The sequence below is a fragment of the Beta vulgaris genome, chromosome 3 (genome assembly GCF_026745355.1).
Source record: "Beta vulgaris subsp. vulgaris cultivar EL10 chromosome 3, EL10.2, whole genome shotgun sequence".
NCBI lineage: Eukaryota > Viridiplantae > Streptophyta > Magnoliopsida > Caryophyllales > Amaranthaceae > Beta > Beta vulgaris.
Genome location: NC_079204.1, coordinates 23,048,006 through 23,110,502, shown reverse-complemented (window position 1 = coordinate 23,110,502; position 62,497 = coordinate 23,048,006). Strand labels below are relative to the sequence as shown.

Here is a 62,497-nt window from a genome sequence, read left to right as displayed (position 1 = left end):
TATAATAAAGAAGATCTAATGATATGGAAGAACAAAGAATAAATATGAAAAGAGAGAATAAAAACTGAAAACTTTGAAACTAATTGAATTAAATGTACCTTCAATGTGTAGAATTCACGAGCTTTAATTTAGAATCTCAAATCTTAAACAAAAACTAAGTGTTTTTCTCTCTAATGTCAACCCTAATGAATAGTCTCTCAAAAAAAAAAAAAGCATAATCCTCAACTAATAAAAAAATCCAATGTTTTAAGGCAAGCCTCGTATTTTTTTCTTCGTGGATTTGGATGGTGCGGAAGCGCCAAAATCATGTGCGGGAGCACCATTCTTTCAGATCTGGTCGATTAATTCATTTTCAAAAGAGCACAACTTCTTCGTTTTATATCTAAATCAATCTTATGACAAGTCTTTGGAAAGATATCAAAATGAACTTTCACCTACAACTTGAATTACCTTCATCCGATTTGTGTTTTGAAAGTTATGTCCATTTGAAGTTCCTCATACAAGATTTTATGGCACTATGTACTCCTTTGTGCGAGCGGACATGGGGCATGGTGCAAGCACACCATTTCTCAACACGTGCTCTATTTTCATTGCTTCATTTTGCCAACTCTACAGCTCATATCCATCTTAGGTAGTTCCACCTATATTAAGAATATCGCAAAACAGGGTGAAAGCAAATGTACTAGAAATTCAGCCAAAAATGACTGAAAATCTAGCAAAATATCACTATGATCAAGAATGATCAAGTGAATGAAATAGAAGGGAAATGGAGAAGAAAGAGGGAAGAAAAGGGAAAAAGATTATCAAAAGGAGCTAAAAGGAGTCCATAAAGCGTGTTAAAAACGCGTTATCAGATACATTTATACAAAACTTCTACCTTGAGCACACACAATGGAGTCGTAAGCAATGAAGTCCAATGCGATCCACGAATTAATTTGATCTACGGACAACATCGGATGTTCTTTTTTATATATGTCTAATTAGCAATTTTGATGTGCGATGTTCTTTCTGATGTTGTACATGTAAAGAACATGACAATAGTATATGATGTTTATATTTTTAACAGTTTTGGAGAATAATATAAAGTATATGTGTTACTAGTTTATATAAAACATGAGTAGCAAAGGATAATGAAACGGTGTTGGGATCACTTTCAAATTTTGCCCTACACGAATTTCAACTTATTTGTAAAAACAAAGCTTATATAGAACAGGATAACGATGTAAGAAGAATATTTAACTATCTTGTTGAGGATCATATATTATATATACGTATATTGTATACGTTTATGTCTATTATATAAGGGAAGGGGGAAGCAACAATGTCCTATTTTGAAATGCCTATTTTGCCCCCATCCTGATAGGCGTGTCGCGCACCTAACAAAAGTAAATTCCTAACTAACCTCCTAACTATGTAGCAGGGCAAGTCAGGGTCGAATCCACAGGGACAAACGTATCAAACACTAGTATCTTGACTCAATTAACTAAACAGTGACAAACTGATGAAAAGGGTTGAACTAAGACTAAGCTAAACTATGACAATTACTAGAAACACACAAGTATACAATTAATTAAAACATCTAGAATTAAGCATCACCACTAGCATGACCAATACATGAATAATTTCCATCCCAATAAACATAACTCAAGAATTCAAGAGGAGTAATGCACCCTATAACTACCAAATGACTCTCCCGAGTACCAATGGCTACTCTAAACAAGCAATCAAACCTATCCCATGAATCATGCAAGAAAGAGACATTAAGCATAGCATACAATTAAATTCCTAGCAATCCTATCTACTTATTCCCATAGAGATATTCATACCATTGATTAATCAACAAAACCATCTAGATTCAATTCCCATTGAAAACAAGATATAGGAGTCAAATCAAAATATCTATCCCTAGTATGATAATGAGCATAAGAACAATCCAATCAAACAAGAACAATTGACACATAAACTTGGGATTAATGGAGAATTCATGTATTAAACATTGCTAGGGTTTAACTTAACCCTAGATTAATAGACTACTCACACATAATTGAAATAACAAAACAAATAATAACAAATTAAAGACATAATAATAATGAAGGAAAGAAGAGATTAAGAAAACTTAGTCTTTACTTGAAGAATCAAAGCGTAGTAATCAATGTTCAACAATGGAGTCTCTAAAGCTCTCTAAAAAGTATAAAATGTATTCTCTAATAAAAAGGCGTAGTTTTTAACTCTAAGAAAATAAGTAATTTATATGTCTCGTAAAATGGCGCAACACGCGCTTAAAACGGCCAAAGATCGTCTGCCCGACCGGCGGGCGATTCGCCCGACGGGCGGTCGTCAGGTGTTAGTTTCTTCGTCGCGCCTGACCGGGCGCCTTTCAGCAGTATTCTCTATTTCGCCTCGCCCGACCGCCCGGGCGGATTTCGCCCGGTCGGCCCGCAGTGAAGATGGCCTGGAGTCTATATTTTCTGAAAATGCGCTAATAACTTCCCCGACCGGCCCGGGCAGATTTCGCCCGGTCGGGCGCGGGAGCAATTTCTCTTGGAGCCTTCAGCGTTCGATTTCTGACTAAGTAAGACTCGCCCGACCAGCCGGGGCATATGTCGCCCGGTCGGGCGGTCACCAGGTTTTTAGCCCAATGTAAGATTTTCGCACGTCCCGACTTCTTGTCTCATGTAGCGATATCTAGGATTAGGAAATGCACCAAAATATGTTATTCCTACAAAAGTCAATCTGAAAACACAACCACACTACAAGACACACATTAGTACTAAAAAGGGCTCCGAAGAGCGTAATTAATACCAATAATTCATGGGGAACGGGGTAGAATTCTATATAAAATAGACACATCAAACTCCCCCAAGCTAGACTTTTGCTTGCCCTAAGCAAAACTGTCTGAAAATCAAAGTTCAAGCATCAATAGTGTTTCACCCCATCATAAAATTCTTGAAATGACAATAGATCGAATCCAAACACACCACAATCATAATCGGTAAGGCACAAAAAAAATACCAATCAGGGATAAGAATCAAGAGAGGCCACTAAATATCGCTGCAAATCAATGAGAAGGATCTCACAAGGGACTCACCACTCATTTGTAAAGCACTCTCCAAGCAGTTAAAATGACTGCTTCTTTCCATCCCCAGTACCCGTCCCTACTCTCAACTCGTGTGTTTGAAGGGTGATATATGGCCTCAATTGCTCCACTTCACCAAGTTAGTCCATAGGCTTGTATCATCTCTCCACATCAGGTAGTTATACATGCAAACAAATCATATGACTCAATTAAGGTTGTAATGGGCTTAAGGTGGTAGGTGTGGCAAATATTTGGGAATGTGGTGCTTAAGGTAGTGAAGTATTACTACAATTTTGAACGAAACTCCCAACATAATAAATTGCAACACAACTATACCCATTTTTCTTTCATCTCACTCCTTTATCTTTTCACATAACCCAAGTAATGACTTCCAATATGACATAATTCAAGAGATCTCTTCTCTTAGAATTTTTTTTTTTCAATTTGATTTTCATAATTGCTCTTGGAAACTTACTTGTCTGTTTTTAGGAGTTCTCTACTTTAGCTACTAGCTAATGAGGATAGAGAAGAATTTCTTTTGCACATGTAATCAATCATATTTGTTCTCTTTCTTGCAATCTTTTCATTCATACCAACAACCAATTTCATAATCCACAAGTTAATCAACCAAAAATTCCTAAATACTTCACTACCAATGGTAAAGAGACGTATTTTTGGAAAATGAGGAGCTCATAATGTAGTTGTCAAAAGAAACAGGCTCAGCTCAGAGTGGTTAACTAGGGGAAATGAATGCAGGGAAGGTTATTTGGTCTTTTGGTGCAAATTCCTACGTGAGTCATAGACATTGTATAACTAATGCATCAATGGAGAGAAAACACAAGTTCTAGCATCCCTCATGAAGTGGGCATACACACAAGAAAAACATGAGTTAAGGCACAGAAGCTCACAGTTAAGCCTAAACATGCTTGCAGGACATATAGAGTGCCACAATCTTGATTCTTATCATAGATCTAAGTACAGTTATGCCATGCCTTGGTGATCAATCATTGTTTCGTGTCCATCAACAATCCAAAGTCAAAACAGCATTATGATAGTATGGGGCACAGGGAAACAACTATTCAACCTTGACTTTGAATTTTTTTTTTTTTAATAATAGGCTTCGCACATCACACAAACATTGAAAACAAAGCAAACCAAAAGAAAAATCAAAAAAGAAAAAGAAAAAAGAAAAACAACACACAAACACACAAAGAAAACTATGCTAAACTGAACTACAAAAGCTGTAAACTACCTAAGAAGTGATAGAAGATACCATATGTCAGTGAAATCCTCCCCAAGCTGAACTTGGCAATGTCCGCATTGCAACAAGGAGAAGGAAGGAACACGGCCCTCAGTCGGCCATAGAATCAGAGACATCAGCGTCTCAGCAGCATCCTGAGTACCGGTGCCTGCGCCACTCCCTCCAGCTCCCCATAGGCGGGGTTCCAGTGTACCAACTGGGTGGGGACCCGCCTGTGCGATCGTACCAAGCCTGCAATATCATCATACATAGGAACATAGCAAGGCGCTGGTCATCGTAGATGGTGTCTACGCGGCGCTCTAGGCGCTCTAGAGCTTGAGTGTTGGCAGTCATATTCAGTTCCATACGCTGCAAAACACTCATCATCCCCTCAAAGTCAGCAGTAGGGGGAGGGGGTTGGGTAGAGGAGGAGGGATGGAAGAAGAGGAGGGATGAAGGGGCGGCTCTCGCCTACGGTATACTGTGGAGGCTCAGGACGGGACCAGTCTCAGGTGGGTGGCCGCATCTCCAACAGGAGGAGATAGGTAGGTAGAGGCGGCATTCCCTGTGCATCCTCTATAAGCGGCGGGCTAAGGGGGGTTGGAAGAAGTATAGATTGCGAGCGGAATCATCCACCTATAATGCCACCGCTAGGACAATGTACTGGCGCAAGAAGTGGTCAAGGTCAAGGTAAGAAGGCCCGGAACAGCATTGGCCCGAATCTCAACATGGCCGAAATGACAGCATGTGGGTGACTAGTCCCCAATGACAATAGGTACGGAGGAACGGACACTGCCGTCCTCCTCAAAAGTGGGGTAAGTCGTAGAAATCTTATGCAGATGATGCATAAATGCATACGCAAGATCAAACTGCATAGGCATGGTGCGGCCAAGATAAGTGCCAAGAGCACTTAGTTCCTCAGTCCTAGAGGTGTTGGGTTCCCACCTCCCAAAATAGTACTCCCCAAGAATTTCATAAAGAACGAATGCTAGGATGATGCCACATTGATTGTAAGTTGACAGTTGGTGGTCTAACACCAGTGAGGGCTTCCCAAAGTTGGCCTAGCAAAAAGTTTCGGTTTCTTCCTTTCCCCCTAACGTCATACCAAATAGTTGTGCAAATTGGCGAAGGGTCAGTCTCCTATCCACATTGGAAAGGCAAAATACAGACATGGTCGATTTGAGGTGTTTTCGAATTCTAAGGAACTTAGAAATTCAGGGTGAGGCCGCATAGTGCCATGGTACAGGTGAGGAATTGTTCTATTCCCATTCCAACAAAAATGTGCGGGTAATTTCAGCAATACCCAAAACATGCAAGAGGTCACATGAACAAATCGGGTGGGGAATCATACGATGCTTAAGTTTTTGAAAACGTACCTTTTGAGCCTCATCCTTGAAAATTACATGAGGAAAGTCAGGATCTACCTCAATTGCAGTAGGTTGAGGCCACGTGTACCTCGTCGACCCGCCATTAGAGATAGAAAACACTGCAAAAAAGAGCAATGGTGGAGAAATGAGAATTTCACAAAAATTGAAGAAATCATCTCATAATGCACCATAAGTGTAAAAACGCAATTTTCAAGGTTAATCTAGCAAAATCACCATAAAAATCAAACCTTTACTCAAGAAAAACCCAAAAGAGGAGTGAGAAGAAGAAGGAAGAGAGAGAGAGTGAGGGGAAAATTTGTAAGTAAGATGGGGAATTTGGTGAGGATGAGTGAAAGATTAGAAATTGTGAAGAAATTTGAGAGTGTAGATGGTGAGGGAAGAGAGAATTGGGGTTAGGGTTTTGAGAGAGAGAGAGAGAGAGTGAGGGGAAGAAGATGAAGTTGATGGAGGTTTGAAAAGAGTGAAAAAAAAAAAAAACCGTGGGTTTTAGTCGAGTAAACTGCGTCTCGGCCGACCGGGAGGATTTCGCCCGACCGCCCGGGCGGAAAATTTTCCTTAGAATTTTTCGCGTTCTGATTTTGTCCTTTTGATGGTGTGCTTGCGCGCCCACGGGCGGATTTCGCCCGACCGCCGGGCGGAATTTCTTCCTTAGTCAATTTTCGCGTTTTGAATGCCCAGCTATGAGCTTGCGCGCCCGCCCGGGCAGATTCGCCCGACCACCCGGGCGGTGCCCAGTGCACATATTTTTCTGCTTTAGTCCGTTTTTTTCATGTTCCTGCAGTAGTGTTCCACACATGAAATTTTTCACTCAAAAACACTCCAAAAAAAATAAAAATAAAAGAAAATCAAAATAAAATGATAAAGTAGGAAATTGGGTTGCCTCCCAATAAGCGCTAGTTTTTAAGGTCATTAGCTCGACCTCCTCAAGTATCACTCAGGTGAAGGGATGGAGAGGATGATGTCAACTTGCTCAGCAATGGGATCTCCAGCTCGGTAATGCTTCAATCGTGGCCATTGACTTTGAAAGTGTCCACTTGCCGGTTCCAAAGCTCCACTGAACCATAAGGAAAAACCTTGCAAACCTTGAATGGACCGGACCACCGCGAACGAAGTTTACCAGGAAATAGCTTCAGACGAGAATTAAAAAGAAGAACCAAATCCCCTTCCTTGAACTCTCGGCGCACAATTCCTTTGTCATGCCATCTCTTAGTCTTTCTCCTTGTACAATCTAGAACTCTCATAAGCATCCAGACGAAGCTCATCAAGCTCAGCAAGTTGAAGGAGTCTCTTCTCACCCACCGTTTGAGAGTCGAAATTGAGGCTCTTAATAGCCCAAAATGCACGATGCTCTAACTCAACAGGGAGATGACATGCTTTCCCATAAACAAGACGATAGGGTGGTACCTATGGGGTCTTGAATGCTGTCCTGTAAGCCCATAATGCATCATCAAGTTTAGCAGCCCAATCTTTTCGGTTCGTGCAACCGTCTTCTCTAGGATAGTTTTGATCTCACGGTTGGAAACCTCCACTTGCCACTAGTTTGGGGTGATAGAAAGTCCCACTCTTGATGCACCCCATACTTCTTAAGCATAGCTTCAAATTTATTCTCCAGAAAAGCTTACCTCCATCACTAATCAAAACCCGTGGAATGCCAAACGAGGAAAAATAGTTTTCTTGAAAAATCTACTAACCACACGAGCATCATTAGTTGGAGAAGCAAGAGCCTCCACCCATTTGGAGACATAGTCCACAGCAACCAGAATTACTTGTTCCCATAAGAAGAAGGGAACGGACCCATGAAATCTACACCCCACACATCAAATATCTCCACTTCAAGAATAGGTGTAAGAGGCATCTCATTCCGACGGGAAAGATTTCCCGTTCTTTGACAGCGATCACAAGAATGCACATAATGATGAACATCCTTGAACAAAGTAGGCCAATAAAAACCACATTGAAGAATTTTCGCTGCAGTTTTATTAGTACTAGCATGGCCTCCACAAGGTAAATCATGACAATGAGATATAATAGAGGATACCTCATTTCCAGGAATACACCTTCTAATCACCCCATCCGCAAGACTTGTAAAGGAAGGGTCATCCCAAAAATACCTCCTCACATCCTTAAAGAATTTCTTCTTTTGTTGAGATGAATATCCATGAGGAATAGTGTCACTAGCCAAATAGTTGGCTATATCAGCATACCATGGGATCTCTGCAGTGGCTAAAGCTAGAAGCTGCTCATCAGGAAAAGTATCATCAATTGGTAGAGCCTCATCACCCTAGCATCCATAACAATTCGAGAAAGGTGATCTGCAACAACATTCTCAGACCCTTCTTGTCTCGAATCTCCAAGTCAAACTCTTGTAACAACAAAATCCACCGAATCAAACGGGGCTTAGCATCCTTCTTGCTCATCAAATATTTAAGAGCCGCATGATCAGTGTGAATTATCACCTTCGACCCCACCAGATAGGACCGAAATTTCTCCATCGCATATACCACTGCTAACAGTTCCTTCTCAGTTGTGGCATAGTTCATCTGGGCCGGAGTAAGAGTCTTGCTTGTATAGTAGATGGCATGAGTTTACCATCCTCCCTCTGACCCAATACTGCTCCCACTGCGTAGTCACTAGCATCGCACATAATCTCGAAAGGGAGATTCCAGTCAGGCGATTGAATTATAGGAGCAGAAATAAGAGCCGCTTTTAACCTGTGAAAAGCCTCAGTACAAGCATCAGTAAACACAAAGGGACATCTTTCCTAAAAGCTCAGTTAGAGGTCGAGCAATTTTGGAAAAATCTTTTATGAAGCGGCGGTAGAATCCCGCATGACCAAGAAAATCCTTACTCCTTTGACAGAGTTAGGAGGGGTAAACGCTCAATGACCTCTATTTTGCTTTGTCGACTTCAATGCCCCTAGAAACAATATGACCCAGAACGACTCCTTGTTGCACCATAAAATGACATTTTTCCCAGTTAGAATCAAATTAACTTCTTGCATCTATGGAGCACCTTTTGTAAATTAGCAATGCAAATATCAAAAGATGTTCCATAGACGGAGAAGTCATCCATAAACACTTCCATAGAGTTCTCAATAAGACTGGAGAAAATTGCCATCATGCAATGCTGAAAAGTGGCAGGAGCATTACATATCCAAATGGCATCGTTCGATAAAGGTGCCATAAGCACATGTAAAAGTAGTCTTTTCTTGGTCACTTTGATGAATAGGAATTTTAAAAACAACATGAATATCCATCCAACCAACAGAAAAAAGAATGTTTTGCCAACTTTCAACATCTGATCAATGAAGGGGAGGGAAAATGATCTTTCGGGTGGCCTTATTCAATCTCTATAATCAATACACATGCGCCACCCTGTCACAGTTCTAGTGGAACTTGCTCACCCTTATCATTCTTGACAACGGTCATACCTCCTTTCTTAGGGACTACTTGAACAGGGCTAACCCACTTACTATCTGAGATAGGGTAGATTATACCTGCATCAAGCAATTTAAGAACCTCTTTCTTGACTACTTCCATCATATTTGGATTAAGTCTTCGTTGAGATTCTATAGAAGAAGCATGTTCGTCCTCAAGAATGATTTTGTGCATGCAAAATGAGGGATTAATACCCTTAATATCATCAATGGTGTACCCAATGACATTCTTATATTTCCTTAAAATAACCAGCAATTTGTCAATTTGAATGTCATCAAGCTCAGCATTAACAATAATAGGCCTCTGAATGAATACGTATTTCAAAGTAGATGGAAGAGGTTTTAGTTCTACCTTAGGAGGCGTAGTACTCTCCTTAGTTCCTCAGAATGCACAACTCCTGAGAGGCCTTTCAGATTCATAGCTCGTGTCTCCTCTAGAAGTCTCTTGTATTCCTTAGTCTCCCAATCTTCCTCATCAGCACTACCCATCAAGACCGTTTGTAGCGAATCATCAGTTGCAGATTGAAACCTCGCTTCTATCACCTCATCAAGAGCATCCACTCTATAAACAGTTTCTCCCTAGAAGGAGAAGTCATGGAGTTTGTGAGTGTGTACTCCATCTTTCATCACCTACTTCAAAGTGATTTACCCTTCTTCATGTCAATAATGGCTCCAGCAGTGGCCAAAAAGGGTCTCCAAGAATAGGGAACTTGTGCATCCTTTCATCTCCATGACGACAAAATCACAGGGAATAAAGAATTTACCCACTCGAAGAGGAACATCTTCAAGGATACCAAGTGGAAACTTCACTGTCCTGTCAGCTAGTTGTAGAGAGATGCGTGTGGGTTTTAGTTCGCCCATGTTGAGTTTCTTGCAGATAGATAACGGCATGAGACTAACACTAGCCCCAAGATCACATAAAGCATTCTTGATAGCAATATCTCCAAGCTTGACAGGAATGGAATAGCTGCCCGGATCTCCTAGCTTTTCTGGAAGCTTATTCTGCAAAATAGCACTACACTCAGCAGTTAGTGAAACAGTGACATTTTCTTCAATTTTTCGTTTGTTAGAGAGCATGTCTTTCAAAAACTTAGCGTAGGAAGGCATCTCAGATATGGCATCCAAGAAAGGTATGTTGATGTGTAGCTTCTTCAGATGTCAAGGAACTTCCCATATTTCTTTTCAAGTTTTGCCTGTGCCAATCTTTGAGGGAACGGAAAGGTGGCTTGTATGGTTCAATAGGAATGACAGTGGGTTCCTCCTTCTCAGTCTTTTAGCTTCATCTTCCAAACCCGTCTTTCCTTGAACTTCTTCACTCAACTCTATAACCTCTTTGCAGTGTTGTGTTGGTCAGTTACCCTCCTTGTAGGCTCTTGCAGTTCTTTACCGCTCCTCAATGAAATGGCATTGATATGCCCCTTAGGATTTGGTTCAGTTTGCCCAGGAAGTTGGCCTGAAGGTTTAGAGAGGTGGCTTATTTGTTGGGCTAGTTGGGTCATCTGACTCTCCATCAATTTATTATGAGCAGTGATTTGTTGGAGAGAGTTGTTGAAGAATTCATTCTGCTTGGCTTGGTATTCAACTTGCTTATCCTGAGAGGAAGCTAAATTCTCCATGATAGTCTCAAGGTTGGGTCGAGAGGATGATGATGAAGGGTTAAATGGTGGTCTTTGTTGGAAACCAGGTGGCTGGGAGTAGTTGGTGTGTGGAGGTTGAGGTTGGTTATTTTTGTAGGAGAAATTTGGGTGATGCTTCCAACCTGGGTTAAATGTGTTTGAGTATGGGTTATTTTGTGGCCTTGTGTTTGTGTTTAGGAGGGCATTGACTTGCTCAGTTCCCGCTCCCATAGTATTATATTGACACTCATTCAAGGAGTGACCTTGCACTTCACAAATCTCACAAACAGGTGCTACTGGTCCGCTACTCAACTGATCAACTTTAGCTGCCAAAACTTGCACAGTGTTAGTTAAAGTAGCAATAGCATCAACCTCATACTTACCTCCCTTTTTAGGGGCTCCACGAGAACTCCAGTCATTCAGGTAATTGTTGGCAGCCATATCATCCAACAATGTCTTCGCAGTTCTGGAGTTTTTGCCATGAAAGTACCGCCAGATGCGGCATCAATAGAACTTCGAACTTCATGCTTCAGACCATTGTAGAATGTCTGAATACATAACCACTCAGGAATGCCTGGTGTGGACACTGCCTTTGCAAAGCCTTGTATCTCTGCCATGCTTCATAAGAGACTCCAATTCATGTTGTTGAAAGCCAGATATCTCTTTCTGAACTTGGAAGTTCTCATAGGAGGGAAGAACTTGTAAAGAAAAGCCTTCTTCAGTTCTGGCCATGTGGCAATCTTCCTCACTTCTTCTTCCTTAAACCATTCCTTTGCTTCGTCCCTGAGAGAAAAAGGAAAAGCACAATACCGAATTAAATCATCAGAAACATTTGTTAATTTCAAAGTATTGCACTTTTCTAAAAAGTTAGCCAAATGATCAGTAGGGCTCTCTTTGGGTGTTCCCGCATATGAGTCCTGTGAGATAAACTGGATGAATTGTGGCTTGAGCTCGAAATGTGTGGCAGTGGTTGTTGGTCGAGTAATGGTGGTGGTGGTCTCATCGGGCATAGCATATTCCCTTAGAGACTTTGGTGGTGTTCGTCTCCCATTGTGTTCTTGTTGTTGTTGTCTTCTTCGACTTCCTAATCGCCTTGCTGTAGCCTCGATCTCGCGATCAAGAGTAATCAGATCTTGTGAACCCTTGCTACGAGTGCGCATGCAACAAAAAGACTGAAAGAAAAGAGATCAAACAGCAAATAGAGTGACAATGATCGAACAAAACAGTTTAGCTAAATAAAATCAAAGATAAACTAATCTAATACCGTTAGTCCCCGGCAACGGCGCCAAAATTGATAGGCGTGTCGCGCACCTAACAAAAATAAATAACCTAACTAATCCTCCTAACTATGTAGCAGGCAAGTCAGGGTCGAATCCACAGGGACAAACAGTATCAAACACTAGTATCTTGACTCAATCTAACTAAACAGTGACAAACGATGATGAAAAGGTGTTGAACTAAGACTAATGCTAAACTATGACAATTACTAGAAACACACAAGGTATATCAATTAATTAAAACATCTAGAATTAAGCATCACCACTAGCATGACCAATACATGAATAATTTCCATCCCAATAAACATACTCAACGATTCAAGAGGAGTAATGCACCCTATAACTACCAAAGACCTCTCCGAGTACCAATGGCTACTCTAAACAAGCAATCAAACCTACTCCCGTGGAATCATGCAAGAAAGAGACATTAAGCATAACATACAATTAAATTCCTAGCAATCCTATCTACTTATTCCCATAGAGATATTCATACCATTGATTGAATCAACAAAACCATCTAGATTCAATTCCCATTGAAAACAAGATATATGGAGTCAAATCAAAATCATCTATCCCTAGTATGATAATGAGCATAAGAACAATTCAATCAAACAAGAACAATTGGCACATAAACTTGGGACTAAAGGAGAAATTCATGTATTAATCATTGCTAGGGTTTAACTTAACCCTAGATTAATAGACTACTCACACATAATTGAATTAACAAAACAAATAATAAACAAATTGAAAGACATAATAATAATGAAGGAAAGGAAAAGATTAAGAAAACTTATTCTTTACTTGAAGAAATCAAAGCGTAGTAATCAATGTTCAACAATGGAGTCTTCTCAAAAGCTCTCTAAAAAGTAATAAAATGTATTCTCTAATAAAAAGGCGTAGTTTTTAACTCTAAGAAAATAAGTATTTATATGTCTCGTAAAAGTGGCGCAACACGCGCTTAAAACGGCCCAAAGATCGTCTTGTCCGACCGGCCCGGGCGAATTCCGCCCGACCGGGCGGTCGTCAGGTGTTATGTTTTCTTCGTCGCGCCTGACCGGGCGCCATTCAGCAGAATCTCGTGATATTTTCCGCCTCGCCCGACCGACCCGGGCGGATTTCGCTCGGTCGGGCTCGCAAGTGAAGATGGCCTGGAGTCTTATATTTTCTGAAAATGCGCTAAGTAACTTTCGCCCGACCGATCCGGGCAGATTTCGCCCGGTCGGGCGCGGGAGCAATTTCTCTTGGAGCCTTCAGCGTTCGATTTTTGACTAAGTAAGACTCGCCCGACCAGCCGGGGCAGATGTCGCCCGGTCGGGCGGTCACATGGTTTTTAGCCCAATGTGAGATTTTCGCATGTCCCGACTTCTTGTCTCATGTAGCGATATCAAGGATTAGGAAATGCACCAAAATATGGTTATTGCTACAAAAGTCAATCTGAAAACACAACCACACTACAAGACACACATTAGTACTAAAAAGGGCTCCGAAGAGCACAATTAATACCAATAATTCATGGGTAACGGGGGTAAAATTCTATATAAAATAGATACATCACATCCCTTTCTAAATTACAGTTTCTGTTTCGAAAAAAATTCAAGCATGCATCGTGTGCAAAAAATTCTAGTTTATAAATGAAAGAAGAACAATTTATCGATATAAAAACAACATATATCTTTTATTTTTAGAACGTGTTCTTTAGAAAAAGACCTTAAACATAAACAATATGTTCTTTTTACCATAAATAATTTATTTTTAACCTAAAATATGTGTTCTTTTATTTTTAATTGCATGTTCATTACTATGTGTTCTTTTTCAAAAAAAACTCATTATTATTATTATTATTATTATTATTATTATTATTAATATTATTATTATATATTATTATTATTATTGTTGTTGTTATTATTATTATTGAAAGTTGTGCATGGTAATAAAATGATAGTATTAGTAATAAAGTAATGAAATACTCCCTCCGTTTTTTTTATCGTTCTCACTTAGAATCTTGACACTATTCATACTTAAAGAGAATCTTCTCAAATTTTTTTCAATTTATAAGAAAAAATATTGCCACGTGGGGTCTTGTTTGATTTGTCTCAATTAGTACGTTATTAATATTCAATCGTTATAATTTTTACTAATATATAATAAAAGATTTTAAGTTCAAAGATATGCATTAAGAGATGTGCACAGAAGTGAGAAAGATAAAAAATAGAGGGAGTACAAAGCAATATTAATATTAGTAAAAATTATTTTATAAAATATAAGTTCAGATTCGATCAGATAATTTCATATTAGAAACCAATAAGTTCAAATCAGATCAAATTAGTAGAAATAAGGTGAACTAAACATAACCTACATGTAACAGTCTTGAAAATCAAAAGAATTTACTCAACGATAATTGTAATTATTTATTATATATTCTTATTTTATTTGAACTGGAAAATGAATATTATATTTATTATGATATATTAAAGTTACTTACGAAATTAAATTTCGTAAGTTAAGGTGTGATTTTATTTCATATTTTCATAAAATAGGTCTAATTGGGTTAAGTATTGTAGTTAAAAAAAAAAGAAAAGAAACCCAACCCCTTTTACTATTTTCTTCCTCCTCATTTCGTGTCTCATTGAGAGACGACTAGAGGACTTCTTCCTCTTGCTTCGTGTCTTCAGTTCAAGGTGCCACAGAGGTTTCTCACAAAATCATCAACCAAAACTGACCTTCTAATTCTTCAATCAATCGAAGAAGCCAAAACCCCAAACCCCATATCTATCTCCTCCTCGTGAAAAACTCGAAGCCCTTCACCTTCCCTGTGAAAACCCGAAACCCCAATTAAACCCCCAAACCCCTTAATCTCTCTCTCTCGTCCCCTGCTATCTGCCTCGCCGGAGTTGCGCCTCTCCTTGCCGGCGTTCTTGAAGCTCGTCGGAGCCGCGCTGTTGTGCAGCGAATTACTTCTCTCGTTTCTTCTTCGTTGTTCGTGCTCTATTCGTGGTTTTCCAGCGAACGATTTGTTGCGGCGCGCTATTTCATCGACGAACAACCGCCGGAATCCTGCCGTTGGCGTTGCACTGCTGTTATTAAGCCTCGCTGGAGCGGCGCTGATGTGCATCGGAACTTCGAAACTCCCCCTTCATCCCTCTGTTCTTCGCTGCTCTTGTGAGCAGAGGTACTAACCCCTCTGATCCTTCCGTTGAATTATGATAATGGTTGATAATTTGACAGTGAATTATGGTTGTTGATAGTTGATTGAGTTAGATTTATATAATTAAGCTAGATGAGAAATACTTGTTAATAGTTAAAGAGTTGGAATGTTGTGAGCTATTAAGAGTTAATCTATATTGCTTGGTTCTAATGATAATTGAAAGTTGTTAATCCTTAGATAATATTCATGTTATCAATTAGAATAGTACGTTGTTCGAGTTCATTGTTAATTATAATATATAAGTCCTGGTTTTGGCTTAAATGGTCTTTATTAGCGTTTAAAGGCGACTTGAGTACCAGATTGATATAGTAATGACATTATGTTGTTGATTTTGTTTATGTGATACATGAAAATTGTTTCTACGTTGTTGATGGAAGTTCACTGAATTGTGGAAGGTGGCATACCTAATGTATAATTAGAATTCTAATTGTACGTTATCATTTTGTTAAGGTATATACTATATTAATAAGTTGATTGATGTGGTAAGTGTGTGATAGTGTTCTACTTATAGCTAAATGTTCTAGAATTGGTTGGGTGTAATTCTATAAGTTAGTTATATGAAAATCTGACTAGAGTTATCAATGATACTATGGGGAAGAATAGTTTGAGTAGACTGTTTAAATGGGTCAACCTAATTAATAACCTCACATGAAGTCAAAGAAAGGATTAACTAAGTATTATAATAATAGGAAGAGTATGAAAGTTAGATTACTTAACTATGGAGTAGATCGGTGAAGATGTGTTTGATAAAGTATTTTAATTGGATAGCTATAAATAGAATAATATAATAAAGTGATGTTGATTGATTAGAATTCGGAGGACTAAGTTGGTTTATGAGATTACTTAAGTGCAAGTTTGTACATTACTTTAAAGTAGTTTGAATTACGCAATGAATGACTTCTAATGAGAAGGGAGGTTGACTCGCTATACTAAGTAAGAATATGATCCATTAATGGTTGACATTTATAAGGGTATTGGAATCGGACTTACGAGATAACATGGCCCATAATTGAGTAGGTCTAATCGATCTTTGTTTCATGAATCTCGAGTTGTGGAATCTACGCTAACTCTCCTTAGTTAATTCTAAGAGAGAGACTTATTGTAATTGTTGATGGTGTTTGATAGCGGTTATTATCATTATTGAGATGAGTCTACATAGATATTGGTGAAGTGCAAAAGAATATGAACTATCTATACGCAAAAGTATGTGATGTGTGGAATTGGGTTAATAACTCTCTCTAGTTAATTCTAGCTGAGAGACCTATTGTCACTATGATTGGTATTTTACAGAATATGATTGATTACTTGTGTGGTAAGTATGTTTTATAATTGTAATTGAGTTGAATCGAAATGCATAACTATATTAGCCTCGAAATACTTAAGCGATTATAACTCTTTAAGAAGAAGCCTTGCTTGTTGTTCAATGATTGTCAAGGATTACTATAACTATGGAATAGTTTTAAGAATGGCGATTGGGTTATGAACAATAATCGAAAGGAATCTGAAAGGGGAAAGTAGCCTTGTCTGAGTCGACGGATGAGGTGACATGAACAGTGCCCCATGGACTGTGAACCTTGGGGGCCCCACAGGGAAACCTGCCCATTGTTCTGTGGGGCGATAATCGGGCGTTATATCAGGTAATGTGAAACCTGTGGATGGCAGATGAAATCAGCGGAAAAATGTACTCAGAACTAGTCGCTGTTATTGGCCAAATGTAAAGCGAATGGTTGGGTGACGACCCCCCACTGTCGGAGTGTAAGCTTTGCCTCCTCCGCCGCGTTCTCTTTCCCCCTAGTTAAAAGGAATGTTATTTTAAAGTATGAAAGTTATTTCGATATATGATTCCCAATAAGGAATCATATGGTGGTAAGTTGATTCGATATTGGATCCCCGATAAGGAATCCTCTCAGGTAAGTTATGAATGTTTATTCAGTATATGAATATGAATATCGATATTGGTTTCCTGATAAGGAGGCATATCATGGTAAGTAATACTAACGTTAGATTCCTGATAAGGAATCTTATCTTGTTATGTGGATTCCCGATAAGGAGTCGTATCTCGTTATTGGATTCCTGATAAGGAATCGTTAGGATGAAAGTTATGTTATTTACTACAAAGGTTTGTGTAGGACAGTATAAGGGCATGATTAATAGAGTATAAAAGCATAAGTTTAGATCTCTGATAAGAAATCAATTAAAGGAAGTAAAGTATATTACTTATATCAAAGTTGATAAACCCAGATTCCTTATAAGGGATCGTGATATGTTGAAAGGTTAACTAATTAGTTTCTATATGAAATATGTGCCTGTTACAAGATTGTTTGAAGTCACATTATTGGGTTTGCTGTTATGTGAATGACGATGTAATAGAAAAAGGAACAATTAGATAAAGATGTATAAGTATGTTGTCAACATGAGTTGATGTGATGCATGTTATGACAATGTGATTATGTTGACTGCTGAATCGTTTTCAAGTAAAAGCCACCAAAGCATGTGTTAATCTTATTTACGGGTTTAGTACTTAGCTTTGCTGATGTGTGTACGTTGTTTTGTCATTTCTGTGGCATGTCACTTGGTGGGTGGCAGTATCTTATATGTTTCAGGTTGAAGCCGTGAGTTATTCTTTTTCAAGCTGAAGCGGATATGAGATGGTGCAGTATTATATTTGTTATTGAAGTGAGGACGCTCCACTTGTAATAGTTAATCGTTTATTTTCTATAATCTATTTCTTCATTCAAGAGTTGTTAGTGCTCCTGATTCTCTGTTGGTTGTTGCTTCGCGAAAGCGTTGAGGTTGTTGAGCTTTGGGATTTGGAATTATATTATAAAATGAAATTGTAACAGATTCATATTATCTCTCGCTTTAGCGTTGTCCTATTTTCAAAGGAAATTCTGCCGGATTTTATGTAGAAATTTATGAGAATAAAGTCTGAGAATCAGAGCGTAGTTATAATAGTTAATTTATTTGAATAGAGTTGAAAATTGAGTTCCGCACTCTCCGATGTAGTTTGGTGAGTGTGATGGTAATAGTTCGGGTTATCTCGACTAGAGTCTCTTTCGTTGTGCTTAATCCTTTGTAAGTTGGTCGGGGAAATTAGGGCTGTTACACTACATCTATATAAATATACAAATAAGATCGGAAACGGCTAGACCAGTGACCGGAATCTGCATTTTTTGGTCTGGTCGGGAGCGAAATTTTTCTGGTCCGGTACGATTTTGGATCAGTTTGACCGAAATTTGCATTCATATCTTAAAAAAAGTCTTTTTTTATTAAATATGTATACATATTCACAAAATTGATACATTAAAATTTATTAATTCTAACAACAATAATCTAAGTTCGTAAGGGTAGGTTTTTAGCTTTCAAACTTTATAATTTTAAATTTTTTTTAACCTTTAAACTATTTTGTTTACAAAAAAAATTCCAATCCGTCGGCTAGGATCGGAATTTTTCGTGTTTGGACCGGACCGGAAACCCAGATTCCTAATTTTCGGGAGGACCAGAATTCTCGGTCCGATCCGGTCTGGTTCAAATTCCGATCCAACCCTATCCTTTGCACCCCTTATTAAAAGGCGTTACTGAATAAGGAACGGTGTCACTTGACACTCTTTCTTATGGTGTTTTACATCATGCAATCGACATACAATTAAAAAAATGCATTGTATCAAATTTGTTTTCGTAATCACAAATTTAAATACTAAAGTGTCAATCACGAAACCAAATGATATCATTATTTCAAGATAAATATTAATAAATAAAAAATATAATTAACCAAAGCATAATTCAGGCCTAAAAAATTGGTTGGTATTAAGGCCCGTTTGGTAGTCGTTAATAAATTGCGGTAATGAGAATGAATTTTAAGTGTAATTTTATTAGAGAAGCACCCCCTAAAATCTCCATGGGGAGGTATTTTTTCTCCATGGGCAAGCAATCTCACTCATAAACATGTGTTTTTGTCTCCAAGGGGAAGCAATTTTCATTACCACTCATTATCACCTACAAGGTGGTATTTAGGGATGGGCAAGGGTAGGGTCTGGGTCGGGTACAGCTGGACACTAGACCCGGACCCTAAATATATTTGCAGACCCGGACCCTAAGGGTCTGAAAAAAATTGGATCCTGACCCGGACCCTTAGGGTCTGGATGGTCTAGAGGGTATGGAGGGTCCAGGCCTAAATTTTTTATTTTGCCAAATTTTCAGCATTATTAATATCAATAATCATCTGAAATTTGCATGAAACAATCAAAAAAAATCACATGAAACAAACATAAGAATTCGCATGAAACAAACACAAACATATAAATTGAAAAAAAACGAAACAAACATAAACACAAACTTATAAACTGAAAAAAAAAGAAACAAACACAATTCACAAACATATAAACTGAAAAAAAAAACGAAACGAAAACACAAACATACAAACTGAAAAAAACGAAACAAACACAACTTACATAAGAGTTTAGAACTGGTGTTTTGGTGTTTTAGTTTAGGTTTTAGTCTTTTAGAAATCAGTTTGTTTTTTAAAAAAAAAAGTTAAAATGTATATATTAAATACGGTTTTTTCACCAGGTACCCCTGTACTTTAACAAAATTCATGGGGTACCCCTAACTTTAAACTAATGCACAAGGTACCCTTATTATTTCAATAAAACGAACCAAATGCCCTTAATGACTAACGGTGTCAAGTTTCCGTTAGTCATTAGGGTTAATTAACTCCTTTAATCCTAATTAAACCCTAATTAAGCCCTAATTAACTAACTAAACCCTAGCTCCATAACTTGAAACCCTAACCCCCAACCACCACCCAACCACCACCACCTCCCTTCCTCTCCCCTAACCCACCACCCCTCCAACAACCCCAGCCCCCTCCCCCTCGCCGGCAACCTCTCGCCGTCGCCGGCAACCACCTCCCTCTCGCGCCGCCTTTCCTACAACCCCCTGCAGCAGGCCTCCTTCCCCCTTGATTTCCCCAACCCACCGCCACCCCCAGCCCTAACCCCACGCCCACCCCAACCCACGCCCACCCCACCCCGACAGCGTACCCCCCCTAGCAGCAACCACCACCATTCTTGATTTCAAAACATGTTTTCAAAAAACAATTTCGAAATCATTTTCGAAAATCAATTTCGAAAACATTTTCGAAAACATTTTCGAAATCAAGAACCATTTTCGAAAAGGTTTTTGAAAATGGTTTTCGAAAACATTTTCGAAATCAAGAACCATTTTCGAAAAGGTTTTTAAAATGGTTTTCGAAAACCTTTTGCGAAAATTTGCGAAAACCTTTTGAAATCATTTTCGAAATCAGTTTTGAAATCAGTTTTTGAAATCAAGAAAATCAATGAAGAAGAAGGAGAGAGAAATTAAGAACAGCGTTCGCGGGGGTAGGGTGGGGGAAATCGACGGGAATGGGGGAGGGGATAGGGCTGCGAGGGATGGGGGAGGGTGGCTGTCGTGGGGGTGTGGGAGGGGAGGGGTGATTCGGGGGGTGGGGGGAAGGGTGGCTGCTGCGAAGGGTGGGTAAAGGAGGGGAAGGGTGTTGCAGGTGGTGGTGAGTGGGTGAGGGAGGGGCTGGGGAAGGTAGGAGGGAGATGTAGTGGGTGGGTGGTAGTTAGGGTTAGGGTTTAGGTTGGGGGTGGGTGTGGAGGTGTTAGGGTTAGAAGGCTTAATTAGAGTTAGAGGGCTAATTAGGGTTAATGACTAACGGAAACTTAACGCCGTTAGTCATTAAGGGCATTTGGTGCATTTTAATGAAACAATAAGGGTACCTTGTGCATTAGTTTAAAGTTAGGGGTACCCCATGAATTTTGTTAAAGTACAGGGGTACCTGGTGAAAAAACCGTATTAAATAAGTTTAGGGGTCTAAGGGTCGGGTCTGAGTCCAAAATTTTAAGACCCGGACCCTTAGGGTCTGAAAAAGTTGGATCCAGGCCCTTAAATTAGGATTGGGTCCAACAGGGTCCGGGTAGTGTCCTGGACCCATGCCCATCCCTAGTGGTATTGGATGAGAATGAAAAATCGAGAAGGAAAGTGGACACTTTAGGATAAATTAGCATTACCATGGAAATGAACAATGCTATTTCTCATAAATTTACATATAAATTCATTCCCATTACCACTATTTATGACCAATTATCAAACGGACCGTTAAGTAGTTCGTTGAAAATTCCCACACTCTCTCCTCCCCCGTCATTGCCAAATGGTCGTTCTTGATGCATTAAAGGTGGCGTTCATTCTAGAAAGCAAAGTCAGTTTTAAATACTCGGTATTGAATCATTATCCTATTAGCACCCTCAACCACTCACTACGTCTACAAGTGCTGCTTCTCTTACAAACATTTCATTAGAAATTCTCTTTACAAATTCCAATGGCAGGGGCACAGTGCTGCGATAATCCCCCAACTTTAAACCCAAGCAGTGGAGTCGGCCTTGTCCAAGAAATTGGTGGGATCCAATCATATGTAGTTGGCTCTTCTGACACCAAACTTGCTGTTCTTTTTATCTCTGACGTTTATGGTAATCTCCTTTTTTTTTTTCCTTTAAACCCATTTCCTTCAATTTATGTCTCAACTAATTCCTACTAAATTCTTTTTTCTCCGTCTGTTTTTAGACACTAGCTCACAACTCACAAGATGATGTTATCTTAACTAGTACTAGTAAATTCCCTTAAAAAAAAACTACTACTAGTAAAAACATAGTGATATGAGATCTTATTTGATTCATCTCAATATGCATTTTTCAAATATCTCATTTACATAGTTTTTACAAATATATAACTGAATATACTAATAGTCAAGATCATATATAGGCAAGTGTGAAAACCCAAATGTCACAATTAAAAAAGAATGGAGGAAGTAATAATTTGTATAATTGTTTCATGTAAGGTGATGGTTGGAGTTCCAAGATTGATTTTATATTCTATCATGGTTGGACCCCCAAAATTGGATTTATATTCTATCAATTTGACATCTTGAAATTATAGGTTAGGCCGAATATAACAAATTCTCATGTGACAATTTTTTTTATATTGCAAAACTTTAAATCTTGTATTATTGTTGTAATAATTTTGATGGGAAATCTTTTAGTTTTTAGGGACGATTAAATATATTAATGGTTAAAGTTGTGCGTTGACAAGTCTAGATGTTTATTGGATCGAATTTACAGTTAATTGAAGAAATTTTGACTCAGAAAAGGGAAGTAAAAATTTAGAGTGGGTGATCATTTTGTTTGATGATCTTGTCCTGTGGGAATCGAAATGTCTGACCATTCCTTTCCCTTTCTGATCTGTGCTTGCAGGATATGAAGCTCCAAACTTGAGGTATAACTGCTTGTTGTTAATTTCATTTCCTCCAGAATGTATATAGGACAGTTTTTTTTTTTTTTTTTTGTGAATTGATTTTTGAGCTTAATTTTAAGTACTTTCTCAGAATCTATCTGATTCGTCATCAGGATGTGTTCTGATCATGTATAATCAAGGCTGATTAGTAATCACAAGGTGAAAGTAGGTTTATTTAGGTCTAATGAATTTACTGCAAATAGACCAGGTGACCCTCGATAATTGCTCAGTTATGAGGGACTTTTTGTTGGAGGAAATAAGTTTTTTTGCCTAAGCTGCATATTGGTATCATTTATGGTAATTCGTACTTTGTGCTGTTTGCACTGTTAATAATCTGCCGTCAATGCTGTCGTGCTTCAGGAAACTTGCAGACAAAGTAGCTGCCGCTGGTTACTATGCTGTTGTCCCTGATTTCCTTCACGGGGAACCCTATGATGCTGAAAACACTGAGAGACCAATACAAGTTTGGATAAAAGACCATGGACCAGTAAGTTTGTGTTTGTATTCTGTGCTGATTTACTTCTGGTATTCTTTGTGATTTGTGTTTGGCTGATTTGTTCATTTATTAATGAGTTGACTAATTTTATGGTCTTGGAATCAAAATGGTAGCCGAACTCTCAGATAGAGTTAGCTAATTTTTATGATAAGCATCCAAACTCTTCTTGAAGTATTTGAATTCTAGGTAGCATACTAGCATGTGTTAGTGTTGAGAGCAATTCTTATTCCGTTTTTTTTTTCTTTTGTTTTCTCCATTTTGTAAGAATTATCAGACAATCTTAACCCCGTCTATATAATTCAGAACATGATATGATTTTACTAAAAGATCATCAAAGATCCATTATTTTGTTAACTAGTTAAAAAATTTCGGAAAAATTGTCAAGAATAAGCCAACCTTTGCGCAGTCTTCTAAAAATAAGTCAACCATTTGATTATCGTGGAATAAGCTAACATTTAATACCTATCTACTTTTAACAAGTCATGACCTGTTATTAACCTCTTTAATAGGCTAACTATCCACGTGTCACTGTCTCATTTATTTATTACTTTTAATTTTAAATGAAAAAAATATACAACATATTTTTCCCTTTCCCTTTCCTCACCCCCACCACCACAACTTCTCCTTACTCCTTAGTTCCCTCCTCCAATTCTCCTCTATCTCCTTAGTCATCCCATCACCCATCACCCATCACCCATCACCCATCACTGCTAACACCACCACCCACCAACACAGCCACCCCAACTACTAGAGAGCGCGAACTGGTCAGCGGAGGAAAGCACCGCGTCCTTGATGAAATGGGAGTGGCCCGTGAGGCGGTGTGGCGGCACCGCGTAGGTTTTGTCCTTCTCAGTGAGCTTCCAGAGGATGATGAAATTGTCACGTAAAGCAGTTACGATCGTGTTGAAGTTGTCAATTAGGGTTGCGATGGTTGTCACAGTGTTAGTATGGGCCTGCATTGTGGCGCACAGTTGGAGTTGTTCTCCCATGGTGAAGTGGTAAGTTTGTGAGAGAGGGAGATTAATGGGAGGGTTTTGGGTGGCACATTGTTGGGAGGCTGAAAGATGTTGGGTGGATGGTTAATTTAGTGGAGGGGAAGAGAGGTGGTAGCTATGGTTGATGGTGCCATCCACGGAAAGGAGAAGAAGAGAGGGAAGAGAGAGGAAAAGAAATCTAAAAATTGCAAAATAATATAAAATTGACTTGTTAAACCGGTTACAAGTCATTTGGCTTGTTAAAAGTTTAAATGGTATCAAAGTTAGCTTATTCCAGGACAATCAAATGGCTGACTTATTTGTAGAAGACCGCGCAAAGGTTGGCTTATTCTTGACAATTTTACCAAAAATTTGTCAGCAAAAAGCAGATATGAGGATCAGTTCACCAACCACCAACAGACAGCCAAAGGCGCCATATAAATAGCTACCGCAGCAGAAATTGGTTATAGCAATCTTACACCTTCTAGAAACTCTATCAGGGAAGCAAGGGAACCAGTAAATATGTCAATGTTCTTTGGATCCAAATGTTATACATGTAGTCAGTAATACATGATGTAGACTCTGGCATAAGAAGCTTTCTTTCCACTCATTTAGAGCAACAACAACTTCATTCTGAAATATTGAAAGAAGTCTCTCAATGTTCAACAAAAGGAGAATTTTGTCCCAAGCATCAGCAGAATAAAAACAAGAGAAGAAGAGATGTTGAGTGGTTTTATTCTCAGTTCCACACAAACAGCAAGTGAGGCTACAGGAGATATTTCACTTTGTCAATCTGTCATACTAATAGATCCTTTATAATAGTGTGACTATTCTGATCCTCTCAGTCACCTATTATAACTTATAATAAGAAATCTAATCAGGAAAAGTGACAATTTTTTCCAACATTCTAAAGTTGTATATACAACTATTACATCCAGATAAAGGGAGTATTGCATAGTGTTTGCGGCCCCCTTTTTTAAGCTGATTATGACTCTGACTTGCATATCATTTCATATCTATTAGGACAAAGGTTGTGAAGAGGCAAAGCTAGTTATTGAAGCTTTGAAGCAGAAAGGGATATCTAAGATCGGAGCAGTCGGCTTTTGTTGGGGAGGTAAGGTCTTGTGCTTTGTCTTTCCCAGAGCATTCTTTGTACAGGTTATTTATATTAGTGAAATCTACCAAGTCATTGTAGACACTCATTTGTTTTTTTTTTCTTATTGTATTTTCAATCATTGACTCAATTCAGCCAAAGTAGTTGTGCAACTAGCACAAAGTCAAGAATATGTACAAGCAGGAGCTCTCCTACATCCTTCATTTGTTACTGTGGATGATATCAAAGGTAAGGTTCAATGTAGCTCATACTAATTATGCCTATCTTCGATATTTTCTAAGGATGCCTGAGATGGATAGATTTGTAACTTCTCTATAAACATGGGATTGCACCGTCGTTCACATTGATATTTGCACTATAATGTCCAATAATTTGAGTGCAAATGCATGGCTTGCACAAGGGTCAAAGGAGGAGGGTGGAGGTTCTTATGCAAGGTCCTCCGGTCTTTTGATACTTTTTTTGGTAAAAGGTTGAAAAGTTGAATGATAGATATATCTTCACGATGACATGCATGTGTCCAGATGCGATGGAGGCAGGTGCTTGAATATGTGTGTGTTTTTTTGGGGGGTTGGGGGGTTGGGGGGGGGGGTTCCTTTGAGACTAAACATTTATTTCATTATTTGTATCTGAAGACCTTGAAAATTTACTCAAACTGATTTTAGTCAATATTTGTTGGTCAAATTTGTTTCAGGTGTGAAGGTACCACTTGCTGTTCTTGGGGCTGAGATTGACCACTTATCTCCACCTGAGCTTGTGAAGCAGTTTGAGGAGGCCTTGAATGCTAAGGCTGAGGTATGGAGATCGTCAAGCTTTTATGTCATATGTTGATAGTTCTCATTGTGTTTCTGCTAGGAACTTATTTGCATGGATGATGCTAAAATTAACTATATTGAGGCTGAAATATATTAGTGGACCTGAGTGGCTGAGTTATAATCAGTTGCATGTGTTGGTTTGTACAAAATTGTAGTAGAGAGGTGACATCTGATTATGTGCTTTGGGAGGAGTATGCTAACCAATCACCATTGATTGACAATGTTTTGATGGAGATTACATTCTTTGCAATTTGTTTGGGGCTTCAAGCCTTTGTTGGCAGCATGTTCTAGCTTAGATTTAAAAAGCTGGCAATTGTGTAAAATTTGTTTTGTCTAGCAAAACAACAATGGAAGGAATTGACTTTTAGTGGCATTAGGAGTTTGGTATGTTTTAGCTCCCTTTACCGTGTTTACGTAGGTTTAGCTGGGTTGCTTGATATTTGCCGAGTACACCTGGTATTCTACAGTTAAGTAGTTTACCTTGTTTCTAGTTAGTAGGAATGGTTTAGCGATGCCTATACAAACTACAAATGATCTTTTCCCTTTGGGTATACACGTTGTGCTCATAACTTAGTCTTGGAGTTCCTTTTTTTGCAGTTCTTTTACATTGGAGAGTAAATTCATATTAGGAAACACAATTGTATTATTAAGTGAATTGATCCACCCTTGTTAAGCCCAAATACAAGTCTATTAATTTAGTTAGCTGACTGAAACCTCTCTTCAACAATCAAGACCCTTTTACCCCCTCAAAGATGGTTTCGTGCCCCTAGTCACTAACGAAAAGTCAAAAAGGTAATCTTCCATAAAGTTGTGAAAAAGAAATGCGTACATCTATGCTAGATGCTTGGGAATCTGTTAGGACTTTATTCCCAAATGAGACTATGCTACTTGGTTTTTGGCCGCACCCTTAACTTCAATGCCCTTTTAAAACGGATCTTTTATTACAGAAAGGAAAATGTTTTTGATTTTATGTTTCACAGCGATCTAATGTACTGTCGATGTTCACAGGTCGATGGTTTTGTCAAGATATTCCCTGGTGTTGCCCATGGATGGACAGTCAGATACAATACTGAAGATGCTGCGGCTGTGAAATGTGCAGAGGAAGCTCACCAGGATATGTTGGGATGGTTTCAGAAACACATTAAATTTTAGGATATGTTAAGAGATTGATACTTATCTTTTCTGGGTATCACGTGCAAATTATGGGATTGTATGAATTATTACGGACAATAGTTTGGGGTTTTCTTCAAATACGTACAAGCTTATGCGACATTGTGTTGGAATACAATAAGATGCCTGCATGTGATCGTTGTTGATTACTGCATTATCATTTTAGCTATACCAAGTTTTGGCTCATACTTTTAAGCTTTTCTTCCTCTTTTTTAGTTGTTTTATTTTTTGGTTTTGTTGATTCATCATCTGTTGGTGTTGGATTTGGTGGCTTTTATATAGGTGGCAAGCGGGTGCTTGCATCGATTTCAAGCCAAGTTAATTTGTTCTTGTTGTATGTGGATCAAGAGAAAAAATTGGTATATGATCATTTTTGGGTTTACTCTAATGGGTTAATTCGAGTATAGTACTCTCCTCCATCTACGGAACAATTAGGTTGGGTTGGATCAATTTCAGGTTGACCTGATTTTTGTTTTGGGTCACTTATTCCTAATCTAAACTCGACCTGATTCTAGTTTCAGGTCGAGAATCATAACCTGAACCTAAGCTTGTCGATTTTGGTTTGACTCAAAGCCAACAAATGACCTGAACTTAAATTTAATCATTGCAATAATTCAATACGATGATTGATTCTTGAATATCAATGCCAATTTAACCAAATTTAGAAGATTTTTTTATATGTCTAGAAATTTAGCGTATTCAAGAAACGGGTTTGGTACAATACAATACAAGTAAAAAAAAACAATAAATATGTTATAAAAATTATGAGAGTCAGGTTGATTTCAGGTTGATTCGAGCTAAATTTGATCGGACTTCTAAATTAGATTGTTCGGTTTTTTTCAGGTTCAAAAAGTCAACATGAACCTGATCCAATATATTTTCAGGTCGGGTTGGGTAGGACCCATTTTTTATTTCAGGATGAAAATCTCAACCCAAACCCGAATGTTTCAGGTTAGGTTCAGGTCGGATTATCAAGTTGGGTCAACTTTTGCTAGCTCTACCTCCCTCTCTCAATCATCCATTATTTGGATTATGGTACAAAAATTAAGAATCGATCATATATTCTTATTTATTTAATTAGGTGGACCAACACGTCTAAAGAAATTGAGTAAAGCATTTTGACACAACCATGGGAAAAAAACAAGAGGATAGACAAGTTGGCCGGATTAGAGTGCGATGTGGACGGCACTAAACCACTACCCCAACCGTTTTTCGTGATTTAGGTTGGTTTGCGGTTTCAAAATTGTGGGTTAGTTTGATATTTCAAGCAATCGCCATTAGCAGTTTGGGTTGGGTTTGAATTTTTGTAAATCGAAACTGCAAATTTATATGATTGTTTTTAAAATATATATATATAGTTTATTAAAAAAGCATTTGACAAACTTAAGAGGCATACGAGTCTACTAGATAATACGACTATACAAGTTAATTCGAGTATAAACTAAGCTTGCTTGGTGGAGGTGGTGGAGAACTCACCTTATGACTTGGAGGTCACAAGTTCGAAGCCCACTACCTACTTGTGCTTGAGAGTACGGATATCTTTATATCCCCCTACTCTCAGGCATTGATCTGTGTAGCTGGACTGGCTGACCTGAGCGAGGTGATGGTCTAGTAGGGTCCTTCTTCTTACCAAGGGGTCCCCAGTGGGGGCCAAAACAAAGTTAATACGAGTATTAGTTTAAGTGTTTGCCTTCATCAGGCATCTACTCCTTTTTGCAATTCCCTTACCTCCCTCAGTTATCTGCTCCTACTCCTCCTATTTCCACTCATCTGCTCACTATTTATCATGTAGTTATAGAGAATTATTTACGGTTTATTCACCATATACCCCTGGCAATTTTTTTTGAACCATATACCCTCGCAGGTTTTCAAATTCACCATATACCCCCGATGTTTTAAAAAACACATCCACTTACCCTTATGCCTAACGGAAGGCTAACACCGTTAGTAATTAACCCCTAAACCCCCAATAATTCTAATTAACTAACCTAAACCTAATCTGAAACACTAACCCTAACCCCTAATCTAATACCCTAACTTTAACCCTAACCACCCTCCCCACCCCTTACCCCTTCGCCCCACTGCCCCACCACCCCGCAAAGCCGCCCCCTCCCCCGCATCCCCTCCCCTTCTAAAGTTGCGTAACCCCCTCCTTCCCCTTTCCCTCGCAATAGTCGCACCACCCTCCCCTTCCATTTGTCTGCACTAAAACAGTTGCACACATCGAACCCACCATTTTTGTGCACCAGAACTCGCGAACCCACACACCGAACCCTCGCAATACCGAAACTCGCAAACCCACACATCGAACCCCATAGACCCAAAACTCGCGAACAGCAAACTGTGGGGGAAGGGGAGGAGGGGCGGCAAGATTCGAAGAGGGTGGGGAGGGGGAGGGTGGGTTTGGTGGGAAGGGGTTTGCCTGGGCAGGGGTGGGGGAAGGGGGCTACAGGGGTGGTGGGAGGGGGGTTGTAGGGTTGGGGTGGTGGTTGGGTGGCTAGGGTATTAGTTTAGGGGTTATGGTTGGGGTTAAAAAGGGTTAGGGTTTAGGGGAGTTAATGAGGGTTGGAAAGTGAGATTAGAGATAAATGATTAACAGAAGTCTAAGATTAATGACTAATAGAAGTCTAACAATGTTAGTCATAAGGGTGGTTTGATGTATTTTATAAAATGTCATGGGTATATGGTGAATTTGAAAACTCGAAAGGGTATATGGTGCAAAAAAGTTGTCAGGGGTATATGGTAGAAAACCGAATTAATTAGTGGATTATCAACAACTTTCTTAGATTACAAAACTCATATCGCGGATGAAAATATGGTTGAACCGCACCGCACCAAGTGAACCATTTTCAATGGTTCGATTTGGTAGTTTGGGCAAAAGTGTGGTGCGATTTGTGTTGAAAAAATGTCAAACCGTATATTTGTGGTTTGCTTTGGGTTATGCACCAAAACGCACCAACCCAATCCACGAACAATCCTATAGACAAGGAGAGGGCTAACAGATCATAATTTACACATGTTTTACATGGAGTCGCGCTAGTGAGATGGTAGAGAAGTGGTCACAATGAATTTCTATATTCTACTTTGATTCTTGCGCTTGCAAGAAACTCATTAATAGGTTCCATAACTTTAGCTAAAATTGTCAACAACTACCTAATATATATCACTTTTCATAAACAACTACCTAATATAAAACTTTTTTAATTCAACTACCTAATACAACTATTCCGTCAACATAACACTACCAAAACCGTTAACTTTTGAATTTTCCGTTAACTTTTCGAAAATCCCCAATTACATGAACCCTAACTTTAACCATTTCAAACCCCATTTTAATAAATCTTAATTTCATCAATTTTCCTCCAAATCCCAATTTATAAACCCATATTTCATTAATTTTCCAAAAACCCCAATTTCTAAACCCTTATTTGTTAAGTAATTGGGGATTTCATTAATTTTCCTTAAGTAGAAATGCTCCACCAAAATTCATGGATGAAAATACATATTTGAGCTTCCTCCATGCAGTGAAAGTTAACTGAATCTTTCAAAGTAATCCCAGATTTTTGGGGGTTTTGAGCATTTTTTTAGGTGGGCTTTATGATACCTTGATTTAATAAGGGTTTAAAAATTGGGTTTTGGGAAATTAATGAAATCTGGGTTTATAAATCGGAATTTGTGGAAATATTGATGAAATTAAGGTTCATCAAAATGGGGTTTAAGTTCTTGAAATGATTGAAATTAGTGTTCATGTAATTGGGGATTTTCGAAAAGTTGACGGAAAATTCAAAAGTTAACGGTTTTGGTAGTGTTATGTTGACGGAATAGCTATATTAGGTAGTTGAATTAAAAAAGTTTTATATTAGGTAGTTGTTTATGATGATATTTATTAGGTAGTTGTTGACAATTTTGGCATAACTTTATTTGATGTTTGTGCTCTAATTTTTACGCCCGTAAGAATTCAAGATATGCTATTCGACAATCCTTGTTGCCTATTCGCACTAGTGAGTGTTTCGGGTATAAAACAGTGGACGTCAAGGGTTGACAACCATTGAAGGGATAACAAGGCTTGGCGGTGTTGGGAATGTCAGTGAATGTTTGTTAGTGTACCTACACAAGTAACAAGGGTGATTGGCGTCATGCGGCTGTTAAGGAAACCCATTTTGACAAGGTTCATCAAGGTAATGTGCATAAAAGGTAAGTAGGGTCAAACAGTGCAAGTGGTCTATATATAGGTAACAAACAGTAGGTCAGTTCCTATATAAGGAATCTTATACGTACATGTGCACCTCGTAATCACCTCGGTACACGTAGCAGTCATCTTCTTGCGTGCTTGTCAGACTGGCAAGTGTAGGCCAAGAGACCTGTCAGGCCAGGAAGTGCAACTACGTTAGCCTTCACTACTATGTCCGGTGAGACGTTGCTTGTCAACAAATATGGTGCTGACAAATATATGGCCGGCATTGAAGATGTCGGTTGTCTAGTCAAGTAGGGTTATACATCCCCGTATAACTCCCCCCCCCCAAGTGATGGCGGCACAATCGTGGGCCTATGCCACGTGTATAGATCTGTGAGTGGCAGTTGTACTCAGGCGATCTGAGCCGTTTACTTTTTGCTTTAAATGGGATAGTTACTCTCCCTTTCTCTCTTTTCCATTATCTTCCTTCTCGAAACAACTGTTCCCTTTCTTGGTAATCTTATCTCCTTTGTCCTTGTTTTGTTTTTATTTTTAAGTTTTTCCTTCTGTTTTCTTCCTCCTTTTCTCTTTTCGAGTTTCTCTTTGTGTTGCGCACTCTCTAGTGCGCTTCCTCAAACTGGGTTTTTTTTGGTCGGTTTCAATTTTTCTGGTGAGGACTCGAGCAGATTTCGTAGTTCTTTAGGCGGTTTCTTATTTTTGAAGTAAATTTCTCGACTTTCTCTTTCTTCTTTGCTTCTAGGTTCGTTCTTTCCTTTTTTCTTGGGTTTCTTCTTCGAACATGTACGAGGATGTCTAGTGCATCCAGGGATAGTCAGAACAAGGACTACACTACGACCCTTTTTTTAGCCTAACCCGAGTTTCCAGAAGTTTATTGCAAAGAGACCTCCACTAACATGACGGATGTGAGTGACAATCCTTCTACTCCGTAAGATTATGGTAGTCACCCATCCTCGGGGTGTCTTTCATAACCGCATACTTTTCTAGTGACACGAGAAAAGATGAAGCAGGGCTTGTCGGACCTCCGGGCAGAAATTGCGAGAGCAAAACGCCCGGATAGACGAGGCTTTCTCCTAAAATTCTGAAAAAACTTCGTCATGGAACCTTTGGTGAGTTAAGTCCTACACCGCCAAATGCCCCTTTGGATGCGGTGGAAATTGAACCTATCAGCCATCAATATTGGTTATCGTTAGACGAACAGGCGATATATGTGCAAATCTTGGGAAAGATGAAGTTATTATTGTTGTCCCTTCGCCAACCATGGATGATGTTGCAACTTCTCAGGAACCAGCAAATTGGGATGATGTTTTAAGTAGGGAAAAGATAAGCCTTGATAAAAGGTATTAGTGGTGAAGGCTTGCTGGGCGATCTAGAGTTGCTACTAGAGCCTCACCGAGAGAAAAGAAGCTCATGAGGTTGTTGACTTGGGCTCGTCTCATTTTGACAAGACACCCTTGGAAGCGACTAAGGTTAGGGTCGCTGCTAAAGTTGTAAGTAACCATAGGAATAATCCATGGCTGAAGATGCGTGATTAGAAATCATATACATTTTCTAAGTGTTGGTTGGCAACCATATATACAATTGTCGGGAGCCTCAACAAGTTTTCTTTGTTATCAAACAAGAATTACCCATAAAATGTCGCCTTATAGGTGGTCAGCTTTTTCTTTTCATTACTAAGTGTTAACCCCTTGTAGGTGGTGAGTTTTTTTATACTTTATAGCCTATTCATTAAGAAATTTAAATTCAATACAAATTTTCTCATTCCTAGACAAAAATACTACTTAAGCACACTAGGATTCCAACTACTAGCTAAGATCTTGCCGTCCATCTTGCTAAGTTTGTATGAGTCTGGAACTATTTCTTCTTGGATGATGTATGGGCCTTCCCAGTTGGTGGTGAGCTTTCCTTCAGTGTGAGCTTTGCCGATAGCTGTTGTTCTTCGTAAAACCAGATCGCCGACTTTCAGATGTCAATAACTTGCTTGCTTGTTGTAGGCTCTCTTCATTATGTCTTTCAAGGCTGCCAGCTTGATTTAATCTGCCAACCTAACTTCTGGCAAGAAATCCCAAGCTTCTTTCCGTAATTGTTCATTGCCTTCTTCCTCAAAGTATTAAGTTGTGATATTGGGTAAGCCAACTTCCACAAGTAGGACGAATCTACTCCAAATGCCAACCTGCATGGGATTTCGCCAATTGATTCTTTTTCCATTGTCCTATTCGACCATAGTACTCGTGGTATTTTCTCAGCCCATAATCCTTTCAGATAGTCAAGCTTTTTCTTCAATGCATTCAAAATTTGCTTGTTTGCTTCTTAAGTTGGCCATTGCTTTGCGAATGGCAAACTAATGAAAATAGGCAAACTTGACTTTGAATTCCATCAAGTATTTTTGAAATGGGCCACAGTCAAACTAAACGTCATGGTCAAAGACTGGCAGTGGGGATGCCGAATCTGGTGATGATGTTATTCGAGATGAACTCGATGACTTGCTGGGCTTTGATCTTAACAATCGGCTCAACTTCTACCCATTTAGTTAAGTACTCAATGTCGATAATCAGGAAACTTCTTGGCACCATTGGTTGTGGTGAATGGTTTAAGGATTTTCATTCCCCATTGTGCGAATGGTAGAGGGCATAAGATGGGCTGCATGTCATTAGCCGGTAAGTTGATTATTGGAGCGAACCTTTGCCATTTGTCACACTTCTTCATATACCTTTGCGCATCTGCCACCATTGTTGGCCAGTAAAACCCTGATGTGAGTGCTTTATGAGTCAATGTTTTTCCGCCAACGTGATTTCCACAAATACCTTCATGTATTTCCTCCATAATCTTTGTCACTTCATAAGCTGTAACACATTTGAGTAATGGCAAAGATAACACTTTTTTGAATAATTCTCCTTGGTAAATAATGAATCAGCTGGCCCTCTTCTTAACTTTAGTTGCTTCTTTCTTTTCTCCCGACAACTCTCTAGTTATATTGTATTTGACGATATTTGAGTACCATTCATCATGCCTGGTGACCGTAGCGACCAATATTATTTGCTCAATACTTTTTTTCTTTAGTATCTCTACCATGACGGTACTCTCGATGTCGATCAATGACGAGCTCGCCATTTTCGAAAGGGCACCGTCTTAGCTATTTTTTTGCTCTTGGGACGACATTGTTTGAGGCTTTGAACGAGAACGTGATAGCATATTCAAACACATGCTCTTCTAGTGATGTAATTACTATGCCGACCCCTGAACCATGTTGGGGTGAAGAGCCGTCAATTGATATCCTCCAATTAAGTTCTAGATCTCGTCAACCTCCGCTTCATATGTTGCCTCCACTATGAAATATGCTAAGGTTTGGGCGTTAATTGTTGGTTTAGGCTTGAACTCTAGCTCAAACTCTGACAACTCAATGACCCATTTCAGTTACCTGCCCGATGACTTCAACTCATGCAAGGCTTTCTCCAAAGGGTGGCTTGTCAAAATTTGCATAGAGTGTGCATTGAAGTATGGTCTCAATTTCCTTGCCGTAATTAAAACAACATACACTAATTTTTCAATGAGTTGTACCTCTATTCTGTGGGATTCAAGACATTGCTAACAAAATATACGGCACTGCTCCTTGTATTTGTCCACCAATAGTACTACTACCACTGTTCTCAGCATGGTCGACACGTACAACTGTAGTTGTCTTGTGGTAAACTTCAAGTAATTGTGGGCAGTTTACTCAAGTGTTCTTTTACCATGGCAGAGCCCTTTGCTTGCTCTTCTCTCATTCGAATTCTTTATTTCCCCTTGGAACTTTGAAGAAGGGCAAGGCCTTTTCAGTAAACTTGGAGATGAACTTGGTCAGCACTGCTATTCTCCTAGTCAATCTTTGTATGTCTCTTACATTTTTGGGTTCCGACAAGTTAATAACATCTTTGACGTTGCCGGGGTTGGCATCAATTCCCCTTTCACTGACAAGAAATCCAATAAATTTGTTAGACTTGACGCCAAATACACACTTCTTTGGGTTGAGCTTCATTTGGAAGCGCCTCAGTGTCTCGAACGTCATTTGAAATCTTTCAGGTGATCTTTCTTGGTATTGCTTTTTACAATAAAGTCATCCATGTATACTTCCACATCTTTCCCTTTACTGAGCTTCAAACACCTTGTCGACCAGTTTTTGATATGTCACCCGGCGTTTTTCACCCTAAAAGGCATGGCTTTATAACAAAGTACACCGATATTTGTGATAAATATTGTTTTCTTTTTATCTCCTTTGAAGAGGCTTATCTGATGATAAACTGAATAGGCATCCATAAAGCTCAGCATGGTACGTCCATTTGTTGAGTCACAAGCTGATCAATTCTCAGCAGGGGGTAACAATCTTTCAGACAATCTTTGTTAAGATCGATGAAGTCCACACACATTCTCCAATGATCATTTGCCTTTTTCTTTACCATGACGATGTTTGCCAGGTATGATGGGAAATCACATGGTTCGATGAAATCACTCGCCTATAATTTGTTTATTTCCTCTTTTATGGCCCTATTTTTCTCTATAGAGAATGTTCTCTTCTTTTGTTTCACTAGTTTAACAAAGTCGTCAATGTTCAAATGATGCAGTGTGACCTTTGGATCTATACCCGACATCAAATACTCCTGATTGTTTTTCATGTCTTTACAATCTTCAGTGGTATGGTCGTGATCTTTATGAAAGTCGCACCATTTGTTCCTATTCCGGTCCTTGTGAAACATCTTGCACGGGCCTTGCCACTTGTCGTCATCTTTATGCATGGCGACAATCTGAGCTCTAAGTTTGCTTAAGGTATATAACTCTTAATCTCCTTTCTCTTGCTTGGACCTACTCGCTTTTTCTCCTTGGTGATTTCAGGATCAACTCTCCTTGTGTTCGAAACTCGGTCAAACTCCTTGCTTTTAATGAATTTGTTTGTCTTACCCAAAAGTGCCACCAAGGTCTTTAAGCTTTTCCTCCCTAGCTAGCTCCTAAAGTTGCCATTTTTCAAGCCAGACATCAGTATGGCAACCTCTTGTTCCAAGTTTGGTATTGTTATTGCTTCTCTATTGATCCTCACCAAGAAATCTCTAAAGCTTTCATTCTCCCCTTACTTCAATGCCATGAGCTCTCCAGTAGTTCTCTCTCGCCTTCTGTTGCTGACAAAATGTGTATAGAATTTGGCTGACAATTGATAGAAATCCTTGATGGATGCCGGTGGCAGGCTTCTAAACCAGGTTTGGGCTATGTCCATCAGGTAGCTGGAAAAACATTGCACCAAATAGCGTATGACTGGGTGTATGGGTGCATATGCTGACAAGTGGTCTATTGGATCAGTCGTGTCGTCATACTTGCAGGATGACATCTTGATCTGTTGCATGGGCTCCTCTTAGTATCTCTCAATTAAGGGTGATCCTCATGGTGTAATAGGAGCATGTTGTCATCCTGAGTAAGTACTAGATGTCCTATCTTGCTGAACAATGTATCCCCGTGATCTTTGAGTCAATTTACATGAGACACATGGATGACCGAAGCTACCAACTATGCCAACGGTAACCTTTACAAAGAAAGACTCAGAAGGTATCATCTTCCCGCATGACGATCCTCTTGTTATCACTATAAATGCTGCAAATTGTGTCATCCATAGAGTATTAGTAGATAGTGGAAGTTCCACCAATGTCTTGTTCATGACTGCTTTCAACAAGATGAACATTGGCCTTGAGCATTTAAAAGTCATCATACCCTGTAACGGGTTTCACGGGAGCTTCCCTCGTATCGAAATGAGCCATCAAGCTACCAGTAAAGATTCATCGTGATGAGAAAGCAAGAGACTTGATGGTGGAGTTTCTTGTAGTGGATGTTCCCACGGCTTTCAATGCTATCATTTGGCATCCGCTAATTCATGATGCATAAGCAATGGTGTCAACATTACATATGATCATGCTGTACATGTCCAATGCCAGACAACTTGAGAGGTTGAAGGGCACTCAGGAGTCAGCACGATTTTGCTACCATACCATGATGAAATGCAAAAATGAGAAAAGAAAAGTAGAAGAAAACCTTTATGGAGAGACCGTCAAAAGAATTTGTATCCGACCAGTCCTTGAAAACATAAAGATAACTAGTGAGGAACTACAACCTAGACCGGTTGAAGTACGTCAGCCTGGAAGAGAAACTGAAGAAGTTGAACTGAATGACGGCAAAAAGGAGAAAACCGTCAAGATAGGATCCGACATGGATTTGAAAGTCAAAGTAAACTTAATCACCCTGCTTAGAAAGAACGCATATGTGTTTGAATTCTCAATATTTTTTGAAAAAGATTTAATGTATTACTTATACAAAAAGGTGGATATTTTATTAAGGGAGCTTATTTGCTATAATACTCTATGAGAAGTTTTTCATGGTGCACATGATTGAGGACGAAAAATACCGTTAAAACTTGTGTTGATTTGAAGATAATTGTTGGTCCTAGATGCATGCTTGGTGACGATCTACACGACCCCAATTAGGGGCTTTGGTGTTACAAGTCGAGTATTACTATATTTCCTTGGACTATTTTAATGAGATTACAAGTTTACAAGTTATCTTACTTAATGACCTTTTGTCTAAAGTTATATTGTAACACCCCCGCCGACCCGAACCCTTCTTTAGTCGATAAAATTCGAGTTTTGGAGAAATAAAATCCACGAAGGTTCGACCCGACGGGTGGCGCTACCGCCACACTTATAACCTTGGAAATAAATGCAAGACTAAATTAAAAACAAACTAAACTCAAATTCATTAATCCTTACAACCATGTGATTCGTTTATTAAACATTACTAATTAATTAAGTGTTTACAGAGTTCCCGCGGAAGCTAATCATATGCTAAGTGGATGACAACTCTAAATGATCCCCCTTTTTGTTCCCCCGATCGATCACCCACCTACACAAATACATTGAAAAGAGAAAAGAGAGACAAGCTCCCAAAAATCAGAAAAACTGAGTAATTCCAACGCCATCCCGTAAAATACTTAAGTCGAAAATACTTTGTAAAATAGTAGATTAACAGTTTTGGAAGTCATAGCACATATACACATTTATATACACTGAATAATCATATCATTGATTCAATTGATCCTGTTATTCAAGGCGAGGAAAGAGAACGCCAGTAAGTCGGGGCGAACCCCTGTAACCACTTACTTCAACATTGTAGGCCGGGGCGAACCCTTGTGACCACCTACTTGTAGGCCGGGGCGAACCCCTGTAACCACCTACGGATATCATAATGGCTATAATAACAGAGTCCCTAGTGTGCACACCCCTTCTACTTGGATCACAACAAGATAGAAGGAAGACAGTAACAGAATAATCAGCATAGTAACCAGAGAACCTGTAGGGGCCGCTGAACCACTCATACAGGGCAACCTGTTCATCATTTCCCTCCGATATTTCACTTTACGTGATTAACATCTTTTAATTCACGTTATCACATAAATCATGTGTTCATTTACGGCATCTTGTTCAATTCAATGTGAACATATTCAATCCATCATAAACTCAATCCATTATTCATAGCGATTTCAATAACTCAATTCATATTCACGACCATCACTTGAGTTCGTTTATCACTTCAGATTCATAATCATTTCATTATCACAAGTTCTTACCGATCCCAACCTTCATAAAGTCTCAATATTAATAACAATAATAATATTCATGATAATCATAATGATATAAAGTAATAATAATAACAATAATAATCATAATAAGAATAATTATAATGATCATAATAATATAATAATCATATTAATATACTAATAATAATCATAACATTATTAAATGACATTAACCGATTTTAATAACGTTAGAGTAAACATCGTTGTAATATCGTACATCGTCCATCGTCATTATTCATAATTCATAATTGAAATCCATAGTCGTTGTCCATTTTGTTATTCATATTCATAATCTGCAATAAACCATACTTATAAATTTTATAAGCACATAATCACGTAATCAATTCGTTTTACCCTAACGTTATCTATGTTTAGATGGACATCAGAGATTACCTCGTGACGCGTGCCCAAAGTTAAATTCACAAACGTATTAGCACTCCTGGTATTCCTCTTTTACGTAATCGGAGTCTACAATAAATGTTAACGAGATCTAAGTTAGTTCCTAAATAACCCCTTTTTATATACTTATAAAAAATGTACGATTTAAATAATCCAAATAACTTAAAGAATTTCTTAATGATCTTTAAGAGAGTTTATAAATCAAAGTAAATCATTTATGAAATAATTTTAACTTCTTACAAAAGTACTTCAACTTGACTTTATTAACTTAAACAATTTTTTTTTTTTAACATAGAATACTAATTTTATTATACTCCTTATTTTATTTTAGAAAATCAAGAAATATTTTTAAGTTATAAAAGATTAAAGTGAAACTAAAACTAACTTAGTAAGATAGACTAATTTAGGAAAGTCAAAGGTCTTGGGTTTAAAAAAAATAAAAGTAATAAACTAAGTAAGACACAAATAAACAAAATGGCAAAAGGAAGAAAAGGTTTCAAAAGAAAACAAATCAGTTTCTCAAACTTGAGAAACAGAACAGAGGGAAAATGAAGGAGGGGGCGACAGAGGGCGAAACAGGGAAGATGCGAAGGAGAAAGGTGGTGTTGGCGGCATTTGTGTGTGGCAGTGGATCGCCGGCGAAGCTGAGGCGGTGGTCGAATAGAGGGAGGCTGGGTTCGAGAGTTGTGCGAGAGAGTGGAGGTGGCTGGGCACAACAGAGCTGCGAATTGGGGGGGTTTTGACTGGCGGTTCGCGGCGGTTGCAGGCCAGAACTCAGTCAATTCAGGTGATTCGAGGGTGGTCGAAGGTGGTGAGGTGGTTTCCGATGGAGGAAGAAAACAGAGAGATTGTTTATGGTGGTTTGAATTTTCATTTTTAATTTTCAAAACAAAATTTCAGAAATTAGGAAGAAGAGAATTAAATTGAAGCAACCCTTTTGAGTTGTTTTGCTTGAGTAATTTGGTGAGAGAGTTCAGTATTTATAGAAGGGGTTCGAGCAGAAAATGTAATTGTGGTTGAGTGAGCTGTGTTGAAATTCTTGGTTTGAGTGCTTTGAACCAGACGAAGGAGAAGAGATGAAGGAAGGTGTCGCAAAATCTTGGTTTGAGTGTTTAATTCAGACGAAGAAGAAGGGAGGAGATGGAGGAAGGTGTTGAATTTTTTCTTGGTTGTTGTGCCTTGAATCAGTCGAAGGAGAAGGAGGGAGGATGAAGATGAGAAATCAGTTTTCTTCTTTCTTCTTTTGTTTTGTTTTCATTTTATTTGTATTTTTATTTTTATTTTTTTTGGCTAAAAGGCATATGGGTATGGATTTGGCACTTGGGCTTTGTACAATATGGATGGACAATTATGAATGGACAATTAGTATAAGGATACTCATAACAAATGTAAAAGTTTATTTAATTAGAAATAATGAAATGAATAATAAAACAAGTAAATGATTTATTTTAAACTTTGTTAAATAAATCAAAACTAAATGAAATAATTATTTTAATAAACATAGTTATCAAATAAAATCACATTATCATAAAATAAATTTTGAGTGGAAATTATATTAAACCTAAATAAATAATAAAATGACTTTTGAAAATTCGGGTTATTACATCTACTCCTCCTTAAAAACAAAGTTCGTCCTCGAACTTTAAAATTAGATGTTTAATATTAACCAAACATTAATTTTGCGCTTTGTTAGTATTACATTCGGTTCCCCTTAAGGAGTTTCGTCCCCGAAACTCGATAATCATACCTTAGAAAAGAGTTCAGGATAACGCTTTCTCATGTCGTCTTCTGTTTCTAACTTTATTGCCTTGTTTCGGCTGTTTCTCGTTTTGGAATCAAGGATTCTAACAGGACGTTCCTCAAAAGTGAGGGTCTCATCTAGTTCAATGGTTTCAAGTTGGACAACATGGGAGGGGTCAGAGATGTATTTACGAAGTTGAGACACATGAAAAACATTATGAACCTTGGCTAATTTTGTAGGTAACGCTAACCTATAAGCCACTTGTCCAATTCTTTTCAATATCTCATAGGGTCCAATAGAACAAGGACTTAGCTTTCCTTTCCTACCGAACCTCATTACTCCCTTTGTTGGTGAAACTTTCAGCAACACTTTCTCTCCAACTACAAATTCCAAATCTCGTCTCCTTTGATCGGCATACGATTTTTGTCGATCTTGAGCTGCTTTCATACGCTCTTGAATCAACTTCACCTTGTTGCTAGTCTCTTCTATCATTTCCGGTCCTAAATTCAACGATTCATTCACATCATTCCAACATATAGGACTCCTACATTTTCGTCCATACAACGCCTCATAAGGTGCCATTCCTATTCTCGAGTGATAATTGTTGTTGTACGAAAACTCAATGTACATCAAATGATCATCCCAATATCCTCCGAAATCCATCACGCATGCTCTCAACATATCCTCCAAGGTTTGAATGGTTCTTTCTGTTTGACCATCTGTTGCTGGGTGGAAAGTTGTGCTGAATTTCAATAGTGTACCCACGGTTGTTTGAAGTTGTTTCCAAAACTTAGATAAGAATCTCGAGTCCCTATCTGAAATGATGTCCTTCGAAACACCATGCATCCTAACTACCTCATTAAAGTAACCATCGGCCAATTGTTTCAACGACCAAGTATCCTTCATTGCTACGAATCTTGCCGTTTTGGTCAAATGATCCGCTATTACCCATATTGCATTCTTTCCTGACCTCGTATTCGGTAATCCCATGATGAAATTCATAGAGATAGATTCCCATTTCCATCCTGGCACTTCCAACGGTTGCAATTTTCCTCCAAGCTTCATATGTTGTATTTTCACCTTCTGGCAGGTTAAACATTTTGCCACAAAGTCGGCAACTTCTTGCTTCATTCTAGGCCACCAAAAATGCTTCTTCAAATCCTTATAAAGCTTATCTCCTCCTGGATGTATGGAATACTGCAAACTATGGGCTTCCCTTAGGATTCTCGTCTTGAGTTCCTCGTCCTGTGGTACACACAATCTTTGTTTATACCTTGCAACGCCATTGTCATCAATCTTGAACTCTGGTTCTTGACCACTTTCTTTCATCTCTCTTAACTTACTCAACCACTTATCTGCAGCTTGTTTCTCCTGAATCTCCTCGAATATGTCCAGCCCAACAGTAAGAGTATTCAATTGAGCTTCCACATAACCGGGTTCTACTATTTCCAAATTCAATCTCTTAATCCCCTCACACAAATCATTCGCCAGATTCAAAACGTTTAGCGAATGAGCACTCTTTCTTCTCAATGCGTCAACTACTTTGTTCGCTGTTCCTTCTTGATACACTATCTTCAAATCATAATCGTTTATAAACTCTAGCCAGCGTATTTATCTCATATTCAACTCCTTTTGCGTCAATAGATACTTTAAACTCTTGTGATCTGTATAGACTTTACACTGCACTCCATACAAGTAATGTCTCCATATTTCAGTGCAAACACAATTGCTCTCAACTCCAAGTCATGAGTAGGGTGATTTTGCTCATGCGGTTTTAGTTGTCGCGACGCATAGGCCACTACTTTGCCATGTCTCATCAAGACACACCCAAAACCTTTCTTTGAGGCATCACTATAAACTTCAAATCCTTCTACTCCGGTGGGTAATGTCAATACCGGGGCTATTGTAAGTCTTTTCTTCAACTCTTGAAATGCTTCCTCACACTTATCATCCCAATGAAATTTTGTTGTTTTCTTCATCAGGTTAGTGAAAGGTTGGGCCGTTCTCGAAAAATCTTTCACGAATCTTCGGTAATATCCAGCTAAACCCAAGAAACTCCTTACGTCGTTCTTAGGTTGAGGCTAATCGGTCACTGCTTTAATCTTCGTGGGATCTACGGAAACACCCTCTTTTGTTATCACGTGACCCAAAAATGATACTTTTTCCAACCAAAATTCACACTTTGAGAACTTGGCATACAACTGCTTTTCTCGAAGAATCTCCAATACTTTCCTCAATTGATCTTCATGATCTTCTTTATCCTTCGAGTACACCAATATATCGTCGATGAATACAATCACGAACTTATCCAAGTATGGCTGGAATGTCCTGTTCATGAGATCCATGAAAGCTGTTGGCGCATTAGTGAGTCCAAAAGGCATAATTATGAACTCATAATGGCCATATCTCGTACAAAAGGTTGTTTTCGGAATGTCCTCTTCAGTAATTCGCAATTGGTGATAACCCGATCTCTAATCGATCCTTGAAAACACTGTTACACCTTGAAGTTGATCGAACAAATCCTCGATTCTCGGCAGCGGGTAATTATTCTTCACCGTGGCATTATTCAACTCCCTATAATCGATGCACAATCTCAAAGATCCATCTTTCTTCCGGACAAACAATACTGGGGCTCCCTAAGGCGAAACACTAGGTCGAATGTACCCTTTTTTCAACAATTCCTCCAACTGCACCTTCAATTCTTGCATTTCTGCAGGTGTCATTCGATACAAAGTCTTAGAGATAGGTCATGTTCCCGGGGCTAAGTCGATCTTGAAGTTCACTTCTCTGACAGGCGGTATTCTAGGTAACTCTTCGAGAAATACATCAGGAAATTCCTTTAGTACCAAAATTTGAGTCAACTCCTCGTTTTCCACGCTCACATCCCTTACTTGGCATAGGTAGACTGGGTAGCCGTTTCTAAGATAGGTTTGAAGGTTTATGGCAGAGATTATTTTGACGTCAAGCTGGAAGATTATGCCTTTATAAGATACCTTATTTCCCTTTAGTCCTCTAAGAGATATTTTCTGGTTATGACACTCAATTTTGGCCTTATACTTAGCTAACCAATCCATTCCCAAGATAACGTCAAAGTCTTTTAGGTCAAAAAGGATAAGATCGGTCGGTAATTCAGTACCAGCTATGACTACAGGGGTATTTTGGAAAAGAGATTTACAAGAAACAGTTTCACCTGTGGGCATGGTGCAATCCCCCACAATTTTAAAGGATTTTCATTAATATATTAAAGTATTTATGTAGTTATATTTAAATCCAAATGAGTTTGGAAAATGATTTGACTTTTAAAAAGGGTTGACTATTTTAAAAGTCAACTAAAAATATTTTTCATAGCTTAATAAAATTTGTAATGTTTTAATTAAGCATGTTTTAATAAGAGTTTTAATTTTAAAAGCATATTTGAAAAGAAAGCTTAATGGAATCGAAAGCCCAAAAGTGATAAAAAGGGAAAGGATTATTTGATGACTAAAGTCCTAATGAGCCCATCTTATTAGTCATCAAAGTTTTAATTATTAAAATCTCTTTTCCTAAGCCCAAAAGGAAAAGCCTCTATTTAAATATCCTAAAAACCCAAATTTTACCCTACACACTTTATTTCTCTCTCCTCCTTCCACGTGACTTCTTCTTTTTCTCTCTCTACCCGGCGCCTTCTTTTTCTTCTCCTCTTTGAGCTGTTTTCATATTTTCTCTCAAAAGTTGTTTCTTCTTCGCTAAGTAACGTTTCTTGTTGAACAAGAAACTCACAAATCTTTTCAAGAACCAAGAAGTGTTGCCGCCGTCCTCTTTGTGCTCAGCCGTCCGCGCCTTCCTTCCTCCTTGTTGTGGTTGTATTTCTTTTCTTCTTCTCTAAGATTCCATTAAAGTATTAGTTTTTATATTATTTTATTGTTTATTAGCATGTTTATGATTTAAATTATTGTTTTATATGCAAAATATATTTCGGCTATCATATATGTAAAAATAATAAATTTCAGATTTATTATATTAAGTTATTTTCAGTTTTTATTATGAAAGATATAATTTTAGGGTTTTAATCACTAGAAACTATATTTATAAAATATAAATCATGAGATTTGGTTAGCATATAATTTTATATGTATTAAATATATTTTCAGAAGATTTAAAAATTTTATAAGTGCTGTAATTTCAGAAATAGTATTTTAAGGGTTTTAAATGATTTTTAATCACTAGAATAGTTGTACTATACTAGGGATTAAAAATAAGAAAGTTTGATACGTAAAAACGATTTTAAAACACGTTTAAGGGGTTTGGGTCGTTTTTAAAGTTGCTGTAAATTTTTAGTTCAAGTATTTATTTCATTAATTTTATTTTATAGGCGGAGAATTCGTAGTAGGAGACTTTTAGAGCGTAAAAGTGGCCTACAGATTCGTTTATACAAGGTACGTACATAGTCTACGTGCTATATGATTTAGAAACTTGCTTAGGGATTTTATTTTAGTATCATGTATAGGACTCTGTTGTTCATATATATGATTTACTAGAATTGTTTTACATGTTATTTGCCTGTGTGCTACATGTAAACTAGAAGTATTTATGAGTATAAATGTTTGTATGGAAGTTTGATGCAAGCAGATAAGCAGAAGTATTAATTCGTGAGTGAATTAATGTAAGTAAGATTGAATCATGTGTTACATGGATTCTGAGTATTATTTATTTATCTTATAAGAACCGTGGATCTTATTTGGTAAGTATGAGTTATACCTATATAAAGGTATAGTTTACTGTTGGCTAGGTTCAACAGGCAAGTTAGTAAAGTATTAAAAGAAGTTAAAGGAGTCTTGATTGATAAGTTGTGAACACTTGTTAATTCTAAGATAAAAAGGTTTTCCGTATGATTATGTGGTTATTAGTTATGTGTTATGTGCTTGGTTGGTGTCAACACAAGTATTAAAATGAATGCAACGTAAAGTGAAACGAGAATAGGTTATAGACTTTAGACTGGTGCACGTCTAGAGTTAGACACTAAGGGTTGGGATGCATGGGGAGCGTGCCATGGATTTTCCTAGGATTGGATTGATCACCTTTCCTCATTAGTTAAAGGTTCCTCGATATCGCAGGTCATTTTGGATTACAGAGTCATGACCGTATTTCCTATTTCAGTATAGACAACTCGTCCCATAACTATTCCATTTAAAGAAGAAATAAAAGTTTAGTCTAGTTCAGTAAGAGTCGTCTGCAGTTTATTATATGTTTTAGTATTATTTATTCCTGCAAGTTATATTTCTGTAGTATCATGTTTAGGGTTATGTATGTCTGATATGTAGTACACAGCTTTGCTGATTACGTGCTTGTCTGTGTTTGTGATCATGGCTTTGCCTATTGATCCTGTGGTGATCCTTCGGGGGAGCAGAGTTAAGGACAGCATTGACATTATAGGTTCGAAGATGCATATCATATGGGAATCTGGAATGGAGAGGCTCTTGTATTACTAGAACCATTTAAGTTGTTTTTCTAGGAGTTTATGCTTTCAGACATAGTTTAAGTTGGTGTGTTTAGTTTCTGACATTGTTATTGGTTTCATAAGTTTTTAATAAAGTTGTTTTTAATATGTTGTTTTCCGCTGCAAAATTCTGAGTAAGCCGAAACATTATCACACGGGCGATAATGCCTGGGTAGTTCTCTAAGGTTATTGTAAAAGTATTTTCTAGAAAGAGAGAATTATCAGGGTGTTACACATGGCTATATTGGCTCGACAAGACTGGGTAGACTCGAGGGGATACTTATTAACAAAAGTGCTAGAAATAAAAGAATGAGACGCTCCTGAAGCAAAGAGTACATAAGCAGGATTTGAGTTAACGAGAAAAGTACCAGTCACAACGTTAGCATCGGTGTCAGCTTCCATTCGGCTCATGACATTGATTCTTCCATTGGTGTAGCCCCCATTGCCATTCTTTCCATAGTTTCGATTTCCACTTCCAAAAGGGCGGTTGTTCAGGTTTCCGTTATGTGCAGCATTTCCTCCACTGGGACGATTGCTATTGAAGTTTTGGATTCTGTTTCCACCTCCAATGTCGCTATTGTTACCATTATTCTCACTTGGTCCATTTTGAGCTTGCTTCTTGGGACAGTTGAACGATTTGTGATCTACTTCTCCACACGCAAAACATTTGATCCGTTCACCCTGACAAGTGAATTCTGGATGGCTCTTGGTACACTTTTTGCAAACAAAGTTCCTTTGTATCCTATTCCCTTGTTGGGCCTGTTGTCCATAATTCTGATTATTCGATTGTTGTAGCGTCAACCATTATTGTTGTTGTTGTTGGGCCTTTTATCGTACCCTTGGTTGTTGTTGCTAGCAGGTTCCTTCCGTTTATGTCTACTTAGCACTTCTTTCTGACGCTGTAGAATTCTCTCTCGGTTCGAGGCCTTAGCACATGCCTCCGCGAAAGTAGTTGAGGTACTACCTCCCATTCGAGTCTGAAAATCAAACTTAAGTCTGTCTTCAAACTTCTGAGCCTTAGTTCCCTCATCTGGAACTACAGTTGGACAAAAGCGAGCATACTCATTGAATTTCTGAGCGTACTCTTGCATACTCATGTTATAGCTCTAGTTGAACCTACTAAACTCATTATATTTCTGCCTACGAATGTGCTCGGGGAAGAATCGAGCCTTAATCGCTATCTTAAACGTTTCCCAGTTAAAGTTTTCTTGAGCTTTAACAATGGGTCCTACACTTTCCCACCAAGTATCAACGTCCTCGTGCAAGTAAAAGGTAGCTTGGTCTACCTTCTGGGCCTCAGGCGTACCCGTGGCCGTGAAAATCTTTTCGAAGTCTCTTATCCAATTTTCGAGAAGTAATGGGTCCTCTCTACCGACAAAGGTTGGTGGTTTCAAGGCGGAAATCTTTTTCGCCATTGCAGCTTGCGGATCATCTCCATGGTGGTTGTTGTTGAGTTGGTTTTGAAGAACTAAGCCAAAGCTTTGAGCTAGTTGCTCGAGAGTCCTAAGTCGTGCTACCACTTGTTCAGGAGTTTCAGCCATTTGATTTTCTTGTCGCCTTACTCTAGATCGCGTGTAAACGTATTGCATAAGCTACCTGCATTATTCACATTGGTGTTCCCACCATTTACACTGATTCTTAAATAAGGTGTAATTCACATAAATACATAATCAAAGCTCATTCGATTCATTTACTTTTTCACATAGCATATTCAGGTCATATACCAAAATTTCATCAGTTTATTTACTCAAAAGAGTACCATGCACATTGCATTCATCACATAAGAGTTGTCTTAGTTTTCATAACTAAGAAATACTAGCATCACAAAGCAAATAAGTTAACACTAGCGTTAAGAAGTCTACTACAGGTTTGCTTAGATTTCCTAGTGGTTAAGGCTAGCAAGGGTTGAAGGTTTTACTCTTCATCCTCGGACGGGTCTTCTTCCTCATCTTCGTTTTCATTTTCACCATGGATTTCAATGGGTGGGGCAAGGCTTCTTTCTATTTCTTCATTGTCACTGTAGTCGGGTTCATCGTCGTCGGAGGTTCCGTACTCATTAAGCCACTTGGCTCTAGCATCGAGCATTCTTTTCTCCAGGTAACTCAACGTGAGATACCACTTCCCTTTCCATATGTAGCGCTCATAGTTTGGCCTTCCATTTTTCAGAATATCCGAGTATTCATTCTTGAGTCTGGCATAAGGGCCATCGTTGGGAAGAGTGTGAATTAAAACATCGACCTGTTTAGGTGGCGTGAGGTAATCTAAATACATGTGACCTTCATTGAGGTGATAACACTTCATGGTTAGTCGTAACCTATAGATGTAAGCTGAAATCGACTCTCCTACCCTCATCCTTAGAAGGTAAGGTCCTTGACGTGGGGCTCTGGTGCATTTCCTGGCTGTCATACGTGTCCTGGCCATCTAATAAAATATAAACAATTAATAAGTACCTTTAACGAGTACTTTCATATACATGCACACTTAACCCATTCGTACCCATACTAAACCCTTAAGTCACATATTAATCCTAATTTCATTTCTCCTAAATATTTTATTATCTTGACTTCCTAAACAAATTTTAAGTTTAACCCTATTTGATTCACTTTCCTTAATTTCTATATTTTGACAATTTTAATCTTTCCCTAGTTAATCTAAACTCGGCTCTGATACCATTCTGTAACACCCCCGCCGACCCGAACCCTTCTGTAGTCGATAAACTCGGGTTTTGGAGATATAAAATCCACGAGGGTTCGACCCGATGGCTGGCGCTACCGCCGCACTTATCCCCTTGGTATCCCTTTTTGTTCCCCCGGTCGATCACCCACCTGCACAAATACATTAAAAAGAGACAAGAGAGACAAGCTCCCAAAAATCAGAAAAACTGTGTAATTTCAACTCCATCCCGTAAAATACTTAAGTTGAAAATACTTTGTAAAATAGTAGATTAATAGTTTTGGAAGTCATAGCACATATACACATTTATATACACTGAATAATCATATCATTAATTCAATTAATCCAGTTATTCAAGGAGAGGAAAGAGAACGCCAGTAAGCCGGGGTGAACCCCTGTAACCACTTACTTCAACATTGTAGGCCGGGGCAAACCCCTGTAACCACCTACGGATATCATAAAGGGCCATAATAACAGAGTCCCTAGTGTGCACACCCCTTCTACTTGGATCACAACAAGATAGAAGAAAGACAGTAATTGAATAATCAGCATAGTAACCAGAGAACCTGTAGGGGCCGCTGAACCACTCATACAGGGCAACCTGTTCATCATTTCCCTCCGATATTTCACTTTACGTGATTAACATATTTTAATTCACGTCATCACTTAAATCACGTGTTCATTTACGTCATCTTATTCAATTCAATGTGAACATATTCAATCCATCATAAACTCAATCCATTCATAGCGATTTCAATAGCTCATTTCATATTCACGACCATCACTTGAGTTCGTTTATCACTTCAGATTCATAATCATTTCATTATCACAAGTTCTTACCGATCCCAACTTTCATAAAGTCTCAATATTAATAACAATAATAAATAATAATATTCATGATAATCATAATGATATAAAGTAATAATAATAACAATAATGATCATAATAATAATAATTATAATGATCATAATAATATAATAATCATATTAATATACGAATAAAAATCATAACATTATTAAATGACATTAACCGATTTTAATAATGTTAGAGTAAACATTGTTGTCGTATCGTACATCGTCCATCATCATTATTCATAATTCATAATCGAAATCCATAGTCGTTGTCCATTTTGTTATTCATATTCATATTCATAATCCGCATTAAGTCAATAATCCATAATTATACTCCATACTTATAAATTTTATAAGCACATAATCACATAATCAATTCGTTTTACGCTAACGGGATCTATGTTTAGATGGACATCATAGATTACCTCGTGATGCGTGCCCAAAGTTAAATTCACGAACGTATTAGCACTCCTGGTATTCCTCGTTTACGCAATCGGAGTCTACAATAAATGTTAACGAGATCTAAGTTAGTTCCTAAATAACCCCTTTTTATATATGTATATAAAATGTACGATTTAAATAATCCAAATAACTTAAAGAATTTATTAATGATCTTTAAGAGAGTTTATAAATCAAAGTAAATCATTTATGAAATCATTTTAAGTTCTTACAAAAGTACTTCAACTTGACTTTATTAACTTAAACAATTAATTTTTTTTTTAATATAGAATACTAACTTTATTATACTCCTTTTTTTATTTCAGAAAATCAAAAAACTTTTTTAAGTAATAAAAGATTAAAGTGAAACTAAAACTAACTTAGTAAGACAGGCTAATTTAGGAAAGTCAAAGGTTTTGGGTTTGAAAAAAAAAAGTAATAAACTAAGTAAGACACAAATAAACAAAAAGGAAAAAGGAAGAAAAGATTTTAAAAGAAAACAAGTCAGTTTCTCAAACTTGAGAAACAGAACAGAGGGAAAACGAAGGAGGGGGCGACAGAGGGCGAAACAGGGGAGATGCGAAGGAGAAAGGTGGTGCTGGCGGCATTTGTGTGTGGCGGTGGATCGCCGGCGAAGCTTAGACAGTGGTCGAATAGAGGGAGGCTGGGTTCGAGAGTGGTGCGAGAGAGTGGAGGCGGCTGGGCACAACAGGGCTGCGAATTGGGGGGTTTTGACTGGCGGTTCGCGGCGGTTGCAAGCCGGAACTCAGTCGATTCAGGTGATTCGAGGGTGGTCGAAGGTGGTGCGGTGGTTTTCCGATGGAGAAAGAAAACAGAGAGATTGTTTATGGTGGTTTGAATTTTCATTTTTAATTTTCAAAACAAAATTTCAGAAATTAGGAAGAAGAGAATTGAATTGGCAAACCTTTTGAATTGTTTTGCTTGAGTAATTTGGTGAGAGAGTTCAGTATTTATAGAAGAGGTTTGGGCAGAAAATGTAATGGTGGTTGAGTAAGTTGTGTTGAATTCTTGGTTTGAGTGCTTTGAACCAGACGAAGGAGAAGGAGGGAGATGAATGAAGGTGTTGCAAAATCTTGGTTTGTGTGTTGAATTCAGACGAAGAAGAAGGGAGGAGATGGAGGAAGGTGTTGAATTTTTTCTTGGTTGGTGTGCCTTGCATCAGTCGAAGGAGAAGGAGAAGGAGGGAGGATGAAGATGAGAAATCAGTTTTCTTCTTTCCTCTTTTGTTTGTTTTCATTTTATTTTTATTAATTTTTTTTTGGCTAAAAGGCATATGGGTATGGACTTGGCACTTGGGCTTTGTACAATATGGATGGACAATTAGTATAAGGATACCCCTAACAAATGTAAAAGTTTATTTAATTAGAAATAATGAAATGAATAATAAAACAAGTAAATGATTTATTTTAAACTTTGTTACATAAATCAAAACTAAATGAAATAATTATTTTAATAAACATAGTTATCAAATAAAATCACATTATCATAAAATAAATTTTGAGTGGAAATTATATTAAACCTTAATAAATAATAAAATGACTTCTGAAAATTCGGGTTATTACATATACTTAGTGTGTCATATTAGTTTTAAGAGTTAAAATTAAAAGTTATGTAATAATATTTCTTTCCAAAAGTAAATAAAATTTTCAAAAAACCACACAAAACCCTAGCCGATATCCCCTACTCTCTTCTTTTTGCAGAAAATCCTCTAAACGGCAACCATGGATATACAAATTTAACAAGTAAACTATACTTATTTACTATTACTCTTTAGTTAATATATTACAGTTATAAATAAATTATTGTCAAATCATTTATTAGTCACTTATAATCTTATCCCAAAAGTTCTAGTGAGTTCTTATAGCTAAACAACCCATCAATATTCAAATATTTCAGCAACCAAAAGTTTAACCATCTTTTTAATCCATTTCTTTTATTACTTTGATCAAATTAGCCCAATTAATAAGATATAAGGTCTAAGCACAAAATAAAACTAAACATATGACTTAAACCCATGTAAACCATAAAGGGAAGAGTGATTTCTGTTATGTTTATCTTACCCACTAATTGAAGCATGACAAAGAGGCTGCCACGAGGAAGGAGGTCGAAGCTCCGGCGAGCAGCGGTGAGGCGAAGGTGGAGGCAGCAGAAAGGGATTGGTGGTCTAGCGGTGCGCGCAGCAGACCAAGCAGAGGAGAGAGAAATAAAGAACTGGGCGAGAGAGAGGAGGAATGCGGGCGACCGGGTTTTGCGGCAGTTGGTTGGCGGTGCGGTGGGTGGTGCACGTTGGTGGCCGCACTGGGTGGCGGTGGCAGCGTCATAAGGTGGTGCCACGGTGGTGAAAACAGAGGAGTGAGAGAGAGAGAGGAGTTGTGCGAAAATAGGGGAGTTTAACGGGTGTTTTGGGTGGCGTTTTCCGGCAGAAATTGGATCAATTTACCGGTGAGTGAAGTAGTGAATGGTGAGTGGTGGTTTGAGGGAATAAACATGGCTTTTTATAGCCATGGTTGAGCTCCAATTTTTGCCCAATTAGATTGATGAAATTGAATGAGAATAAAATGGGTTATTCGGTGATTTGGTTTGAGTAATGAATTTTATTTACAAATGAGTTTGATTGTGCAAGAACAATTCATTTTAGAGTTAGAAATCCATGTGTGGGTTATTTTTGAAGAAAACCGAGATGGAGGAGGATATAGTTACTGTTTATTGTTTTGTTATTTATTTTCATTTTTATTTTTCTTTTATTTTATGAAAACTTTATTTCTTTTTCTTTTCTTTTCTCTTTTTCTTTTCCTTTTTTATGCCATCAATTTGTGTAGTAATTAATTTATTATTTATTTTGTTTTCTTACTTTAACTAATGTTATCATTTAGTCTAACATAATTTGTATTATTTACAACTCTTGCCATACATAATATAAATAAATATATATATATATATATATATATATATATATTATAATATATATATATATATATATATATATATATATATATATATATTTATTTATTTATTTATTTATTTAACGACTAATTATCATTACTTGAACATAGAATGATTAAAGGAAAAGTTTAGCCACTAACTATTATTATTTAATTTAAGCAAGTTTAAAATTTTCGGGATATTACAAATATATTGGTCCTAAATAAAAATGGTTGATGTGTATATGTGTAAATTATGTGATATTCTTTTTAATAGACATGATTTCTTTAAAATGGAAAATAACACATTTAGTAAGAGTCCATTCTTTGTAACGGAAGATGAGACGAGTTCCAGACGTTTGCACCTCTTAACATAAACCCCGAACCCTATCTCATGGTACGAAAGACCAATATTTCAAAAAGCCTTATCCATATGAAGTCATCATCCTTTTAAATGATTTTTTTTAAATTGATTTTAAAATGATTTATTAAATAAATCTGTCCTTGTTCAGATCTTAATAGGGTGGGACTTTAATGTTTTCTAAAACTCATAGTCCAATGAGAAACTTTTGTGGGATTCATACTGCTAATTAAGACAGTCAAAAATCGAATACCACAGGAAGAATGTGGTATAATCGTCTTAGTGAATATTTATTGAAAGAAGGATTAACAAAAAATCAAATCAGTCCCTGAGCATTTATAAAACGATCTAAATCATGATTCGCCATCATTGCTGCCTATGTCGAGGATTTGAATATTATCGGAATCCTTGAAGTAACTGCAAAGTACTTGATGAAAGAGTTTGAAATGATATATCTCGGGAGGAAACTTTTTTGCCTTGGCTTGCAAATGGAGCATTTGAGAAATGGGATTTTTGGTTATCAATCAAACAATACAGAAAAAATTCTGAAACATTTTTTCATGGACAACACCCACCCAATAAGTTCTCCAATGATAGTGCATTCCCTGATGTGAAAGATGACACATTCAGACCATGAGAAGCAAACAAATAAATTCTTGGCCCCGAAGTACCATTTTTAAGTGTTATGCGTGCCTTAATATATTTAGTTGATAATACTCGACCTGACATAGCCTTTTTCAGTAAACTTGCTAGCTAGATACAACAATGCACCAACAAAGAGACATTGGAGTGGAGTGAAACACTTATTGCGCTATCTTTAAGGAACACAAGATCTTGGATTATTTTATCAGTCGAAAATAAATGTTCACTCATGGGATATGCAGATTTTTGGTGCCTATCAGATCCACAAAAGGCCAAGTCTCAGTCGAGATATCAATTCACTTATGGAGGTATGCAATATCTTGAAAATCCACAAAACATACTTTAATTAACTGCCACATCATAGCATCATGCAAAACTAATTGCTCTATATATGAAGCTAGAAGGGAATGTGTATGGCTAATGTCAATGATTAATAATATCCAAGAAGACTATAGAATGAAATAATAACAACAAATCCAACTATCATTTACTAAGACAATACTGTATGTATCACCCAAATAAGCAAAGGGTATATAAAAGGAGGTAGAACTGAACATTTATCACTAAAGCTCTTCTTCACATATGACCTCCAAAAGGAATGAAAAACAAACATCTAATGAATCTGATCATGTGAGCATCTTGCATATTTGTTCATGAAATTCCTTCCGACGATTAGTTTGAAAAAGTTAATGAGGCTATTTACTATAGCATATAAGGATGTATAATAGTTGTACTCTTTTTTCTTTGATAAGTTTTTTTATCCCACTTGGTTTTATCTGATAAGGTTTAATGAGACATCTGATATCCTGTTAGTTAGCGGTGGACATTCAAAGAGGAGTGGTAATGAGGCAACAGATTCACCCTAACATCCATCAAATGTATGTTGGGATGTTTTCTTCCATCCACCTCATTCGATGAAGTTACACATATATATGTAAATAGTAAAATTTTTGCCTATAAATACTGTCCTTGTAAGAAGGTAATTTTGTGCATTTAAGTATAACACATTCCACTTATATATTTCTATCAGTATCTTCTCTCTATTATATATTTCTCATAACAAATGGGTATTGATTGGGTTTTGTGAAGTTGTTTGTCTAGAAGTTATTACCTCAATAAATGGGGATCTGCTCCATATATATAGGTGTTGAAATGTGTGAAGAATGTCCCTGCCATGCTGGCATAGGATTTAAGATGGGTGGGTCCCACTGGAGGATTGTCACGCGGGCGGAGAGCTTTGGAGCATGTAGTGGCCCACTAATAAGGATTATTGGGCCCAAACACCAATTATTAAAAAAAATCTTGAAAAAGGACTTTTTTTTTTTTGCCTTGTTGAAGTAATGAGGGCTTTAATTGATCACTGATCTTAAAAAAATAATTGAAAAAACTAGTAAAAATCATGAATTTTGGTGTTGGAACTACAATATTGTATAATGTGTGATTATAGAAGGTGATAAGGATAACTATCATTGGGTAAAAAAAATCTCAATTTGTACCCTAAATTCTTCCTACAAACACGAGTCAAACAAAATCATCAATGGCGCACTTTGTTCTCTCTCTGAAAATGTTTACTTCTTAAACAAGATTATATTATTGCAAAAAAGTGAACCACAGACGAAATTAAATGGTTCCATCTGATAATCTCTTCCAAAATCTGGAAATTATCGACGAATTGGATCATAGAAAGGGGAAAACAATGTCGAAGCATAAAATGAGCTTACTTGTTGTGGATTGTACAATAATGTTCTTGGATGAAAACGAAAATTACCTCAAAGTAGTGGAGAGCATGCGGAAAACTAAGGTTTTTAAAACGAAGGGTTTCAAAGTAGTAGAAAATTTAATAGTTAGTAGGCTGATATTGAGGCTGCCAATTCTGATTCGAGTGTTTGTGAGAAGATTTTTGATGAGGAACAATAGAAATGAGGCGTTGGAAGAAGAAATGAGGTTTTAGAAGAAGTCAGAGCTTATGGGATCGTCGTTTCTCGAATCGGTAGGGGACGAGGTTGGAGACCAGCGAAATCAGGAGCGAAGAAGAGACAAAAATTTCGGAATACTAGAAGAGTGGGAAGAGGTGGAGTGGTGGCCTAGTGGGTGGGCATGGTACGGTGGATCTGGTTTTGAGGAGAGGAGAGTGAAAGATATATTATTGTTTTTTTTAAAAGAAATGAAACATTATGTGCAAAAGTAAAATTAAAGTTAACTGTCAAAATAACAAATTTCAAGTTTGAGAAATTAAACTGAAACATTTTAAATTGAGTACCCAAACTAAAAATTTGTGCAAAGTTTAATAACCAATTGTGTTCTTAACTCTACATTTATTATACGGTTTTTTTACCAGGTATCCCCTGAGATTTCTTAATATTCACCTGGTACCCTAGCGTTTTTCAAAATTCACCAGGTACCCCTGTGGTTTGGAAAAATACTCAGAATACCCTTAATGACTAACGACCGTCAACTCCGTTAGTCATTAAGGCTAAATCAACTAATCGAATCCCTAATATACCTAATTAATTTTAATTAAATCTAATTAATACTTTTAAACCCTAATTAACCTATCTTTCTTCCTAATCCCTAACCCCACCACCTGACCCAACCTCACCCTAATGTCCTAACCACCCAAACCCCACCACCCCTGCCCCTCCCCACTACAGCCCCTCCACACCCCTACCCCTCCCCTCCCCACCGCAACCCCTCCCCACCGCAACCCCTCCCCACCCCACCCCTCGCGTAGCGCCTCCTCCACCCCTAGCCCTCGCGCAATTAATTTCTGACCAAATTATTAGGTATCAGCAACATTTCCGACCAAATTGCAGAATTTTCGACCAAAGTACGTAATACAACAACATTAGGTATCAAATTATTAGATAAACCAGTAGTTGTTCGACCAAGTAATTTCTGAAATAAGAATTTGATTTGATTGAGGGAGAGGTTAAATAAAAGATAAGACGACAGATGGAATCGATAAATTTGAGGACTTTGACGCCATTGTTGCAGTATCTAATCTTTAGCATCTCGCGCAAATGTTGATTTGTTGAGAGATGGAGGTGCTGCGAATCGAGGGGTGGGGGTGGGGGAGGCGCTGCGCGAGGGGTGGGGGTGGGGGAGGGGCTGCGGTGGGGAGGGGTCGGGGTGGTGGGAGGGCTAAGGGTTAGGGTTAGGGTTAGAAGTTGGGATTAATTAAGTTTTTTTAGGGTTATATTTAACAAAAAGTTGACGGTAGGATCACGTCAGATATTTTTCCAAACCACATGGGTACCTGGTGATTTTTGAAGAATGCAAAGATACCAGATGAATATTAAAAACCCTCAGAAGTACCTTGTGAGAAAACAGTTTATTATAAGCTTACAACTTTATCCGAGTTTGTTGACCCTTGAGTTTTGAAGATGACTTAACCACAAAAGACATAGTATATTTTATTTATGTTGTTGCAAGGTAATTCATGCTCGAGCTAAGAGAATACTTGATTGAAGATTAAAGCGGCGAATTAATCAAGATCGAAGTAAAGATGTTCGAGAAATGAAGAATCAAGCATGGAATGAAGATTAGAATACATTAGGGTATTTATTAATCTTCTTGTTAAGGTTGAGTAATAGCTTTATTAAGTTCGTGGTGAATTCTCAAAGGAACTTGGTTTTGTTCCCATGAAAGGAACAGACCTGGCACTATAGGAACAAGGCTTAGGAACAAGACTTAATAATTAGGGAACAAGACTTTAAAACTAATTTAGGAACTTCTAAGTGACTAATATTGTGCGCCTAAGATAATTGTGTGCCCAATATAGTTGTTAGAATTTTTAGGGATATTTTGACTAAGATCCATTATTTTAGGAAGTTAATTTAAGTTTGTTAGGAAAAGATTTTAAAAAGATTTTCTGATTTTAAAATAACTGATTTTCAAATATTATCTTTTTAAAATATATATTTTATCTTTTATATTTTATTTAAAAGATTTAGTTTTCGAAAATATATTATTTCCGGTTTTCAAAATGTTTCGGATTTTTTATTTACAAAAACTGTTTTCCGGTTTTATAAAAGATTTTGAAAAAGATATTTTTCCTAAAAACTAGCTAAAGGATTTTATTTATTTATTTCCTAAAATCTAGATTACACGCCTAAGGTTTACTGCTATACGTTTATGTAGTTAGTGGATTTAGTGGCTTAAGTTAATTATCCTCCAAGTATTTAATTAAATTAAATAAGATTAATTATTCTCCAAGTTTGCAAAAACCACGTAATATGTTACTGCTTCTATGAAGTGAAGTAGTGGATTAGTGGATGCTTTACATGACATGGAATAATTAATTTAATTTAATTAATTAATTAAACATCATGGAGAACATGTGATAATGGTCTAAGTTAGTGAAAATCATGTCTTGTCTTAATGGTCTATAAATAGGCGCCTAATTCATTTGAGTAAAATTGTGTCTGACTTTTATTAGTCACACCAAAGTGTGTCTGACTTTTATTAGTCACACCAAAAGTGTGTCTGACTTAGTTAATTTGTCCTAAGTTATCTAAAGTGTCAGTGCCTTTTCTTTAGAGAATTCATACTTACATTAATCGAGTTTTTATTACTCTTCCATTGTTTTACAAAGTGTATTTTTGAGAAAAAGGGTTTGAGTGAACTCTTGTAAGTGTGAGAAAAGCTTTGAGTGAAGCAAGAGAAAGAGAAAGAGAAAGAGAAAGGAACTTCGAGTGAAGTTTGAGAGAAAACGTCAGTTGTTGGGAACTGTCGTTGGGAACTTGAGTTGAGTGACTTAAGTTGAGAATCGAGAGAAAAGTAATAGGTTGTAATCAGAGTTGTTTTGGCCTATTATAGTGGAAAGTTGTTTAAAATCCCTTGTGGTCGAGGTTGTTTCTTCCTACTAGGCCTAGGAAGTTTTTCCTCGTAAAATCTCTCGTGTTCCCATTGTTTGTTCCCAAGTTTACTTTTAATTCCGCAAAAAGTAGTGCTTATTCTCTCACTATAATTCACCCCCCCCTCTTATAGTGCTCATATTATACAACAGAGTTCAATTGTGAGTTACTACGACTAAGGGTGCGTTCTCTTCAACTTAAAAAATTAAGTTTCAGGTCCAATAAGTTTAGATAAGTTTAGATAAGTTCAAATAAGTTGCAATCAGGTCCAATCGAGGCAATAAGTTCCAATCATGTCTAATAAGGTCCAATAAGTTCCAATCAGGTGCAATAAGTTCCAATCAGGTCTAATAAGCGGTAAATTCATCAGCGGGCTCTTTTTTTTCCATCTAATTGGTTTTTATTTTGTTATAAGATAAAAAAAGAAGATGGTTAGAAATCCTTTATTATTTCAACCAATCGCTCTTTTGATTTTGGAATAAAGTAGTTTACAATCAGGTGCAATAAGTTTCAATCAGGTCTAATTAGGTCCAATAATAAGGTCTAAATTAAATAGTCAATGTTCAATAAACATTTGCATGCATTATTGTCCATTATTTTATTATTCATATCACTATTAGCTGATTATGTTATTATTAGAATTTTAATTAAAGTACCACAATAATTATATAGTATTATACTTGTATTATTGTCTATTATTTTATTAAATATTTGTATTATTGTCTATTATTTTATTATTCATATTACTATTAGTTTATTATGTTATTATTATAATTTTTTTTATTAAAGTACCACAATGTATAGTATTATACTTGTATTATTGTCTATTATTTGATTATTCATATTACTATTAGCTGATTATATTATTATTAAAAAATATTATAATCATAGTCAAATAAGGTTAATAATAATAATCATTATAATTATAATATTTTGCAATTCGTCTTTAAATAACTAGAGATAACATGTTTTCGTTGCTAATAACATGTTTTCATTATAATTTTTTTTCTCCCTCCTTTATAATAATACATAACGTGTAATTGGGTAGTTAATACAAGTAAAAAGAGAGATGAAAGTAGAGTGAGAGATAAGGACTTAATGCATTCTACTACATTCAAGTAAATGAAAGTGGAGTGAGAATTAATGAGTTCTACTACTTTAGTCATAAATTTTTCATATGTGCCAATTTCCCACTTGTTAGCAAAAATATTAATCAGCTTTTGATTTTCTACTAGTGCTTTATGAAATCAAAACAAGACTATTAGATATATTAGTGGTGAAAGTTATGTATAGGCAAATATATAAATAGTAATTTTTTTTTAAAACTATTTATCCTAAGAGATAATTAATAATAATTATTTTTTAAAGGATGAATTTTAATAATTATTACATCATAATAAATTTTGAGGGGTAGTATTTACGTGAGGGGTTATATTTATGTTATTACTCGTCAATTTTTTTTGTCTAGTTAGGTCAAATAAGTTTCAATCAGGTCCAATAAGGTCTAATAAGTTTCAATCAGGTCCAATAAGGTCAAATAAGTTTCAATTAGGGCCAATAAGGTCAAATAAGTTTCAATCAGGGCGAATAATGTCTAATAAGTTTCAATCAGGTCAATAAGTTTCAATCAGGTCAAATAAGTTCCAATCAGGTTCAATCAGGTCCAATAAGTTGATTCTCTCTAAAATAGAGACCATCTCTCTCTAAGAAAAAAGAGAGTGCAAACCTTATTACCCAGTATACACACAATCTTCTTCACCATATCTAAACCTTCACTCCAAAATCCCAAATACTCAAACCCAATATGAATACACCTCCCCCTATTCTCATAAATCCTACTAATGCAGACGACCAAGAAACAGCAAGTCTTAGAAGAATGGGGATTCAGATAGAATCTATAGAACAGGATATTTCCCAAGAGGATTACATCCTCTACAACAAAGTAATCGGGAAAGTAAAAGATTTAAGAGACTTCACTGAAACCCAGATAGCTCATTGGGTAACTACAAACTGGATAACTTACGATGATATCCAAGTAAGAAAGGTAGGGAAAGTATTCTTCTTTCTTTGCTCTGACGCAAGAGATAGAGCAAGTTTTTCAGATCTTGGATCAGCTAACTTTCAGGGAGCCCTCATTATTTTCTCAAAATGTATCCCTCACACTTCCTGTAGATCCCATACATTCCAAAGAATCCCACTCTGGGTAAAGGTGGAAGGGCTTCCATTGCTCTATAATAAACTAAGTATAGCAAGAAGAGCTCTTGAAAGAATCGGTCATGTCCTCTACTTCGATAACGACTCTACATCTGAAGGGTTTAAAGACTACCTTAGGGCTAAAGTTATCATCCCTATCAACAACCCCCTAGTTCCAGGGTTTTTCTTCAACAAGCAAGAAGGTCCCTTAGAATGGGTTGATTTCAAATACGAGGGTGTTTTCATCTTCTGTACCAAGTGTGAAAGAATAGGGCACAAAAGATTGAGATGTAGGCTCCCAATTGCCATCGCACAACGTCATTTTGAAATGGTGCTAGCGGATATTGGACAAGGAGTAGACTTACCGATTATTGAGCGTAATGTAATTCCCCTCTACTCAAACAAGATCATAGGTCTAAAGAGAGTTGAAAGAAATAGAACCTCCCATGTAAATCTGGTAGGATATTCATGGGAAAGAGATACGGAAGGGGACAGTCTATCAGAACAAACCATTCCAGAAGATGAAGATGATAGTCAAGAGGACTCAAGCAACTCGTCGGGATCAGACGACCCACAGGACCAAAACAATCAAACACCAAAACAAGATCAGCATGGGAAAGATAAAATTTAGCCTCGAAGTGAACCCAGACCAAACATTAATCCCAACGAAGCATCTACATCCAAAAGAGTTAGGGAGACAGGTCATAATCATTCAGAGCAAAGGAAAAAAAGGGAAAGAGTGCATCAATGATAGCGAGCTGCAAAATTATCAAGATGATGGAACCAAAAGAAAAGCGACCAACAATGGTGGAAATTCAGTCAAAGGAAGTTCAAAGCAAAGCAAAAAATTCAAAGCCACGTCTGATATAATCACTATTGAAATGAAGACTATGGGGGAGACTAAAAGTCGCTATTCAAAGATCCAGAAGAAGAAGCATTCAATGACCTCTCA

General features: G+C 37.5%; 2 protein-coding genes and 1 non-coding gene across 3 annotated transcripts; 2 read left to right on the top strand and 1 right to left on the bottom strand.

Annotated features, from left to right (window-relative positions):
* Positions 1-11,325: 11,325 nt before the first annotated feature.
* Positions 11,326-11,430, top strand: LOC125496212 (small nucleolar RNA R71). Its single transcript, XR_007272909.2, has one exon. It is a non-coding gene; the product is annotated as a small nucleolar RNA R71 (small nucleolar RNA).
* A 10,064-nt stretch (positions 11,431-21,494) lies between these two features.
* On the top strand, positions 21,495-27,305 carry LOC104907977 (endo-1,3;1,4-beta-D-glucanase). Its single transcript, XM_010697005.4, has 7 exons — positions 21,495-21,750; positions 22,531-22,552; positions 22,931-23,057; positions 25,064-25,154; positions 25,290-25,382; positions 25,846-25,946; positions 26,975-27,305. Exons 1-7 carry the CDS (start codon positions 21,603-21,605, stop codon positions 27,116-27,118), a joined length of 726 nt encoding a protein of 241 aa, XP_010695307.1. The 5' UTR covers positions 21,495-21,602; the 3' UTR covers positions 27,119-27,305.
* A 16,555-nt stretch (positions 27,306-43,860) lies between these two features.
* On the bottom strand, positions 43,861-47,686 carry LOC109136539 (uncharacterized). The gene is made up of 3 exons (XM_019252713.1): positions 47,477-47,686; positions 46,958-47,363; positions 43,861-44,258 (listed from the first exon to the last, which is right to left on the bottom strand). The coding sequence occupies exons 1-3, from the start codon at positions 47,684-47,686 to the stop codon at positions 43,861-43,863; spliced, it is 1,014 nt and encodes a 337-aa protein (XP_019108258.1).
* Positions 47,687-62,497: the final 14,811 nt, after the last annotated feature.

Coding starts and splice junctions, on each gene's coding strand:
- LOC104907977 (XM_010697005.4), top strand. CDS start 21,603: ATGGCAGGGGCACAGTGCTGCGATAATCCCCCAACTTTAAACCCAAGC. Junction 25,155..25,289: donor AGTCGGCTTTTGTTGGGGAG/GTAAGGTCTTGT, acceptor GACTCAATTCAG/CCAAAGTAGTTGTGCAACTA. Junction 25,383..25,845: donor TACTGTGGATGATATCAAAG/GTAAGGTTCAAT, acceptor AATTTGTTTCAG/GTGTGAAGGTACCACTTGCT.
- LOC109136539 (XM_019252713.1), bottom strand. CDS start 47,686: ATGAGTATGCAAGAGTACGCTCAGAAATTCAATGAGTATGCTCGCTTT. Junction 47,364..47,476: donor TTCTACAGCGTCAGAAAGAA/GTGCTAAGTAGA, acceptor TCGAATAATCAG/AATTATGGACAACAGGCCCA. Junction 44,259..46,957: donor CGATGCTAACGTTGTGACTG/GTACTTTTCTCG, acceptor ATACCCCTGTAG/TCATAGCTGGTACTGAATTA.